This window comes from Patagioenas fasciata, chromosome 2, assembly GCF_037038585.1.
Source record: "Patagioenas fasciata isolate bPatFas1 chromosome 2, bPatFas1.hap1, whole genome shotgun sequence".
In the NCBI taxonomy this organism is placed as follows: Eukaryota; Metazoa; Chordata; class Aves; order Columbiformes; family Columbidae; genus Patagioenas; species Patagioenas fasciata.
In genome coordinates this window covers 41,528,780-41,600,868 of record NC_092521.1, presented here as the reverse complement: position 1 = coordinate 41,600,868, position 72,089 = coordinate 41,528,780, and the positions used below count along the sequence as shown (strand labels likewise).

General features: G+C 40.7%; 3 protein-coding genes across 11 annotated transcripts; 1 reads left to right on the top strand and 2 right to left on the bottom strand.

The window, feature by feature from the left end:
* Positions 1-5,362: 5,362 nt before the first annotated feature.
* On the bottom strand, positions 5,363-6,558 carry MOS (MOS proto-oncogene, serine/threonine kinase). The gene has a single exon (XM_065833059.2). It carries the CDS (start codon positions 6,556-6,558, stop codon positions 5,515-5,517), a length of 1,044 nt encoding a protein of 347 aa, XP_065689131.1. The 3' UTR covers positions 5,363-5,514.
* Positions 6,559-14,767: 8,209 nt separating this feature from the next.
* Positions 14,768-65,615, bottom strand: PLAG1 (PLAG1 zinc finger). Of its 9 annotated transcripts, XM_071804092.1 has the most exons (8): positions 65,394-65,615; positions 38,391-38,980; positions 36,804-36,883; positions 35,987-36,214; positions 34,887-35,613; positions 25,741-25,840; positions 21,627-21,985; positions 14,768-21,023 (listed from the first exon to the last, which is right to left on the bottom strand). In XM_071804092.1, exons 7-8 carry the CDS (start codon positions 21,866-21,868, stop codon positions 19,760-19,762), a joined length of 1,506 nt encoding a protein of 501 aa, XP_071660193.1. In that variant the 5' UTR covers positions 21,869-21,985; positions 25,741-25,840; positions 34,887-35,613; positions 35,987-36,214; positions 36,804-36,883; positions 38,391-38,980; positions 65,394-65,615; the 3' UTR covers positions 14,768-19,759. The 9 variants fall into 9 exon arrangements, with proteins under 9 accessions (XP_071660193.1, XP_071660192.1, XP_071660194.1 ...); XM_071804091.1 differs by lacking the exon at positions 34,887-35,613; XM_071804093.1 differs by lacking the exon at positions 34,887-35,613 and having other exon boundaries at positions 38,391-38,814.
* A 171-nt stretch (positions 65,616-65,786) lies between these two features.
* CHCHD7 (coiled-coil-helix-coiled-coil-helix domain containing 7) lies at positions 65,787-70,591 on the top strand. Its single transcript, XM_065831303.2, has 4 exons — positions 65,787-65,942; positions 68,814-68,891; positions 69,473-69,571; positions 70,363-70,591. Exons 2-4 carry the CDS (start codon positions 68,838-68,840, stop codon positions 70,462-70,464), a joined length of 255 nt encoding a protein of 84 aa, XP_065687375.1. The 5' UTR covers positions 65,787-65,942; positions 68,814-68,837; the 3' UTR covers positions 70,465-70,591.
* The last annotated feature ends 1,498 nt before the right edge of the window (positions 70,592-72,089 follow it).

Sequence of the window (72,089 nt, the reverse complement as noted above, 5' to 3'; positions counted from 1 at the left end):
TAATTGTCTGCAACTGCTCTGTTACCATCATGTGCGTTCTGCTAATATTTTATATGAAGGTATGCAAGTGTGACAGTTAAAGAGCAATGTGCAGCTACACTCATTAGCTTTTATGCCAACTTGAGAAGCAAGAAGGCATCTTTTAAAAACCTGAAGCCGTGTCCCAATGAAGAAAATGGAAAGGATAAAACTCCGGTGGATTAAATACAAAAGCAGATGGGAAAAAAACAACCAACCAACCAAAACAACAACAAAACAACTTCAAGGAACTAACATAAACTTCATAATTTATTATTTTCAGGATATAAAGAACAAGAATTCTGTCAAGCATCACTGGTAGATCTACTGATGACAGGTTTTTAAGAGAAAAACAAAACAAAACAAAACAGCCCTAATCATTGAAACCTGATTCCCCCAAGGCAACAAAGCCATTGCATGGGATCAAAGTGTGTTCCTTGCATATGTGCTGTCCCTGAAGGAAACACAAAACAGGCTCATGCTAGAAACATTTTTGTAGGAGAACTCAGGAGCTGCCTGAAATTCAAGCATCTATAAATGTTATCATAGTTGCAGAACTTCTGTGGTTGGAAAGGACCTCTGGAGATTGTCCAGTCCAACCCCCTGCTCAGAGCAGGGTTAACTAGAGCAGGTTGCTCAGTACCATGTCCAGCTGGGTTCTGAATATCTTCAAGGATGAAGACTCCACAATCTGTCTAGGGAACTTGTTCCAGTGTTTGACTATCCGCACAATAAGAAATGTTTTATCTTGCATTACATCTTGTCCTGTCACTGGGCACCACTGAGAAGAGACTGGCTCCATCTTTATTGCCTCCCATCAGTATTTATACACACTGGTAAGAGCCCCTGGAATTTTTTCTTTCCAAGCTGAACAGTCCTCTCTCTCAGGCTCTCCTCATACGAAGAGGTTCCAGTTCCCTCATCAGCTTAATGGCCCATCGCTGTGCTCCTGGTCTGGTATATACCTTCCTTGTTCCGGCAGAGTTCAAGCTGGCCCCGGAGCTCCAGATGTGTCTCACTGGGCTGAGTGAGCAGAGGCGACTCATCTCTTCTGGCAAGGATCTGGAAGAGCATACCACCCTTTGCCATGCCCCCCCGGATGCTGTTGGCCTTTTTTGCCACAAGGGTGCATTGCTGGCTCATGTTCAACTCGGGTCTACCAGGATCTCCATGTCCTTTCCAGCCCATCGGCCCCCAGCCTGTACTGGTGAGTGGGTTATCCTCCACCAGGAGATGAACTTTGTAGTTCCCTGCGTTGACTCCCATCAGCAGATTTTTCCAGCTTGTTGAGGTCCCTACCAGCACAACCATCTGAGGTCCTGATCCCTCCATACAATTCCGTATCATCTGCAAACTTGCTGAGGGTGCACTCTGTCCCATCATCCAGACCATTAATTAAGATGTTAACCTGTATTGGGCCCAGTTTCAGACTCTGGGGTACATCACTAGTGACTGGTCTTCCATTGGACTTCATGCCACTGATCACAAACCTTTGAGCCCAGCAGCTAAGCTAGTTTCTGTTTTCCACTATCTAGCTTGTGTTTCCTTTGTTTCTCTCTGAGGATGTAATGGGAAACAGAGCCAAATCCTTAGTAAGGTCAAGATAAGTAACAGCCACTGCTGTTCCCTCATCCAGCAGCCAGTCATTTCATTGCAGAAGGCTACCAGGTCAGTCAAGTATGATTTCCTCTTCATAAATCCATGCTGACTACTCCTAATCACCTAATTGTCTTTCCTATGTTTAACAATGATTTCCAGAGTTATTTGTCTAACTGGCTTGTAGTTTTCCAGATCTTCTTTTTGGCCATCTTGCAGATAGGAGTTAGATTTGCTCTGCTCCAGTCCTCAGGAATCTTTCCTGACCACTGTGACCTTCCAAAGATAATCAAGAGTGACCTCACAATGACATCAGCAAGCTCCATCAGCATCTGTGAGTGCATCCCATCAGGATCCATGAACTTGCATGTGTCCTGTTTGTTTGAATGTTCCCTAACCTGATTAGAGGCTTGGAGCATCTTTCTTATAAGAGACTGAGATAGCCGGGTCTGTTCAGCCTGGAGAAGAGAAGTCTGAGAGGGGATCTTATCAGTTTTTATAAATATCGCAAGGGTAGGTGTCAAGATGATGAGACTAGACTCTTTTCAGTGGTGCCCAACAATAGGATGAGGGGCAACAGGCACAGACAAGCATGGGAGGTTCCATCTGAATATGAGGAGAAACTTCTTTACCTTGAGGGTACCAGAGTGCTGGAACAGGCTGCCCAGAAAGGTTGTGAAGTCTCCTTCTCTGGAGACATTTAAAACCCTCCTGGACACATTCCTGTGCGACCTGCTCTGGTGAACCTGCTTTAGCAGCTGGGGTGAACGAGATGATCTCCAGAAGTCACTTCCAAAGCCAACCATTCTGTAATCCTTCTCTTCCAACAGCAAGTCTTCCTTGCTCCAGAATTCCCCTTGGTATCTCTTGGAAGTTTATTTTTTAGAGTTTCGTCAGGAGCTGTTTGTCCTTGGAGGCATCCTGCCACCTTTGCTCAATTTCCTACTCATTGAGATGGACCAACCTTAAGTTTGAAAAAGGCAATCCTTGAAAAGCAACCAGATGTCCTGGGCCTCTTTTCTGTAGAGGACCATATTTCATGGAAGTCTTTAAGAAATAACTTCATGATATGATTTTTGGCTGTACAAGATACATTAGCAAATACTATATTAAAGGAATTAACAAACACAGAGATATATAATTTCTTTAGAAGGAGCAAATATTGCTTTGGCTGGAAGGAGTTGTACTTCACAATTGTGTTGCATTGTATTGGAATTCATTAGGAGCACCAACAGCATGTGGATAAGGAGCTGGTTGATATGTTTCCCTTGGGTTTCCAAAGGCATCTGAAAAATCCTTCATTGTGAACTTTTAAAAGGTACTAAGCAGCCATGTTTAAGAGAGAAAAATCCTGGGCTGGGTAAGTCAAGAGGTAGGAACAGCAGATAAATGCAAAGTGTCAGTTCTCTCAACTAGAGGAAGCACCCAACGATGTTTCCCTGGGTTCTGTGCTGCTCAGCACATTCATAAGCAACGTGCAAGAGGCTGAGCCACAAAATAAACAACATTGCTGCTGGTGGAGTTATTTAGGACAGTGAGTGCAAGGGCCAGTTACAAACTAGCAGAATGAAATTCAAGGTAAATTGATGTAAAGTTGAAGGAAACAGGCAAAATAATCCTTATATTGTAAAAGGATGGATTCTGAGCTATCAGGCCTGATATGCTTCTTGATTAGTATTAACTCAATGCTCGTTAACAATCAAAAAGCAGCAAAGCAAATCTTAGAAGTTACATAAAAACAGAGAACATCCTTGTGACAGCTGACTATGATGTGCCTATATCTTGAGTCCTGTGCAGAGTTCTCATTCTCATCCAGCAAAATTGACAGAGACATCTGCAGAGCTGATTACGCCTCAAGAGGTGTTGGCCATGCAGTATTCTTCTGTCAAGTATAACAGAGAATTTGAAGGGTGCTTGATTTTTCACAAAGACTTAAGTAGCACTTGTTGATGCTAAAGTATCATTAAGCACAAAATATCAACTTTCTAGAAGCTTAAGCAACAGCTACCTAGATTGGCAAAATAATTACAACACAGAAACATCTACAAACTACTAACAAACTTTAATTCAATTTTTTATTATATTCTTTTCAAGACTAGAGAAACAGTTTTATGTAAGGCTTGATGTTAAGGTAAGGCATGCTAATGGCTTTAATCCAACATTTTATCTTGCATGTCTTCAGATAATTATTGTAAAAGGTAATGACTTATAACTTTCATAAGTTATTTCTTGTTTATTAAAAGAAGTTATGCAACATGAAAAATGGAAGCTCTGATCCTATAACATAATTATTTTAACAGAGGAAACTATTTCAGTATTTACCTTAGGTTTTTTGATTCCAGACAGCATTTCTTAGTTCCACTCAAGAGGGACAGAAGAGCAAAAAATAGTTAAGCTTAGATATGCTTTATAAACCATTAATTTCAATGTCCAACACAAATACCATAAAGACCTACAGAATCATCTCAAATTCACATAGTTGCTCATTTCCAGGATTTCATAGAGCTACAAACAGATATGGGCCAGAAATCAGGTAATTGGCTCAATTCCTTTGGGATTTTTTTTTTTTTTTTCCCCAGAATGGAAACAAGAGGGAGGAAGAGGAAAGAAGAAAAACAACTTAACTGGAACATCACTCTTTCTCCCATCTTAAAAAGAAGCAGGGTCTTTGAGCAGAATGACAATATCAGCTACAGCAGTCAGATCTTCAGAGATCCAGATAAGGGTTGAGTTCGACAGATCTATAATTATCAGTTTTGATAAACCAGGGACCAGTGCTCTTTATCTTCAGTATTGTCTACAGCAGTTGCTCACCCAGACATCTTACAGCCCAATTAGGAAATACAGTAGATAAGATGAAGCAGCACAGAGGATAGTTCAACAGTGTATGCTTTGAGCACCTGCAGAGTATCATTATTATTGCTTCAAGCAATCTTCCTCTTCAGTACTTCCAGTATCTTGTCTAATATTGACCCATGCATTACAAAGGGCAAATAATCCCCCCCTTACTCTGATTTATGAGATGTTTGTATCTATACATCCTCTCTCCATGGTTTACCTTTTTTTTTTTTTAAAAAAAAAAAAAAAGCTCTGGTACCTCAAAAACCTGGGTACTTGTCATTCCACACAAGATATGCTTATAACACTTCAGATACTAAAGTTTACAATATACTAACTAGCAAGTTGCAACACACCTAGCAGCATGGAAGTCGAACAAAAGCACAAGTTGTTAACATATCTTCCTACTCTTAGTAGCCTTAGACTGACAAAAAGACTCCTCCTTTCCATCGAGATTGGGCAGTTGACATTTTCCATTTCAGAAACACCATACTCACTGAAATTAAGTACATCTATGAACAAGAAAAAACCCTACTGACACACTGTATTTATTTTTCTGCATTCATTGATTTGTGATGCATGCTCATTCCTTGGTAAATGAAGAGGAAAAGCTCAAAATCCCAAACCTAGCTAGTGTAAAGAACTACTCATATATGAACATTTTAGAAATACCAAAAGTTATTATGTACAAAGAACCTTCCAAAAGCCACCCTTTTTGTACTTATTTTGAAACAAGTATTTTTATCCACATCACATTCCCTGTTTCTCTCTGAGCAAAGCAGTACACAACAGCTAAACCAGAAAAAGTCCTATTTGCCAACATCTTGATTCTTGCCTCTATGGCCCCCACCCCCCCACAGTAAAACCCCACACTTTAGTTAAGCCTCTTTCTTTATTTATAACCTTCTTATAACAAAGCAGTTTCCTTTTTTTAAAATTATGGGGAAAAAAAGAGCAACAAAGCCTTTTGGTTACATAAGCGGTAGATTAGTTATGTTTGGATGAAAAATGGAGGGAAAGAAAAGTCAACAATAGAAGAAGGGGTAAGAGTCCCAAGTGTTCCTAGGGGCTGCCCCGGAGGGCTCTGAGGCCAGGGAGCAGCTGGGCTGCACCAGGGCGCTCCTCTGCATTTGCTTTCCAGCAGCAGCTGATGATGCTCTGGAGTCTCTGGCCCACTGGTGACTCGTGGAAAACAGCAGCAGCTAGCGAAGGGCGTAAGTTATAGGCAACCACAGCATAGAGTACATACTGCCGCTCACCCAGGTAGGGCTGCTCTTGCATGACCATTTGCCAAAGGGTGATAGCAAAGGAGTAGATGTCGGCTTTGGCAGTGACCCCTTCTCCCTTGAGGAGCTCAGGGGCACGGTGTGTGTATGTGCCCCCTTGCTGGCAAACATGGGGACTCTGGGACAAGCCCTCCTCGAGTTTCTGGGAGCACCCGAAGTCCCCGATCTTGCACACTCCCTGCTCAGTGATGAAGATGTTTGCAGGCTTCAGGTCCAAATGCACAATGCCCTGTGAGTGAAGAAAGGCTAAGCCAGTCATAACATCACAAGAATAACACACAGCCTCTCGCATGCTCAGGGCCTTCCTTCCACGTCCTCCTTCATCGTCCTGCTTCCACGCATCACCAGTGCCATAAATCACATGGTGCAGAGTGATGTTGCCCACGTACTCCATGATGATAGTGCCCAGGCTGTTCTGGCTGGCCGGGGCACAGGTGCTGGCAGCCACCACACGTACCACATTCTCGTGTTGTAGCCAAGCGACATTCAGCTCAGCCCAAAAGCTCTGTCGTGATGCCAGCCGGTTTTTGCTGCTCTTCTTTACCTGCTTCACCGCCACAGTTACACCGTGGTAGGTGGCTTTGTAGACAGAACCGAAGCCCCCAGAGCCCAGCGGCTGCAGGAGACAGACCTGGTCCCAGTCAATGGAGCACCAGGCCAGGCGTGGAGGCAAGCGGCGGGTCCTGGCTGAAAGAGTTTCCCCCAAGAAATGTTTGCTGTCTTTGCCAGGGATAACTAAGGGGCTACTGCAGGGTCGCAAATCTGCGGATGGGGAAAACTCAAAAGGAAGAAAACAATTCAGAGGAAGAGGTGATGGCATAATAAGGTGGAAAAAAAAATATGAAAGGCAGCCACTAAGACAGAAGACTGGAAAGTTTCCCTGACAGAAAGGATGCCATAGTGGCTTCCAAAGCCTTTTATCCTTTCTTCACCATTCTCCCTCCCACACCCAAATGAACTGCATCTGTCACAACTAGCTGAATCCAATCAGGCTCACCTGGAAACATTCTTCTCCAGCCCTGAAGTTAATCTCTAGAAAGTCAAGGCAAACAGATTTAAAGCTAAAAAAAAAAAAAAATTCATATGTATTTCACATAATTTCTCATCCTAAGATAAAAGAAAGATGTTCTGTTCATTGATTGCCTCTAGCAAAATGCCCCAGGAGTAAATAAAGCAGTGATTGGCAAATGCATTTCACCATGGCTCCAGGCAGGAATGATCATCATCAGATTCATTCAACAGCTCAAAGCCATTGTCAGAGAAAGCAGCTGAAGAGGTGAGTGCTAGCATTTGATGAGCCCATGGCAGGCATAACTAAATATAAAAGTGTGTTTGTAGGGACCTGCCACTTAAACATGACTGGCACAAGGGGACTGGTTTGGTTGTTCATTTCTGCCTATGCAGGACAGCAAGCTTAATAGCAGTATAAAGACAAATGATTGCTCTGTATCATCCTTTGGATGTAACAACTGGAATTATAAAGATTTCATCATCTTCCCATCATACCCCATGCAGTTACTACAGGTTTGTTTCTGGATTCTCTTTTGTAGGCTTATTACAAAATTTATGGAGCTGTTCTGGCAGAAATTAACATAATTTCGCCTTGGTGGTCCTTGTGTTTTTTCAGTGAGGCTTTTGCTCTTTTGACCTTACTTTTACATACTCACAGTGCCCATGCTAACTGCATCGGTGTTGGGTCCCTGCTGTGCTGACCATGCATGAGAGCACCCTTAAGGGACCTATGTCATTAAGTGCTTTTGAATATTCCACTAAGGACCTTTCTGTACATGTAGACAAATATCTTAGAAAGCTTGGTCCCCATTTTCCACCTCCTCACCATTCAGAATCTTCCTCTGGATGTCAGCTTTGCCAACACAGATCCTGCCACAGGACTTCAGAGACTGGCAGTGCCTGTTTCTTCAGAGCTTACCTCTGGGCAGCACTGGCTCCACAGGCAGTTCCTGCAGAGTTTTCCTGGTGTTCCCTTTGTTTTGCTGCTCTGGATGAGTAAGATGCAGTGCAGACTTGCTGAGGGAGGTTTCAAGGGTACTTAGAACACGTGCAAGCAGAACTGGAGTGGTCTCCACCTTGACAAGGGTTTGATTGTTCACCTGAACAGACAACCCAAATGTCCCAAAGGCATCTTCTGACCCTACTTGAACCCTAGATCAGCTCAGTCAGAGGGTTTCAGGCAGCACTCTGTAGCAAATCAGCAACGGGGATCTTCCAAGGCACTGAGGCTTAGGATGATCAGAAGAAATTTGCCATTGCAATTCACAGGGAAGCAAACTTGGACCAGAGATGAATGAGAACGGGGAATTAGGGTTATCGCCTCTCAGCGTGAAACAGATAGGCTGGGGAAGAACTGAGTAAATAGGTGCTAATATGCATTGTAGGAGCTGTTAACAAGTGAGAGTGTGAAGAGTCAGGGATGCCACAGGGCCTCTCAGTGGCCCTGCGTGGGACAGGCCCCGCAGATGCCTGGCAACACAGGCTCTTCTTTCCTCCCCCCTCCCAGAAGGGACTCTAAGAGTACAAGAGGCCCTTGGACTCCTCTGGTGCCATTGCAGAAGCGGGGCAGGTAGTACCCAGCTGCCATCCCCTCCCGTGGACCAGCTGCCTGGCCTGGGCGCTGCTGCCACATCACGCTCCAAAGCGATGCTTTGGGGGTGGCGGGAGGACCAAAGGAGCTCTAGTGTTGTTTTAAATATGCAGTGAAGTAAACCATGGAGGTAACAGGTATTTTACACTCTTTTTGTGAGCAGCAGTGTGATTTTTGTGCTTCTATGAAAAAGGCTTTGCTTCTGATCTTTGCAGGGAATGTCTCCTGGGCAGGCAAGGTGTGATGGAAATGAAAAGCTGTGGTAAGCAGATGAATCTATACGGGAGAGAGAAGTAATTTTTTATTACTATTTTCTGAGTGCTGCTAGGGCTCTACTTCTTGCAAGAACTTCTGTGCCATATAGTATACAAAAGCAGCAGAGAGACATCCCTGCTATGAATTCTCCAAGAACTTTGGCCTTTTCAGGGGAGAAGCATACTTGTTACAACCCTTTTTCAGCAGGTTAAGGTGGCAGAGAAGGTTCAAAGAGAAAGCCGGTTGTGGGAGAGGAGCAGGTAGAGGGATGCATGGATGAAGGGGCTGAGGGTGGACCTGTTAAGCTCATGACAGGAGCGTATCTGGAGACTGTGAATGCTACAGAACATAGCAGTAAAATCTATGTTCATAAAACAGGGGGTTAGGATTAGGGCCATTCCCAAATTTCTTTGGTTGAAGTCTCATTTGGAAGGATAGAGCAGACCTTTCATATTACTTTTATCAAAATCCCTGTTGTCTCCACTCCTTCCAGCTGTCCCTTTTCTGGCAATTTTTTCTGTTAGAAACCTTTCTGGTTTGCCCCTGTCATGGCAGGCAGGTTGTGTGGTTCTTCGGGAATATACTCAATTTTTGAACAGGAAGAAGGGTGTATTTAGGGATCTAAACAGCCTTCATGTAACTTACTGTCCTGTCTCAAGCTGACTGCTGAGGACTGGATCAGGGGGACATCCAGTGTCTTTCAGTGTGAACGCAAGCAAAGCAGATTTCAAAGCAAGCAGGCTTTTATTTTTAATGCATGTTATTTTCCCGTAACCCATTGATGACTTGACCCAGTGACTTCCCATGAGGTACAACCACTGTAGAACACCCTTGCCACACTTCACAGCCCTGCTCAGCTCCAGCACTGCCACGGGCTGGAGGAGGGGGTCACAGCGTGGTCTGGGGAACCCATTTTTGGAGGGGGGCAGGGGTGCTGGGGATGAGCTGCCTCTTCCCTCCCAGCCACCCTTCCTCAGGGGAATGAACCCACAGCAGCCTCCAAGTGCACTGTTCCGTTTCACTGTTATTTCCACCAGGAAAAAGGAAGCCGTATGAAGCAGAAGTCACCAGCAGGGAATGCAACAGGAACTTACAAAAGGGAAACACACAGTCTGTGTCCCAAGGGCTGCAATATGTCATAGCTACGCAACAGGTCACAGCTATCATAACCTGCAGCAGTGATGGTTTTGTTCCAGGCTTGTGTGTCATATTTCTGCAAGTAAAACATGCCTCTGCAGCCGATGCTGCAACAGCTGCCTGACCTAATCTGTGCTTCCAGCTGAGAAGGAATACAGAATCAGTCTTGCTTGGTTCACCCGTTTATATTTCACTTGTACATGCGGAATACAGGAACTCTTTGTTTGCCACTACTGGTAGTTACTACTGGTGTTCGTGGAGTTGCTGGACAGAAGTCAGCCCCCATACCAAGGGCCTTAAAGGACTGATACAGATGTAACTCACCACAACAGAGCACACATACAAACACCGGAGTTTCACTGTCATCAAGGTGCATCCCTGTTGTTTTGTCTAAAACAGGTGAATAACAGAACTGGGGATTCAAACCAATTTCAGAGAGTTTAAGAGTGTATAGTTGTATTCTTCTCCACAATCATTACTTTATTCCTTTGTACATTTGGTTGGTGTACTATGTAACGAACCCTTGAAGGCTTGGCTGTCCAGTGGCTTCTAAGAACTGCTTTACAATATAGAGGTAGCACTGTGTTTCTACTACTTTATAACCTTGCTAAAGGAGTCAAATTTATCTCGAGTACTTAAATTACAGTCCTACTCTCAAAACAACAGAGTTCCTTAGCCTGTGCCTCAGTGATTTCTCAGAGGTTTTCTCCCCAGTTTCAAATGAAAGTTTTCTTTTTTCTCCATTTACTGTCAGTCCCTGCGATCTCAGTTTAGGATTTGATGATGAACCTACATTCTTCCTTATGCATATTGTGTTTCACGGTCCAAATGTTGCTTCCAGTCACACCTCAGAGACCTCCAATGATAACGAGAGTTGCCTGAAAGCAGTTCTGATATGATCAATCACACCAGTGTAAGCGATACTATTATCTGAAGCCAGTCCACACACAGGCTTGCTCTGAAGACAGGCCACTGATCAACCTTTTTCAGAAAAGAATCCAGTTCATGTTTCAGATTTTGGTTGTTTTGGTGAGACAAATGACACCTTGGAATAGCAAATACAAGGAAGTTTTTGTTAGACCAGTTGGAGGTAAACCCAAACGCAAAGAATGAATACATCTGCAAGAATTGTGATACTATTTTACTGCTGACATAACAATAATAAACATTTTAAAAGGTTAAACCCTAGTTTATAAACAATAAGACCAAGTTTCAAACACACGTTGCCAAACAGCTGCTTGATGCTTTTTTCCTTCCCAGTGAGGTTACTCTGTGTGTTCAAGAGCCCTAACGAGAGGCTCTCCTTACCTGAACACACTGAGGTTTTAACTGGAGGCACTGGGAATGCAGCTGAGGTTTCACAGCTGATTTACTGGGACCTCAGTGACCACCACTGACCAGGATGGACCAGGGATAACAATCTGGGACCTGCTGCTGTAGATTAATTTTGCAATTGCAAAACAGCACCTTGAGACAAGCCAAGAGAATCTAAACTATAGGGATAAAGATGATAAAATGTGAAATGCAGACTCTAACGCATAGTGATACTTTCTGGCCATGCAAGGACGGGTACCTATCCTGGCAGTTTTGCCACTTTCAGCAAAATTGTCCAAGATTGGTTCTGCAGTCTTGCCCCTGGAGCAAAGTTCACTTTGCTGGGTCACAGGGAGATGACAAAAAGTAATGGTAGAATTTGAGACTTGTGGCTTGAGGACTAGAAAACAGCCTCAGTGCTTAACAAGAATAATGAATCACCTACAGCAAAGGGCCAGAGGGTAACGCTGGTGTTGTAGCATCTGGAGGTGGCTGCTCTCCCAGGGGCACAGCTGGAGTGCTGACGCCTGGGCTGCAGTGTGACAGGGTCAGTCTCTCCCAGCAGCTCACTCGATCCCATTAACAGAGATCACACCCAGCTCTGTCACTCCATGCATACACGTGGTGGCTCCCTGCAAACGCCACATCTTCAGATAGCTGCAGAAGGGAAGGAGCAAGAGGATCCACTGAATTTGGTGGCTCCAAAATGATGGCCTGGGCACTCTGGTGGGCCATAGCAACTTACCAGAGGTTTCCCTAAGTTACAGGGTTTTAAACCTGCCTGATTAAACGGGTTGTACAGTTCAAGGACATTGTTACAACGTTTCCATCAGTGAATAAGCAAAAGCTTCTTGTAGAAACACTGCTGAAGAAAAATATGCCTAAAATGAACAGAGCACATGAACTATGGGGCAATCCTGTAATACTTCATTGGCGTAAGGAGCCAGATGGTAACAAAATAAGAGGAGATAATTCTTAGGTGAGGACAGACTTCACTGAGGTTGGGAGTTAAGTCTGTGTTTATTTGTCATTAATGTTTGATATGTGATGTTCCTATTTTACAGCTCAGATGTTGTTCATTTATGGCATGCCCCTTAACCATACAGAGCCCGTATTTTGTTTTCATTTTCACTGTGAATACTTGTGAGGGAACTTTAGGATTTACCCGTGGCCCTGTGTGTAACAATTCAACACAAAAGCAGTAAGCCAGGGTTGAACTTAATTTCACAGGCACAGCCTACAGAACTTTTCTGCTGAAGTTGTATCTCATGCTACACAAGGATGGCTGACAAACACCTTCCTGGCAGGAGTCTGTGCACCCCTCAGATAAATTGCTGTCTCTCACAGATTAATCAAGTATTTGGAAGAAACTCGTCCAACTTGCCTGGGAAACCACACGCTGTGTTAACTAGGAGATACCTTTACAAACTGCATGATTCACTTTGGACTTGTAAAACACAAACACTTTTCAACTTTTTTGAAGTAAACCAAAACAAAACTGGTGTCTCAATTTTTCCCGGTTTGATTGCTATCATCCCATGCATACACATATGTACACATAATTATCTACATATACACACATACATATATATACACAAACATATACAAAAGCTTAAGCCATGTACTGATTCTCACAAACTGTGATTATTCAGGTTCTCTGCACTATTTTGCACACAAGCAGAGATCTGACAGATTTACATGAAAATGATACTGAACCGTTCTTCTTTGTACCTGGCAGTTCAGTGCAACAGTGAAAATCCGCACCAAGGGGAAACGATCGAGGATCACTTCACCTGTCAGCCCCACCACAGTGTGCGTTACTGGTCCTGTCTGTAGAGTGCTCAGCTGAGAGCTGATGGTTCTTCAGTCCCCTCTGAAGCAAACCAGCTGGTGGTTTTATGGCACGAATGTCCCCGAAGGAGACAAGGTTGTGTGTATGACAATGACACGGAAGAACACAACTACTGATTATATTTAAAAAATATTTTTTAAATAGGTATTTGTCTATTTACCTGAAAATATTCATTTCTTGAGGACACACAGACCATTACAACAAATAAATGTAATTAAATACGGGGTAAGATGTTACACCTTTATTAGGAGCAGAGAAAGTTTATACCAAATTACCTGGGATATAGCAGGTGAGCAGGAACTTGAAACTTCACGCTACTGCTAGGGTCTGTCATTTCCACCACCACTATCTCCACCGTTGTTCAAGACACAGAAATACAGTGTTGCTGTCTATTCACTAAAGGCCCCAGCTCATAATGATAAGCAGCAGTTAATCCTCTAGTACACTTCTCAAACTTCTAAGCACAGACTAAATTTTGTAATAGAGCTTATCTTGCTGTCCTACTCGCTGCCTGGTTGTGATCACCGACCCCTGCTGTGCCAACTATGGCAATTGCCACCTGGAAACTTAATTTCTATCCGATTTAATACAATGTTTTGATTTGCAAAGCGGGGAAGCCAACAGCAGGTAGTTGCTCTGCTCTTCCTAGTTCAGCAGCAGCTCTGCATCAGAGTTCTGGATTTCTGTGTCAAAAAAAATAATATTTATCCTAGGGCATGCTTATATGTGGGAAGGAAAAGGACAGTGAAGGCGAACCCGGAAGACAGCAAGACCAGGTATAGAGGGTTACAGCAGAGACAGAAGGGAAGAGATGCCTGTGGCTCTGAATTTAAAAAGGAAAGCTCTTGAGCAACTGCACCAAGAGGCCTCTGGATATAACATAGACAGCATCCATGTGATCGCATTTCACTTATTACAGAGGCCAACCGAGTTTCCAGAGGGTGTCGGTTTGGAAGGACATGTTAATTCAGTAACGGTGGGCGAGACCAGCTATGACAGTGAGACAAATGGGTGGTCTTCTCCTGGGGGTTGTGGGGGAATAAATGGTTTTGCAGAGTATTTCAAATTGTAGAGAATCTGAAGAGCTTTTGACTTTCAATATAACATGGCCAACCCTCTCCAGCAAGTTAGAAGCCTGTGACACAGAGGTGATAAGTCATCTCAGAGGAAAGGGGTAGGGATCACAAGAAAGAAAAATGCCTGCGTACTGAGAAGGCGAAAGCCAATGACTCTCTGTAACAATCATTTCTCTCAAACTGGGTTACAGCAAGAAATCTAAGAAGTCAAGACTTGGAAAAGAGAGGGACCCAAAAGCAGGAACACACAGATAACACTGAAGATATTAACAAAATATATTCTGAAAAGGAACAAAGCCACACAGCTTTTCCTGGAAGTATTTCAGAGAGACCAACCCACATGCCACACACCCCCTTATAGTTTATCCTGCAAACTACAACAGTCGATGTCAATGACTTGTATCAATCTGAAACGGTGGAGAATCACACGCCCACACCTCCCACACAAGCCGTCCCACTTCAGGAACCCCAAACTCACCTTCCAGCGTCTCACAGTGTTTCAAAGCGCAATTTGATGGCAAACTCAATTGCTTCCTTCAGTTCAGATCTGTCTTGTCACAGACACAGTAGCATCATCCGATTTGTTCCTTGGTGAAATCATGAAACATGGATACTTATGCTTTAAGATTTTCTGAAAAACTGACATTTTACCAGTCATAAATTAGAAAGACAGTTATACCTTTGCAACTCAAAATAACTACACTCAGCAAAATCGGACGTATTCTGTAATTACTTATTGCAATCCCGCACACGCAGATCAAGATTTATCTATTGAAATGCCAGGCATAAGTGATTCATTAACTAAAACCATTCTGTAATTTTATTGATATATTTTGTGGAGTTCACATATTTTTGTACAGCAAACATAACACTGTAGGCCACAAGAAGCTGCAGCACTATTGTTTAATAGCAGCAAGGTATATTTTTTAATCAGGGTATGTGGACAATAAATAGTCTGTTTCTTTGGATGTGAATGTTTAAAATGAAGTTCTGCTGCAGCTTCATAATGTGATTGCTATTTTACAGAGCTTATACACAAAAATATATATGCAATCTTTTTGTCTATATTTTATACAAATACAACAGTAGTTTGTGAATACATTTTAAAGTACATATACATGATAAGCAACTCAATTTCCCATATCACAGGATAGCAAATTTTAAATGCAAGAAACATATACAAATTCAGTCTGGAATGCAGGGTTTTCTGTGTTCTTTTTTTTTTCTTTTTTCTCTATTTTTGACTCAAAACTCTTATCATTAAAACATTTTAGCATACAAGTCCAAACAATTTTTCCACTAGCTAAAAATATAATTTCAGCAATCCAAGTCAGGTTTGGGTGTGTCATAATTCCCCAATATACTTTTCCCAGGTTTTGTTTAAATTCAAAGGCTTTTAGTAATACACAGTATGTCCTTCACACCATATAAAAAGCCCACATAAAATTTTAACTAGCAGTCATCTATTTTTGTGAACAAGAGATGGGCTTGTCAGCGTTTAAATGCGTATGTCCAAAATTTTACTTTTGCAAGTGCATATGAATACATTGTGGTGTTGCACAAAGTTCATTAATGACAAATTAAGTCACAGTATAAAAATATATCATACAACTATAGGTCTAGTATAGTCCTTTTTTCTATGGGTAAAAATACATCTGAATGAGACAGGGAGGTTTGTAGCACCATGAGAGGAGTTGTATCCCAAGTTACATTAGCAGCATGATCCAATATAACAATATTGCAGGAGTGTTTCTGAGGAGATAAACATTCACTCTGGTTCAACTGTACCACTGAAGCTTATACTGAAAAGTGTTTACATATGATTAGCAATAGTTCTGTGTCACTTCCAGGGCTAGATAACTGTTATCAAAAGACACTGCCTTCCAACAAAAGTAAGACACCCTTATTGCATAAAAGCTTTGGGACTATCCAAACACATTTTGAACTACTGGGGCGTTACTCGTACGTTGAGCACGATGCTAAGTAGCCTGTGGTTTTAACTGTACACTGGGAGGATGCAGGACGGGCAGCTACGCCTGTACGGTTTACTACCTACCAGATAAGTACATTTATTTCAGAGGCTTATCTATAGACTGAGAAGAATACAGGATGAGCTGCTAAACCAGTGTATGAGACAGACATAACGAAGGATGCAATCCTGCTCCCCTCCACCTTTATGGGCGCAGGATCAGGCCCTAAGTTAACTTCAGACAGCAGCATAGCGATGATAGGATACGATAAAAAAAATCTGTATCAAATACTGCACGTTAAACAATTTTGTCATAGTTTACCATCCAGAACTCCAGAGGACACAGTTTGCAATAGGTGAGGACAAACTCCTAATTTTTTTTGACTGGTATTCAAAATGGCAGTAGAAGACAGTGTAGTTTGAAACATGTAAACCTAGTAAAAACCATTGTAAAACCCTTAAGAAAGACACACTGGTTCTGTGCAATATAGCAAATTGATAAGAAAACACTGTAAAAATGTACCTGTTTAAAATTACAATGTCTACCATTTTGTACACAAAGCATTATACCAAAGGCCTACATATATGTAATCTAATGGCACTTGAAACAAATTATAATAAAAGGTTTTATAATAAAAAGCATAACCTGTAAGAAATTTTCTTAAAAGGTTTAGGTTTTTCTTTTTGAAAGTGCTATATCTTGTAATATGTGTAACATAGAGGTTGACCAAGCTTTATTTTTAAAAATATTGGCCTATAATACAAGTTTAGCTCACTAGGCAAATGATCCTGAAAATATGTACTCTTAACATTCATTATTAGCTTAATAAAGCAATCAGCTCTGGCTCATGTTTCAGTCAGTATATGGTTTTTAAAAACCGCTACTGCCAAATTAACAATAAATCACTCTATTCCACAATTTACTACTAAATAAAGCACAAGCAACAAGTACACAAAAATATATATATTAAAAAAAAAAAAAACAAAAAACAACCAAAAACCAAAACAAAACCAAACAAAAAACCAAAAAACAAATCCAAACCCCAACCTTAGTAGAAGTTTAGAAGTTGCACAAAGAGTGGTGCAGGATCAGCCAGCCCTCCCCCCTCCCACTGAGAACCCATCTGAAATGGAGAAAACAGGTTTTAAAAACTTGACGGTTTAGTAGTGGCCAATATTGACTCTGCCTAAGTGATATTCCAAAGCACTGCGGTGCGGGCAGTATTGCTGACAGTGCCAGTCTGCTTCCACGTTACCGTACATCCTCGTCCAGTGGCAAACACGCTTGGTGCAGCCCCCCACTGAAGCCCTGACTGAATGAGGTTCAATATCTTGTCTGAGGTCCCTATTTCTCAAGTGAAATGTAGGTCTAACTCCGAAGTGAAACATCAATCCCTTTTCAGGAAGCTAAGGCACAAACACAGTAGTAAGGATTCTGGCTACGTGCTAAGAAACTGGTGTTGGCAAAGTGTCTGTTAGGTTTTAGTTGTTACTTTGTTTTGTTTTGTTTGTTTAGTGAAGTGTAACTGGTAACTGAGACTGATAAGCAGCCGCTATGGATTGGAAATTCGCGTGCCAGGTGCAGGATGCCAAGCACTCGCAACTTGCCTCTGCTGCAGTGGAAGTTGCAAATGCTCAGCTCCACGCGGGACACAACCCACTGGAGAAATTAAGTTCATCTTCATCTCAGATTGATTTGAAGGATTGAGAATAAACCCAAGTTATTCCTAGATGTGTTATGGTTGCTGATTTACATTCGGTTGCATTCATTTTGTGCTCTGTTCATCTGTGTTTTTTTTTTTCCCTTTAGAAAGGTGAAGAGAAAAAAAAGCAATATTGAACAAATCATTCAGCTAAAGATGTAAGTAAGCGAGCAATCTGTTTCACAGAAACCAGAAGAAGCCGTCATGAAGCAGAGCTAAAAGCCCACTTTACGATACGCTCCTAAACCCAAAATCTAGGAGTAGTTTGCAGAATTTCAAAGGTTTTTCCTTATTAATACATCCTTATTTTAATGCCTTTGGAACACTCATTTATAAAAATGTTTTTTTTCAGTAATAAAATTTAAATACACATATGTATAAAATAGTAAAACTACACCTGTATATTGCTCCTAGAATTAAAAAAAAAAAGCAGGAGCTACTGATAAAACATCCGGAGCATGAGCTCCTTAAATGGGAGCAACTTTTGTTTCTGTGAAGTATATTTAGTTTAACCACTTAAAACCTTGTATGAATCCTCATTGTCGTTTGAGAGATATTAATGCACTTGATTTCTATTTTTTAATTCCTTGTACAAAAATGACAAGGAAAAGAAGGTTACTGTTGAATTACAGCAAATCTAGTTTGCTTGCATGTATCACAGGGTTATTTTTTTTTTCCTCTTTTGGTTATTAAGGGTTGGGGAATAGAATATATTGCATTAGGTAAAAGTGGTGTAAGCAATATGCTTTTACTTCACTCCTAAGAGTCCTGTCTTTAAATCTTGGCAACGGGCAAAAAGTCCCTAACCAAGTACCCAGGTGTAGAAAGTGTGATTAACATCTAACTTGTTGCTTAGGAGGACATAACACACCATGTAACACAACTGAAAAGATCATTCCAATAAAAAAAAAAAAAAACAAAACCAAAAACAAAACAAAAAAACCCGGTATTTGCAAATTTACATTCACTCTCTGACTGCACACTAGTTCTGAACTGAAAACAGATAAACACTTTCTGGCTGGACTTGATCCACCCTTTGGCGGTGGCAGCTGGGAGAAGACTGATGCCTACAAATGCGAACATACTATCGGAAGATTCCTATGCAGTACTCCCTCTATGCTACTAAAGAGAAAAAACAGCGAGCTAAGAATAAAAACAAAAACTGTGACAAAATATTCTGCATTACTACATTACAACACTTTTATATTTCAAGATCAGCCATTAATTTTGCCTGTTTCCCTCTACCAGAGTCAAGAAAGCACAATAACACAGTTCCAAATTCAACTTGAAACATGTCATTTACACAAGCAGAGATTCTCTGTTGAAATTCTGTTCAGCCATGATTTTAGAGAATTAAACTAATTTTTTCTTCTGTTAACCATAACAGGCCACAAAAATTTAAGCCAGAAAATGGCAAAATTCTTAACATCTTTTATAATGACTTTAATACAAGTCAAAATGCTATATATATGTACATGTGTATATATGGACTTCTATATATACACACACAAGTTTTCAGAAAAATCTGAATTCTATATTTGTCATTATTCTAGGTTTGTCATTATAGAACAGATCAGATGTGTCACTATTCGGGAAGAGGATTTGTTTGGAAACGGACTGCAGAATTTTTTCCCCAAATCTTCAGGCATCTTTATGATACATATTTTAACTAGATTCTTTGCAAATAGTAAAATATATTAAAAGGCAGAAGTGGTAGTTCTACCACAGACCTCAACAAAATGGAATAGCTGGTATGGTTGAAAAAGTTTTAAAAAAGGGATGAGTGTTGAGAGTTTGCTTGGGGTGACTCTGTACTGAACATTTTGAACATGTCAGTTGGCAGTGAAAATGAAAACAATACAATGAGACTCTTTTTAAAAATAAAAGAAAGAAAAAAACCAAAACAAAAGAACAAAAAACAAAGTAAACACAGCCGAGAATAAACACTTTCAAAACATTTTTTAAAAAGTTAATTTAAATTTCTTACTGGCTTCATGAGATTGGTACTGTAAAAAAGCAGAGAATTTATAATGTCTTATAGTAGGCACTAAGTTAAAAATGGTCACCTAAGGCATTTCTACAAATAGACAGCAACAAGCCAGCTTTGTACATCCTATTGGAAAGCTTGATGAAATCGCGGTAGGGTGGTGGTTGTGCTTAGACTGCTTGTGAAAGCTGCTGACAACGAGTGCAGAGACCCAAGACCTATACTATTGCTAGGATCTTGTGGATCCTGGGTTTGTGGTGGAAGTTGAGTCATAGAAGAATGTGCCTCCTCTTGCGTATAACTCATTCCGAGGTTTCCCACCGAAACAGAAGGATTATAGGGAGGGCCGTTTACAGGTATGAAGTTGAACAGCTGAGAAAAGTCCAATGATGGGGTGTTTAGAGGTTCGCTAATAGGAACGGAGCCCTTGGAAAGGGAAACCTCCCCAGACCCATCATCTAGTGGCCCTACTTGTGGATCCAGCCCTAGTTTTGACGAAGATGCTTGAGAATCCTGGGATGAAGAAGGCATACCACTTTGCAACTCCATTAAGTAACTTTCGATTTCCCCTTTCAATGGCTGTTCTTTTTCAGGCATAGAAATTGCGTATGAGGTAGTACCGAGCGGATATTTCAACGATAGCTGGTGAGAAGGATGGACAGACTCCATATCTATTGGACAAGGCATTCCCAATGGTAACGATGTGGCAACCATTTGGTGTGCAGATGCAGAACTCTGCATGGACTGAATCTGAGTGTTGTAGAGATTTAATTGCAAAGTGTTTGTAAATGGCTTTGATGTCAGTTCACTGGAAGGTAAAGACATCACTGGAAGCAGCTCATCCTTAATAGGCACAGAAACATTGCAGGTAAAGGGATCTAGAAGGTCCATTGGCTCTGTTTTGACCTTCAAAAGTTCTTGGTTGTGACTTTTCTTCATGTGGCGCGTGAGGTGATCCTTCCGCCCAAATCTCTGTGCACAGTACTGACAGAGGAAGTCCTTTCTTCCAGTGTGCACTACCATGTGTCTACGGACATCCTTTCGGGTGTAGAACCGACGATCACAGTGTTCACACTGGTGTTTTTTCTCCTTCACTCCACCCGATGACTTGCCTGCGTGAGTTTTGAGGTGCTCCAGCAGCACTCCTGTGCTTTCAAAAGTCTGCAAACATACCTTACAGGTGAGGTCACCGCTTGTTGCAGCGTGCAAAGCCAGGTGACGTTTGAACCCAAGCTTGGTATTGTAGTTCTTTCCACATTCTTCACACTTAAAGGCCTCTTTGTTGGGATTGTGTGTATGTAGGTGATTCTTTAGGTGATCTTTTCGGTGAAACATTTTCTCACAATAATTACACTTGTGGGTTTTCTCAGGAGAATGAGTAGCCATATGCCTTTAAACACAGATATATTCTGTAAGTAATTATTTTGATCAAAAAACACACGTGCTCATTTTTTAATGGCAGCTAAATACTATGCTAAGGGCTGCTTTGTAACAGAACCTTTTAACTGAAAGCATGACACTACAAAGACAGTTCGACAAATTTAAATATAGCGAAATGCGAGCCATTTCTCTTAAATTGACACTTTAGTTTTGGTGGGTTTTAGCTAATGTAACAGGGGTATATGGGCAAGTATGAAAGTACTCATGTAAAAGTCCAAAGCCAAAAAAATTTCAGTCCATACTCTTTTTTCTCATGACAATTCCTTATACAAATGAAAATTCTATGCTCATTAAAAACAAAACAAACAAACAAACAAAAAACAACAAACAAACAGAAAACAAAAGCAGAAAACAAATTAAGAAACAAAATCAAAGACATTAGCTTGCAAACTTAGGTAATTTAGAATTCTAGAAACAATCCAATGGCTACTTTAATTTAACACATCCTCTCTGCAATCAGCTGAAGGTGTACACAAATATATACTTTTACACGGCTTAACACGGCCAACATAAAATAGATAATATAATCTGAAAGATAAATAGAGTTTAATACCTTAGTAATTTGTACTTAGAAACAAAGGCCTTGGTGCAGTCTTGTTGTGTGCACTTGTAGGGCCTCTCTCCTGTGTGAGAGTATGAGTGAACCTTTAATTTCTCAACACTGTTAAAGGCCTTGTCACACAGTTGGCAAGGAAAGTTTTTTCTTGGTTTGGTTTCACCACGCTTACGTTTCCCTGAAGGGACTTTCTGGGTATCTCTTACTTCTGACAAATCACCAGGAATGACAGTGGCCATCGCAGCCTAAACCAGGCCTTCTTGTTGGACACTTGGGAATTGCCCAACTCCACTAAATGATTTAGCTTTAGATGGCTTCTCAAGTTTCATGTGGTCGTAAAAGAAAGCAAAAGGGGACTGGAAAAAAAAAATAAGAAACAACTAGTTTGTAACTAAACTTAGATTTTGAAGTTTACTTGCTATGTGATGCTTCTGAATAAAACTTAAAAATAAAACTAGGTTCAGCTGGTCTAATGTAATACCTGTAGGTTTCTTTACACTATTTGCTGCAACTCTTAAAATGCATTGCTCAGGATGAACAGATCCACATTTGCCCTGAAATCACATCTCACAACCTTCCCCTCAAGCACTGATGGAGAACAGCAAAGGTTCTGTCAGATTAGGGGAGGCATCAGGCAAAGAGCCTACCTACCCAAATGGCTTTTGGCAGCTTTGGATTTCCAAGGAATTAAAGCCATGCCTGTGGTGTTTGCACAGGCATACACACACACGCACACATGCACACAGAGTGATCAAAGTGAAAATCTGTAAGCCTCAAAATATTTGAAAACCTGTGCAAAAAGCAGTAGTACCCATGCTGACAGTCTGGGGGGGTCAAAGCTCACGTTCTCACACGTACCTCTTCCTTGTGACTACTGCACACCTACTCTAGTAAAATGTATGTTTTGCCAATGATTGCTAATGCCAGGTGAAACTCTGCTAACAGACACTTGACATATTAATAACAGAAATCCCACAGATTAGGGATAGATTACACAGATTAGGGTTTTATCAGCCCAGCACTGGAGACCCCCCCCTCCTCATGCTACTCTGCAAGGTGTGAGCACTGTAAGCACTGAGGTTTAGCCTAGCTCTTAGGCTCCTAGCTCAGAGGCTCTTAGCTGGTTCTTCTGGGGCATTGCAAACTGTGAACTAAACCAGAGGCTTTCAGCTAAAGAGGGTGCACGATGCTTGAGTGTGACTTCCTGGCAAACAGCTTTAAATTCATCATCTGGTAACGTGTAGTAGCAACTGGGCGGCTGCCATTACAGGGCACTCAACAGCCCTCCTTTGTCAGGGGTAGCTGACAGCCTTTTCTCATCATTTGAGCACAGTTGCTACTTTAGATACCAAATGCAGTGCTACCTGTTGTGGGAAAGGCCAAGTGTGAGCTCTGTGGCAGCGGGGGTAAGGAGGAAGATGGCAGGAGGGCAGCACTCAATGCAAGCCACAGGCAAGACAGGAAAGCCCTAAAATTTGGCCTTTTTCCCTCAAAAGCAGCACTCCCCCTGCCTCGGTGTCGTGGCTCACAGCTGCTGTCTTCTCTGGCTGCTGCTGGGGCAGCTGCACAAGAGGCTGCTTGGCTGGGCGGCATTGAGGCCGGGGGCAGCGGCCGGGCTGAGGGTGTGGTGGCCGGCCGCCCCCATGGGCCCTGGCAGCGGGGCCGGGGAAGGCAGCAGCTGCTGGGACAGGTGGAACCAGGCAGCCAGGTGCTGGGCAGAGAGCACCAGGCTGCAGCTGCTTCAGCCTAATGTCTCCTCCCTGATACACCGACTGGAGTCTTCCCCATCAGCAGTGAGGGGAGGCTGGACAGCTTCAAGGCTGCCCACTTTCAGCTGTCCTCTCTCCCCTGCTGAGACTCAGCAGAAGTGGAGGGAGCCAACTGCTCCAGAGAGGGAGCAGAGAGCAGCACCCAACTAAACTGTCCTTGAAAGAGCCCTCGTGTGGCCCTGGAAGAAAGTGGGGAGAAAGGAGGGGCTGTTCTCTACACATGGCAGGACAGGAGGGCTGGGGAGCAGGGATGGAGAGAAGAGGATGCACCTCTTTAATGTCTGCATTTTATGAAAGCTTCAGACTGAGATTTCCATTTGAAATGTGTACACAGAGTATGTGTTTGTCTATGGCTCTTCCTCCCTCCTCCCCCAAATTTTTCCCTTGTCTTTATAAGAGGAGAGAAACACTGGCACACCAAGATGGAAATCTGCTGCCTTTCAACCCCATAGTCCTTGAATGGAGGTTAAACTATGTTACCTTCTATAAGCAAGAAGCTTTTTAAGACCACCTTTATTCTCCCAATTTTTTATGGACCCACTAACCTCTTTAAAGATACCCAGTGACAAGAAAGGTGTTTTTTTAAGGACTCTTATAATTTCAGATTTGTCTCCGACTCATTCCCACTCATGAGATGAAGCCTGAAGACATCAATTTCGTGAGTGGGAACAAGCACAGGTCTTCAAAGGATCAGCTTAATTTTGTTTTCAGTCTTACAAGCAGCTTTCTAGCTCATAAGTGAAAAAAACAGAACAGTTGTTTGGAGACTAGAGACCAAAGTGTTTCTGCAATAAAAGTAAATGAAGACCAGTTCCAAAGACTTCAATGGAGTCACCAATATAAACAAAAGGAGAGTCTGATTCACAGTGAACTTGTGATAAATTCGTAGATTGAGAGATTTTCACTATATGCTTTAATTAGAATCAGATAATAAAATTGTGTTTCCCTGTAAATGAACGCACTGGTCTTCTACACATATTGACCTGAATATAAAATGAAATCTCGTTTTAGCCTAATCTCTCCTCACAAATAAAGTTCTGAGGGAGAAAAAAAATCCAACCCACTATGCTTACATAGGGTGTATCTATACCGCATGGGCACCTATAGGAGACCTGCTGCACGGAGCCGACAGCGCAGAAGCTGTGGCCCTCACTGCGTGCCTGGGGCACCTATGGCCTCACAGGGTAAGAAAGGGCTATGGACCCTTTCGCCTCCCTGCCAAATCCACATCTAGCCCGAGGGGGACAGGCAGCATTGGCGGCAACGGGCAAGGGAGCTGTCTCCACAGTCTGCTGCTGGGGAATGCAGTGAAGTTGACCATGCTGGGTCCATAGCTCAATAGCAAGTGGCCTCCATGCTAAGGGAAGCAGGCATGGCTATAAGGATATGTGTTGGAAGGATGAACTGCCATGAGGAGGCACAAGGAACAAAACTAGGATGTGGGGGCAGGGAGGTGCAGGGAGCACTGCATGGGAGCTGGGAACATCTAAGGGCACAAGTATGGGGGCAGGTGGGGAGGGACTGCATGTGCATTAGGCTGGGGAGATGCAGGATATTCGGCCATGCAGAAGGGTGATATGCAGGGTCTGGTGTGAGGCCAAAAGTAGTCTTTGTTGTGGAACAGCATATGAGGCTTAATTAACAACTCTGACAACTTCTCACTCCTTTTCTCATTGCAAGGATCACACCTCGGACTGGAGGCCATCCTATATTCAGGCCAATATAACATGACTGTTACCTTCTCCAAAACACGAGGTAAGCTAGCTGCTGTACCAGATGGAACTCAGAACATTGACACAGATGAAGAATTCAGGTTTTGTTGCTCCATAATCAAAACTAATTAAGCTGACTTTGAACTGCTTAAGTGTCCTTAAAAACACATCATTAGAACAAATATAGTGTGGATCCAATCTTTGACAATGACAGTGTTTTATTAAAAAAAAATGTACGCACTATTATCTCAGTACCATTTCTCAACAGATAAGGCAATTAAGAACTTCAGTATTGATCTCTTAATAGCAAATAACCACTTTTTTTTTTTTTTCTTGTGGATATATAGACTGAGCAATGGAGATAAAACTTAAAGAAAACCACTGATCCTCAAATATTACACTTTCCAAAGACCAGCTGAAAGAATTTTATGAATAATATTGCCCATTTGTGTCTCAACATATTATCACTTAAAATCCTCATTCTTATTGGTGCTTTCACAACTGCAAGATGAACGATTATATGCAGTATTAAATATAACAAACACATTACAAAAAAGCTCATATATAATACTATTTTTAAAGAAGCATATACTTAAAGCAGGATTAAAGCAGCCTCTGTTCAATGCACACCTGATGTTTGCCCACTAAAGTCCTCAGATTTTGGTCTTAACCAGTTCCGCTGACTCTTCTTGGAGGAAACCAGAATCCAGTACTTCCCATTTTTACTGGTCTGAAAAACAAAAGGAAGAACGGACTAGACTCCAGCGAAAACAGTATATTCAGAAAGGCTGGGATGCGGCAAGGCAGGGGGTTGGAAAGAATCAGAAAGGAAAAGTTAAAAGGGATAGATCCAACCCATGCACAGAACATTATGTACTGTTAATTGTAAACTGTAGGAATCAATCATTCTTGCATTATCAGTAGTAATTATACACTTCAATTCACAGTATACTTACATCATTTCAACTAATGCTATGCGGGACAGTAACACATAAAGAGATAAAATTAGACAAAAGCAAAGGAGTTTTCAATAAAGATAAAACCAAAACAAACAAAAAAATCACAGACCACAAATAATTTAGAAATTACAGTGAAACATGTTAAATGCTGGGGCCAGACTTGAGTTTCTTACTCAGAAAGGTCTGAATAAGAGAAGATTTCTGGATTAGGCCCAACTTTACTAGAACCTAATGCCTTCATTCTGCTTAATTATACAGGAAATAGCAGCTTAAAACGTGACCTGCAAAGGAAAATAAAATTAATTTAAAAAAAAATAATAAAGCCTCTTGATGTACATGCTACAGGTAAATCGCAATACAGGGCAAGTCTAGGTGTGCCTGAGCAAATCCAGAGGGCCTTTCTGGAATTTCCCTTACATCTCCCATTTCCCTGCCACCATCCTCTTGTAAATTTGCAGCATGTCTTCCTTTTCTTGCTGAAAGGCCTCCTGGATGACACAGGTATACGCGGAAAACATGTTCAATGCCTCATTATACAGGGGAGGTTTTATCCCCTCCAACTCTTCCAGATATGTAAAGGCAAAGCCCTATACAGCGCACACACCCCACGTGGCATACCAGGCTGAAGGTATTTGGCAGGAACCCCAGAGTAATGTAATATTTCCCCCCGGACAAACCATTTTCCCTTCTCCCTTTCCATTCACTCCAGTAAAGGATTCTTGCTTTTGGTTCTGTGTTCAATTTCACACAGCCTCAGCCTCCTCTGCTGGTAAGCATGAACGCGAGCAAAGCCGCGTCCTTCAACACCTCTCGAAGGCAAAAGCGCTATCACGGCAACCAACTGAAGCTCTGACAGCTGAGGAGCATTTATTTGAGTCTTTGTACATACAGGCAGGAGGCTGAAACAGCTCCAGTACCCAAAGAAAAAGTGAAAAAACTGTTTTCAACTAATGAGCAAGAGAGGGGGAACAACCCTCACCTCCTCTTTCGGAGGTCCCCAAATCACCTTGTTTCATGAAGAAAATGCTGATGACTTCTCACTTCCTCTCCCAGCAAGTCCTTTATAAATCATTTACCCTGTGACGCCTATCTCAACATCTTCCACTATTGCAGCAGAAAGGAAGAACTTCACTATCCAGATATTTTTACTAATGTAGCTCACAATAAGTAGATTATATTTAAGACAGCCACATAAATGTAATGAACTAAGTCCTTGTGGACTTAGTTCCTCCACTCTTGGTATTTACAGACTATTTCCTCTTCAGGAAAAAAAAAAAAAAAAAGATCTGTCTAAAATATTATAATGCCCTCTCAACAGTATTCAATATTTTCTCTTAAATGCTTATGGTGCTCAATTCTCACCACACATCTGAAGTCACTCTAGCAGAAAGCAGATGCCCTCAGAGATGGGCCATCAGAGGCATGGAAAGACCTTGTCAGGGGCAACTGAAGCACCTGGAACAAGTAAATAAGCAAGGTAAATGCCAGGGGGATTTAAAATGCTGAAGAGAATAAAGGAGGAGAGTCAGTTACTCTTATTATCTTATGAATACAGCAAAATCACAAAGCAGTGGATCCAGATGAGGGCAATGCTATACCTACAATTAGCCAGCATATTGACTTCTACAAGACCATTATTAAGCAAAGAGCTTAGCAACATACACACAAAAGGGGAAAAGTTTGTATGAATAACGAAAACATCTGCTACATTTGACAGAATTAAGTGAAAGCAGAAAATTTCAGAAAATCCCTATGCTTTGTGGCAATACATCAGCTATTGCGGCAATAAATCAGACTTCTTGTCATGCACAGAATACAAAAGTTGCCCATGATAATCCTGATTTTTAGAGCACCTTTCTCAGAAGCCTTTTAGTGCTAGATAATCTCTGCGGCAGAACACTGGACAAAGACGTACCATTCTTCTCCTAACTGCTTATAGCTATAGCATTATTAAGTTTTCTTCTGAATTACATAAGTTAGGAAAAATGTTAACAGAATAACAAAGCTCAAATTATCCTCCACATCACACTGCAAAAAGCAGTGTCACATGTACATGCCCAAAACCCACTTGGGAACTAGTAATAAAATATGACTTCTATAATTTGCCAGATTATAATTCTTAGAATTTATCAGACCTTCCAGTATCCATGAGGCACTAATTTTGCTAACTCTCCAAACACTCAGATAACTCCAGGTTAGACTTTGTAGAAAAATGCTAGACTTTTAGCAACAGAAGACTCATCTCAAAGTAGCTGCAGATAGCAAAAGCTGCCAACCCGGCACTTCCAGAGGTCTCTCTTATAGAGAGGTAACTTTCAGTAAGAGAAGATCTCAGCTGGAGAAGGTGATCCCAGCAATGGAAACAGTCAAGCAGGTAAGAAAAATCCATGCTTAATTGGCAAAGGTGCTGAAGTACTGAAGACGACTTCAGGGGTGCTTTTCTCCTTCTTGAATTAAAGTCAGTCTTCTGACTGATGCAGCGGTCTATATCAAGAACTGTTTGATCTTGGCAGACCATCTGATCTGCATTTATTTGAACACTCTTTAAAGGAGACAGCCAGTGAAACCTGTTCACCTTTGATGCCCATGTTCAGAAGGAGAATCATGTCTTTGGTAGAAAGATGCTGATTCTCCATTTGTTCTTGGATGGATGTGGCCAGAGGTAGAAGCGGGCAACAAAGGGAGGTGTCAGTGGCCCGAGTTCTGCTACATCTGGAAGTTCAAACTGAGGCTTTGATGCTGTAGGACAAAGCAGGAGGAAGAATGGGCATTGCTAGGATGAGACTGTTAATCAAAAGGTGGGTTTGACAAGTGAGCCTCCCTAGGCCAGGAGCAGCTCGTGCCTGCACTTTCACAGAGTAATAATTCATTTAATTTTCTGCCTGTTTCATTGTGTAATCTGAAAGATATGAACAGCAAGCAACACGTACGGACACGTTTCTCCCCTAAACAAAGAAGACACCTGGCACGACTGTCTCTAAACACGGCACTGCCAAATGGCTGGAGGGACAGACCTCAAGCCCCAGAGCCCTGCCTCCAGCCACTGCGGCCTTTCCTATGGCGGGCAGCAAGAGCGAGAGAGCCAACAGGTACAGAATCTGACAGCAGCCAGGAACCGGACGGGGTTTACAGCTCCTGTTCTCTCACAGGCTGACAAAGAGATGTCAAAAGACAAAAGGGTCTATGCTGAGGTCCCAGGGGCATGAGATGGCACTGAGAGGTGGGTGAATCCACTTGGCCTTTTGCATTTTTGGACAGTAGTTATTGTAAATAACCATTCAAAGATGTAGGCACTGGCCCTACTGTACAGCAGTGTTTCATGTAAGGGGAGCACACACACATATGCAAACTAACCACAAAAGAACAGAGTTTGGTGTTTGTTTTTTTAAATATATACAAGTGTGTATTTATCTTATTGTGAACTTCAGGACTTCTTATAGCAAGACAGCTGAGTTCAGAGAAATCCTTCTCCATGGATCCAACTCCTAGCCTACAGTATAAAGAGGTGGCCAAGAGAGCATGGTAGGACAGCAGCAAGAGCACGCACAGACTGCAGGGGGACACAACCAAACCCAAGCACGCAGCAGAACCACCCATGAAAGCTGCTGCAGGGAAATTGCATGATATGGGCAAAACAGTGAAAATATCTATCCAACAGTCTTAGGTATAAACATAAGAATGAGTTAGAGATAATAACACATAAGACTTTCCCCCTTGGGGAAACAGCCTAACATCTAGAACACAATGAATTAACATAAGCACTGAAACTAAAACCAGGCAGCTATTGTAGTCTACTGTTAGGGGCAGCACATTACTAATATTTACTGTGTGCAGAACAATGATTATGCTGCAAAGAGTATTATCTAGAAGGTAGAAAAATACAACTACTAAGATATTTCATCGATGGGAAATTTTAAAAAAGTCTTTGTGTTTTGTTTGTTTGTTGCTTTTTGTTTGTTTGTTTTAAACATCCACAAAACAGAGAAACTTACTGAAACTGCATAAAGTTGAGCAGGAAAAAACCCTGATCCTTTCAAACTACTGTGAAATACGGGTAGCAAGGGAAACAAAGACACTAAAATTATTAAATCTATTTTTTTTTTTCCCGGGCAGTAAATACACAGGAAACTTCTGTTAATTATACATACCTTTTATTAATTAATAAAGTAAGCATTTGGAGGGAAAAACCACTAGGTTGCTGCAGAACAGTAGCCATAATATGAAAATAGCTACTGATATAGATTTGACTATTAAATACAAGATTTTTTTTTTTTTCATGAGCATAAGACTACTTGCAGTTCTTGAAAGCTGTACTACAGTAATGAAATTTGGACAAGCAGCTTTTTGATTTTAGAAAATAACTCATTTTTATAATATGCTACACTAGAAAGAATATTACATAACCTTTTTCAGAATATAGAAGAAATATTCTATCATGCCTGTCTTGTTTTTTTCAAGTTTCTGGAAAAGTAGAACATGAACTTACCAACATTTATTTTATCATGACCTAATAGTCTATAATTTAAAGGAAAACAAAAATCACAATATTACTCAGCATCTCTTTGTGAGCTTTCCATGCTTCAAATTACTTTGGTCCACTTTAAGTCTTGAGTGCTCAGTTTTGCTTACTGAATGTTCCAAAGGATTCCTGATTATATACTAAATTGAAGGAAATAAGAGCTGCCTAGAGTTAACTGATCTGATGATTATGGTTTTATGAGCTTTTTAAGAACCTCTATGGCACTCCATAGATGTTTTTCTAAAAACTTTGGAGAGGCTGTGGTACAAATAACATTGATACTGCAATTACTGTTAGAATGTTTAAAACCTGTGAAAGTGCTTTAATGTATTTTGGAATCATACCACAACCCTCTTTCTGAAGTCAAACATGAGGAAGAAGTTTCTTTACAATGAAGGTGGTGAAACACTGGTGTAGGTTGCCCATAGAGGTGGCAGATGCCCCATCCCTGGAGATATTCAAAGCCAGGCTGGACAGGGCTCTGAGCAACCTGATCTAGTTGAAGACGTCACTGCTCGTTGCAGGGGGGTTGGACTAGATGACCTCTGAAAGTCCCTTCCAATCCTAACTATTTGGTGATTCCATGAATAATTTGCATCCATTTTTAAAGTGATGATTCTTCTTCGAAAACAAACTTTGGTTACCATTTAATCTCCATACAGGACCATGTCATTTTTATAACAAAATCAAAACCAAATCCTGTACAAGTAAAACCAAACACACATACTGAAGGTGTCTATGAGATTATACAATAATATGATCAGGAATTCATGTTTTTAAGGAACATGATTTTCCTTTGTCTGAAGACATCTTAAAATGTCTTAAAATGAGATAAGGTGTGCAGGCTAGATTAATGGTACAACTAGACCAGTATCCTGCCTCCAGTAATAGCCAAAAGTACAGAACCAGTCACGAATGTGTGGTTTTTCTCACCAATAGTCTTCTGACCTCCAGCTACTTTGATATCAGGGACTTCCTGAACAATATGTGGTTTCTGTTACTTAACTTTCAGCACATCACCCTTCCAAGCAATAATCTACGCTCCCCCTGGAAACAGTATCAGTTTCTAGTATCTACAGCATACTTTTGAGAAGTCGTCCCAAAAATCCACTACGATTTTATGGAGAACCTTTTCCTTTTGAAGGCTCTCAATCTGCCTTCCCTCCTAACTGTGTATGTACCTGTTTTGAAATGCAGTAGTTAGCCTGCCTCTTCCTTCCTCTGCAGATCTCCATGACATTGTCCTCAATTCATTCCTTTCCCAGACCAAAGTCCCAGTTTATAGAAGTGTTTTTCATATGGAAGCCACCCCATGCAGGTCATCATCCTTACTGACTTTCTCTAAGTCTCCTCTAGTTCTAATAAATCTCTTCTGAGATCAGGGCTCTAGAAGTTCACACAGCACTCAGTACACAGCTGGACCACACACTCTCGTACTGACATTCTCAATTTTGTTTTCTATTTATTTCCTTTAACACTTGGGTTGTGTTGTGGTGACCAATGAGCTCACCATCTCACAGCATCATGAATCACAATCCCCAAATCTTATGTCTCAATGGTAATAATGAGCTGAAACTCAATCTTATACACAATTTGGATTGTTATGGCCAATGCTCCTCAGTTTTCGCCATTTATCTACACTGAATTTCATCACACATTTTGTTGCACAGTCTTCAGCACTTTAACATCCTCTCACTGTTCTCAACAGCTGGCTCAGTTCTTCACGGCAAACTTGCTCACTCAATTGCTCATCTCCATACTGACAGATACCATTTACAACTGAGTGGAACCTAACTGGGACCCTCCTTTAATCGAGAATTGACATTCTACTCCTGCCTTTTGACCCTACCTTTTAATCCATCGTTTACTTATGCAAAGACCTTCCCTCTCACATTATGGCTCCTTAGTTTTCTTAAAAAGCCTTACTGATAAAGTTCACTTTGATTTTTGAATGACAGCATCTTTAATTCTTGCTGATACTTCAAAGAACTCCAACTCCTTAAGACAGGAGTCTCTTAAAATGCTGTTTTGACTCTTACCAAATAATCATACCTACTCAAGTGGCCACCAATTATATGTTTTATCATAGTGTCTACCAAAATTGCCTGGGTACAGATTTCAGTGCAGGCCTGCCTGGCCCAGATCACCTCTAAAACTGTGATTTTACATACTTAAATTTCAGAAGATTTCTCTAAACCTGAATACTTTCAGATGTACCATTTAAACAACATAATTAGGTTGCAGAACACAACTAGATAGGGTAGGAAGTTACAAGTTTTGCTTTTTGAGGCAGAGTCATCTAACATGAATCATAACACAAGATGTTTTTAACAGTTTCAGTAATCAGTCAAGTATAATACAAGGGTTTTTGGTGCTCCAGTCTGCTAGGTGGAAATTGCAATGACATCACTGAACACAAGATAAACTCCACTCACGTGTATCACCACACAGCACAATCCTGTGCAGCTTAGTGATCTCTGCTTGGTCAGAGAGAGATGGTCTGAACGGGAACAGTACAGAAAAAGGCAGCCACCTGTCACTCCACTCTGTGCTGTGCTCCTCACTGAAGCTGAGAAAGTAAAACTTACCAACGAGCTCAGTCATTTCACTTGAAGGTATGCTAGGCAGACAGCACAAAGGAACTGGCTGTGCTGGAGAAATTAACAGGGTGCCAGAAGGCAAGGACAGGTTTTAAATAGCAAAGTCTGTCAAATAACGATGGACTAGAAGCCAGAAAAGATGGGACTTCAATAATCCAACCAGTGATTCATCACTTGGGTATGGAGAAATCCTCTACGCTACCTCAATTTTTGTCTGATGTCTAAAGAAAACAAAAAACAAAAAACCAAACAAAACAAAACGACAAAAAAGAAAAAAAAAGAAAAAAAGGGTAGTACTTATTTTTCTAGCTAACAAGCTCAAATAATAGTTAATATGCTCAAATAAAAGGGGCAAGGTGATATTTGAAAAAAATTGCAATACCACATAGAAGCTGCAAGGACTGTACTAGTGCAAGACCATTCACGAGAGTTAGAATTCCCTCATGACGTTAAGTTAGATGGTTGGGAAGCTCACATCTGGGACCAAAAGACAACACGTGAAGGGCAGAAATAAAGTGACAAAGAAAGGGCAGTCTCCCCAGCACATACGCTGCATCCCAGGTGTAGGTGGTAACTGTGCAGTAGTCCAAAGAACATACTAGAAGTCCAGTCCTGCCCTGAATCAGGATGCCTGAACAACACTGACTGGGGGCAAAAACTGTGACAGGATTTACACACAGAATCACAGAATTTAGCACTGCTTTTTTCATAACCTTGGACTTTTGTATGATTTATTGGAGCCATTCCAATTAAAATGCTGATCCTGGTTATTTTCTCTCCTCTGCCTTTTATCCCAGTCCCCCCAAAAAGATAAGTAAGCAAGAGTGCCCAATTTCCGAGCAGCTGCTAATCTTCCCATAAACCCTACAGTCGAGGAACAGCTGTTATCTGAGAAGAAAATACTTCATAGATTATTGTAACCTTTTGTTAAGTAAAAAGCGTCACATTCAGTCACAATGGCCTTTGCTACTACTGCTGCAGCTGTGATGCTGGTGCATCAATGACTTTATGAGCTAAAACCCAAAAGGCTCAGGAAAAGATAATCAAAGATGCAGAATACTTAGAGTAATGCCAAAGCAAATCCCTCTTCAAAGCTGTCATCAGCGAGTCTTTCAGAACCTGCACAGTGCAGACACTGAATCCGTTACTGACTCTGTTCGTACATACCAACTTTGTCTACGCAAAGATGTCAGCATACACCTGATCAGCTTACTCTGATCACAGTGACTTCACAGAGTGTTTACGTGCCATTTGGCTATGAGAAGAGCCTTGCTAATGAGGTAAGTACATAGCTCTGCATTTGCTTCCATCTCCCATTCGACACATTGCGTGGCTCATTTACAGTGCTCCGCTCCAGTTTGTCCTGCAATGCATTTTGGCATGCACATCTTAATCACATTTTGAGATTTGATGCCAGATTAATGAACAATTAAAAACAGTCATGTATCATTTAGAGCTGCACGATTGAACACGGCAGAGGGCGATGAAGCCAGGCAGTTAGTATCCAGAACAGTCACCTGGAATACAATTTTTGGATGCATGTAACTGGCAGCAACTACTGGTTTCAGGCAGCAAAAGCAGAACCTGCCTGAAGTAAACACAGATTCTGCCCTGGAGCTGCATCAACAGAATACCAATCTGGGAGGTCCTGTCATCCTGATGAAACATCGTAATGACGTAGTCACCAAACAACTTTACCATTAAATCGCAAGGTAATCAGCTTGTTACTGGCAGGGCAACGAAGTCAGGAAGGCTGACAGCAGCATGAGCGGGTTTCTCCACATCTGTCAATGCACAAGAGGTCAGGGATAGATTTGAAGGGATAGGGTTCCCTGTCGGCACAGCCACCGGTGGTGAGACGCACACCTGTTGTCCTACTCTACTCCAGCTCCACCTCTCAAGCACACAGGCTTAAGATTTTACCAATACGATGGCATATTCCTTCACAGTCCTGCTGGACACAGTTTATCACAGTAAATGTTCACCAATATTAACAATGCGTGTTCTACGATGAAACACCTGTGTCCTGCAAGGTAACTTTTGTTCTCCACAGTCCAAGACACCAGGGTATTTAAGAGTTCTCCATTCTTTCAAAGCATCTTAGTGGACTTGACTTCTCTGATTTTCAAGCCTACATTAAGTGATGGGAGAAAAACACACGGAAGACTTTGCCTTGAACAGCTACAGAGTGCCAATGGGGCAGGCTTCCAGAAAGGTGGAAGGAAGATGGTGACAAAAAAGACGGAATAAAGATAGTCTTATGACTGTATGGTATGCATCAATGTTTCATGCACGTTATGGGAAAAAATCCTGGAGGGCAGATGGAAACTTGAAATGGAGATGCTTTTCTGAGTCCCAGAAAATGTATTCCTCTAAGTGCTTTCCTATAGGACGCTTGAGCTCCTTTCACATTGTGGGAAAGTAGCTGCAGGCAAACAAAAATTTGCAATCAAAAGATATGTTTTAGTTTAACTTTATTTTTAAAAAGCTTTAAAGAGATGAGTTTTACAACAGTTGTGTGTTCAATTATTTTTCAGACAGGTGTTTAGAAAATTGATTTATTTACTGATTTAGCTGATCGTGCTTTTTCAAATCAAAAATAATGACCTTAAAAACAAAGTAGGTTGTGCAAGAAATGCTCCTCTAGATGCTATACACAAGATCCTGAATACTGTCAGGCAACATTTCTAATCAGCTAAACTGACATAGTAGTCTCAATATGGAACATCTATGTTTTTTAAGGTACTGGAAGTAAAGTACTTGACCAGGGTTTTGGTACAACTGTTTATGTTTAGCACCTTTGCATTGCCTGTTTCTTGTCCCCTTCCAGAATCGCATAATCCATTTCAATCTTCTGGGAGGTCTCCAGGAAGCCCTCCTTTCACCGCTCTGCCTTTGCAACCTCCTGCTGAGCTGAGCTGACAATTTCAAGGTTCAGATCCACCTTTCGTTTATCTTCTGAAATCTGATGGCTATCTTTTAGCTAATAATTCCCCTCTTCATATGGGCTGCAGCTTTTTTATGTGCTAAGAGAGATCAAAAAAAAAAAAAATGTTACTAGTCACCCCACTCATTACAAACTGTTCTAATACTGCTAACTAGTTTCTTCCCTCATGACCACATTTAGATTCTTTTCCCCCAACTCCTCTTTTCACTGTGTTCCCTCCAAAACTGCAAGATGCCTTCCAAGTTACTTCCACAGACTACACATGCTGTCGGAGGTTTTTCTGGGACATACGTAATGGGGTAAGTCGGTTGCTATTGTTTCAAAACTTGAAATGGTCAGATACTGTTGGATAGGCATTTGAGTATAAAAAGGGTTCTGCCTTTGTCATTGCCTTTTTTTTTTTTTAAAGAAAAAAACAGTAGGCATTACATTTGTAACTGCACACATGTGCAGTTAGATGTCCTTATGCTGAAGGATATTACTCCCTGGCAAATTCCTGTGAGAATGATGGGCCTCATTTATAAAGACAACAGGCAAACTGCGATAATACGCTGCAAAGCTACCTAACAACAAGCTTCATCCAGGAGTTCTAGAGGAGTCTTTCCTTAAAGAAAACAAAACAAAACAAAAAACAAAAAAAAAGGAAAAGAACCCAACACTTCCTTTACCTGCAATGTTTGTGTCAAACCTCCCTCCCACACACTCCTTTCACATTTCTTATAGCTCCTCTGAATTACTGTAAAATACACTGCAAAAAAAAAATCAAGAAAATTCTGTAGCAGTAGTTACACATCCACAGGGTCACTCTGCTAAATAAAAGTTTTAGAACAGCACATCAGTTCCAAATTCCTTGTGCACTTCACCCTTAGCAAAGACTGATCACACTACTGGAACTCAATGACAGCACAGCTTTGTATTTGAGACTGCATTAAGATTTATAAACACTCTGAGCATGACTAAGGTCTGGAGCAGGGGGGCAGCATAACCAAAGCTGGGGAAGGCTGTGATTAACAACGAAGAAAGAAGGGGAGATCAAATCAGCTGGGAAAAAGAGACAGAAAAGTGCAACTCATATTTGGGACTTGGCACAGCAAAGAAATACACCATTAAAGCTTTAAAACGAGACTCATTGAGAGGATGCCATTTCAGGGAGGGGAGCAAGAGTTAAAAAAAAAAAAAAGTAACATGAAAAAAGCAAAAGCATCAGAAAGTGCGATCAACAGGTCTTGTATTTGTGGAGTAAGGTATGGGAGAATCTACAAAGCCCTGAGCCAGTAGCACAGATGCAACGGATAACACTGACTGACAGGAAGGCAAAACATCATGTGCTAAACTGAAGGGACATCTCGCGTGGGCAGGGGAGCAGGCAGCAGCAACAGCAAACAGCGTCCCTTGTAACCCTGTCCATCCTCTATGTCTGTGCATCACCCTGAACACACGGTTCCCTCTTGCTTCCAAACTCTCCCCGCTTCAACCCATGTGAGGAGCTGAGCTCTGGGGAGCGTTTGGGTGAGCTGTGCTGCGGCTCCAGCTCAGCTTGGACAGGATCGCTCCTTGCTGTGTCCAGCTGGGCTGGGCTGGGCTGCTTCATGCCTTCTCTGCAGCCCGAGGGCTCCCCAGGGCAGGCAGGGAGCGGGCAGTGCATTCTGTGGTGACATGGGCACCAAAAGCAGGGTCACTTCTCTCCTTCTAGAGATCTCCAGGTTTCCCAAGTAGGAAAAGGCAGCTATGGGACCAGAGTTGCAAAGACTGAGCAAAGACAACTTGATGCCACTCCTCATGGGATGGATCTTTACACAGAGGGTAGAGAGCACAGAGAAAGACGCAAAGAAAGATATGGAGGTACAAGGGAGCTGACACAGTAAAATTTCTGAGAAGTCCTTCTGTACAGCAAGACTGATAACTAGGCAAGGGCAGCTGAAAGAACACTGAACAAAATTTGCTTGATTTGACATGCAAAAATTTGGGGTTGGGAATACCAACAGTAAAGGTTATACTATTCTGGGTGAGATGGCAAGAGAAACGATGTAGAGACAGTCACTCAAGTGCACAGTTTGGAGATGGCCAGTGAGAGTGCATCTGTGTGGATGTGGAGCCCACAAATAAATACAACAAGCGTCAGATCTAAGTGTGAGAACAGCTAAGTTAAATGGCAAGGAGAAGGCTGCTACCTGAGCCAGAGAGAGCTCTGCTCCAGAAAAAATAGTTTAAACCCTCCTGTGAAGTTATTGTGCAATTGGGCATGCAATACTTACTGGATTGGTTTCCTCCTCCAGCCTCTGCAGGATCCCGTAGCCGTTTCTTGGGTATTGTTCACGTCTGATGAGTCACGGTGCTTGCAGCAGGCCCAGCTCGGCTGGCCACTGTGGCATAGGTGAGGCTACTGACCTTTATCTGCTGGGTTTTTACCCGGTTACCTCAGGCCTGTGGCACTGTGCACCGTTCAGGGGAAAAACAGTAAATCACTCCGGGGTTCGGTGGTAATGTCATTTGCAAAACCACAATTCAGAGAATGTATGAGGGCACCAATCAAGCATCCTGTTGTGTTTCCTTGTCTTCTGCTACATCCTCTATGGTCCTTTGTGTTGATTCATCCCCGAGGCCAGGTCCAGGTGTGCTCTTTCGCTTTCGTTTATGTGGGCAGTGACCTGTACCTGTCCATTCCGTAACGATTTGTATCTGCGTAGGGTCAGACATACATGAACTGGAGGCCACAGGAGTCTTGGCAGACTCTTCAAAACTAATCAGTTGTTACAACCAACTTGCTTACAGCCCACACCACAAAGATCAGCACTCTTGGCTACCTGCCAACACATAGGAGCATTTACCTCCAGTCAAGATGATCCTGGAGTAAAGAAGGACATGGGTAGTGAGCCAGGTGGGAAGAAATACAAAGTCCAGCACATTATAAGCAATTAATCCAAAAAAGCCTTACAGTAGAAGCTAACTCACCACAAGCATTTACTGCACTTACTACAGTAAATAGTCCTTTTTGATATAGCTTTCAGACTTAAGTTCAGAACGGACATAAGATGCTCTAAGATGAACTGAAGTGTGTTCACAGTAACATCCTACTGTGGATTTAACCATAGTAAATTGTTTTTGTTAATTATTTCCCAGTGATCAACAGCCTAGACATTCTTTCTCACTACCTTCATTTTAAGGTTTGCGAAGGGATGACTCTGCCTGTTATCTGCTTGAGTAAATCCTATGTTTCCATACTTGGAAATAGAATTAAAAAAAAGAAAATGCAGTAAATTTTGCATGCATTTTCTGTTTGTTGGGGCATTTTTTTTTCCAACATACAAGAAGAATATAATGCAGAAGGTAAAAAAATTCCAAGAGATTCCTCATCCTCTGCCTTTAAGAGACTAGTCTAATAGATAACACAAATGGGTTTGAGCAACCGTAGTAACGGGTTTTAAGCATATCTTCTCTAAGACACTGAGATGCCGAAAGAACAGGTCAGGTAAACATTCATTTCAGATCTGCTAAGTCCTGAACCCATCTCTCTTACATACCTCTCTGCAATTTTTGAGCAAAAGCAGCTCAGATCAGCTAGTGCATTTTTTATCAACCCCCAATCCTTGCTTAAACAAAGAAACAAAACCACTTAACTAAATCCAGCCTACCCCTCCGTCAAGCACACCCTTGTCTTTCAACCTGACCTGACCACCTCTAGTTTCTAATGCACAGCCCAACCACTCTTACGGATCCTCCACCATCCATCGGCAACCAGAGCACCACACTCCTCCTTCAAAGCTTTCACTGCTCTAACAGCAAAACCTGGGGAATCACCTCAGCTCCTCACTGCAAAAGCCCATGGGTCACTGTGCACTGTGAATCAAGTGTTTGAGCTTGCTATTAGATACAGAGGCTGTTCTTTATTTGCCAAGGTCTGGATGTTAATAAGACGCTACAAACAGGAGGAGTATTTATTTACAGATATCATTAGCAATTTACAAGAATATGTAATAAATAGGTCACGTATGAACAGCTTGAATGCCTAACTGGATATTTCAGCTATCTTAATTAACTTCAGTATTGCATCAAATGCTCTAAGAGAACGACGGATCACTAATGCCAAGTTAGTCATTTTCAGTAACAGTTCTCATGGAATTTTTTCCTTCTAAATAATCAAAACAATTGGTCATTGGACCTTATAAGGAAAAGTGCCATACCAAACAGAATTTCATAATACAGCTGTTTTAACTTCACAGTTCCCTCCAGCATATCTGCAGCACCTGAATTTGAGGCCTGCATTTTAACATTTTTTTTAAACAGGATGACAAGAAACAACTATTAAAATAATTAGCAGTGAAGTAACTTGCTCAGATGGTTTCAACTGTTCTTATGACAGCTAGAGACATTCAATAAAACCACAGCATAGCAAAGTTTAAACTAATAAACACCAAAACTTTATTTTTTAACAGCAAAGAATTAGCCTGTGAGATTTACTGCCAGAAGGTAGCATACAGTTAGACATGACAAGACTTACATAGATAACTGGATCATCCAGAATTACAATACAATTTCAAGAGGGCTTCAGGAAAAATAATACCAACCCTCTTTTTTCAGGACAAAATCCAAACCAGCAGAGAGTTAAGTAAGAGAGGATCTCCTCCTCTATCTTACGGTTATACCACCCCTTGAAGCATCTGATAGCAGCTAATATCAAGAACAAAATATAGGACTAGACAGAACAGTAGTCAGAATTCCCATGTCTTATCAGATCTAGAGAGGATAACACTTTTGTGAACTCCAAGCAGCAGCCTCCCATCTCTCCAGAGCATCTTTTGAAACAAGCAGTTGAGCTTGCCTCCAGTATAGCAAAGTACACGTTTTAAGACCTCGGGCACTGGGATAACTGCCAAGTCACAACAAATATGTATACATAATCTAATCTACTTAAATTTTGAGTGGAAACTCTGTGCCCTTAAGCTATATCCCTCAAGGCTACAAATAGCATACTTGTTGGACAGGATGAAGTTTCCCTCTGTAAGTAATAACTGAGCTCTTCTGGCATCTAACCACACCTCCTCGCTTCTTCCCAAGCCAAACAAAGATCGGGGAGAGAGGAGTGATGGGGATGAAGGTGAGGAGGTTCGGAGATAGGGACAAATGGAGATTAAGGAAGAGGCAACAAACTCCAGGTGGATTAGCAACAGCAAGGCTCTCTCAACAAAACCCTTATAAGAAAGCAGCCTCTTCCCTCCACCTCCACTTTATCTGGCAGGTGACAAATGTGGTAAAACAATCCCCAAATGGAGAATCCCAGGAGGAGGAGAAGGGGACCTAAAAAGTGAAGCGAAGCAAAGCAGAGGCAAAGCAGCACTGTTAAACTGCAAAAAAACACTCACTGTCCAACAGATTTGAATACAGAGAGGACTATTCACAGTCTTGGTATGGTCACCTTTTCTTAGGAAAAAGTGGTTAGAAAGAAAGTGAAAGCCTTGGGAGCTTGTACAGGCTTCTATAATCAAAAATAAAATTAAAAAAATCAAAACAGTTTAGAGTACATATGAATGCAAACAGGCATATTTTGACAGCACAAAGCAGTAGTCAAATAACTGTGTTGCCTTCTAAAACGAAGGAATATTACTATTTTTCTTCGAAAGCAGGCGATAACTGTGTTTGAAATTTCATACTACACTTGTTTCTATGACCTATGAACCTTCTGCTAAGAAAAGCTAAACAACTGGATAAATTTTAATAAGAGATCTTTACATTTGGACTCTTGAAGCTAAAATCCACTGTCAGTCTGACTCCTTACCACTAACGAATCTCTTAAAATCTAATATCTACTAATCCTTTAAAACACTTGGTCTAATTGCACACAATAATGGACAGACTTATCTGAAGCAGATCTAATGTGGTCTACATTACTTGTTTCAGTGGATTTCTTTTTCCTTTTTCTTCTAATAGATAATGTTACAACCACAAATTTCAAACTGCAACTGCCCTGCTTACCCAAATCTGAGTACCAGAGGGTAGGCAAGGGAGATGTGGAGACTCATGCCATCAGTGTCTGTAACTGCATAAACGAGCAATCTTTAAGAAAAAACAAATATTGTGAACACGAAGTGGGGATTCATGACCAGCTAAAGCTGAGTAGTATGATCTGACAACACGGCACCCACCCAAACTTTCCATCATTAAGAATACATGAGAAAGTAACACAGAAACTTGGCTGTAGAAATCACATTTCTTTCCTGCTTCCTCTCCTATCGCAGCAATCTGCTGGCATAAAGAAAACCATGCATCCCCTTCTCCTGCAGAGAGAGCTAGAAGCTCATCTTACTAAACGGCACTTGTTACGTATTATCGACCACACACAATAAATACACTTATTTCTGACCTGTAGAGATTATGATCTTCCACCCCTCTCCCCAAACACACTGCTCCCTCCCAGCCCCACCAGACAGCACAAGCTACAACCACAACTAACATTGTGGGGGAGAACATGTTCCTTTCTGAAATAATTTTTGTTTCCTTACCAAAGCGGGGAGGTACTTTCAGAGGAGCCTGTATCCCAAATGGCAACATGAGAACATGTCAGGCATCTGTGTTTCAGTCTCATTGTTACCACAGTTGTCACCAAAACTTTACAGTTTGTACCCAAAGGGCTGTCCTTGCAAAGATGAGGGTTGATACTTCCCTTGAATTACAGGGCCACAGAAACCAGCAGTTGTGAGACATAACCTTTTTTTTTTTTAAACAAACAAACAAATGAACAAAACAAAACAACACAACAAACCACACCACAAAACACTGAAGAATCACTCAGCACAGCTATAGTTATGGTACAGATAATTGCTGCCAGTTAACCTCAGGGCCTGATCCCTCATCAGATTTGATAGCTGCCTTGGCAAGTAGCTTTAGCAGTTATGTTCTCATCTCTGGACCCAATCCCAAAAGCAAAGCAGCTATCTCCAGAATTAGCACCTTGTTTACTGGTTCAACCATAGGCAGAGGCATCTGTACCCAGCCAGCACCTGAAGGTGCCCAGACACGAGGCATCTCCTTGCTGGAGACTGGGCTGTGGAGTGACAGCCAGGCTCAGGCGTCCATGAGCAGCTGGGAGGCAGAGGGGCACCAGGTCTGGCACAGCAACTCAGCCAGCGCTTTGGGATTGGAGACTGACACATCTGTCCAGCTGTCATGTGGAAGAGAGCACAGGACAGCACTCTGTCAGCCTGTCACTCTGTCAGCTTGGTTATTTTGAGGGTGCCTCCACACTGAAACAAATCAAGGTATGGTGCTTCCTCCCTTTCGTTCTTGCACTGGTGCTTGTCTGGCCACACAGCGCACCACGTCAGAGAGCTAAAGCAGTCAAATTAACCCTACAGAAAAAGTGCCAACCGTTTCTGTGCAGTCTGTTGTTGGAGCGGCTCAGTGCCAGCACAACAGGAGGCAGGAAGGACCATCTCAGGTACAGGGATGACCGGGCTGGGATTCTCATAGCTCTAGGAAGAATCTCACCCACAGATTTCCCATGGTCTCTTGGTACTAATCAGGCTGACCAGCAGTCCTGAGTCAGAAGCAGCAGGAATTTCAGCACCAAGCTACATCAGGGATTTAGCACCACCTCTGTCTCACAGACCCAGCATTCAACAGGGTGGCAAAGGGAACCAACCTGGCAGGACAGACTGAGCACAAAGCACTAATGAATTATCATGGCACTGTGAGATGCTCTCACCTTAGCAGGGGTGATGAGAGGTGCGAAATGACTAAGTTCGTATTAATAGTGGTGCATATGTTTCCTCGAATAAACGCAGTCAGAACTAAACCCACCAAACATCTACAGTCACAAGAGAGAAGCACAGGGCGGCTGTTTCAACTCAGTATTTCCACTACAGTGAAAATAAGGCAGAAGTTTACAGTCCTCTACCAGAGATGGCTCCCAACCAGAGACATACACAGGGGCTTCTGAGAGGTGAATTAAAAGAGGTATCCACTGTACTTAGATAACCTTACCTTTCATATTGAACTACTATCTTCTAACAGGAAGTAATACTGCCATGTGAGGAGATGGAAGAGTCTCAGAAAGCATCAAAGCCAAATAAACACTTTTTGCCTCATTACAATATTGAGAAAAGGTGGAGAAAAGTTACCTGGACATACAATTATGATGATAGCATGGCCTCTTGCTTGGAGCATGTATTCAAAGAAAGAATGAAAACATGAATGTAAAGAGAAAAATTAAGTAAAACATAACACAATTTTTAGAAGCAGAAGCATGTAAAACATCCATCTTCCCTTCGACATGACAAAATAGTCTTTATACAAAGGAAGAACAACAGTTCTAGTCTCACTGAGTAAGAAATCTGACATGCTACCATCTGAGCCTGGTTGAGCTGAGAGGGGTTAGTTCAAGAATAGCATGGCAGGAAAAGTAGCAGATCAAGGGGAGATGACAACAGATTTCTTACTAAAAGGTGGAAGGATGCTACTTATGGACTTCTGCCAAAGCTGGTCTTCAGTCTTTTTTGATTCAACATTTTCATTTAGAATTTGTTCTTATGCCTTTAAGTGAGCACTACCAAAATGTGTAGAAAATATGAAACTAGGATGTACCAGAAGTACAGTGCAGAGTAAAATAACACACGAGAAAAACTACAAAAAAAATCTTAAGGACAGGTGCAACAGAAATGGGATGAAAAGTAACAACAAAGAACAGAGCATCGCACTGCGAGACTAGCGGTTTCTGATGAAAAGTCACGAATCATTAGGTAGAAGTACCAAAGAAGGAAGAAGTTTGTGTATAATCGTCCTATAAGCAGCTAGCAGAAGTCACTAAAGAGAGCTGGTTCAGAAGGAAAAAAAAAGACAATGGTTCAAAAAAGCAGCTGCAGTTCCAGTGTAGAAAAGGACATATGGATGCCACTATAGTGAACTACTGAGAACTTGCTGGGAATATCATCATGTATAAATCCGGTATTACATATTCACAAAAAAAATTATTTGGGATAGCACAACAAAACATCTGACAAAACAAAAGCAAAACAAAAAACAACAACAAGCCCAAAACAAACAAACAAACAAACCCCAAACAAAAACAGAAACAAAACCCTAAAGGTCTTAATAAGTACACTAATTAAACAATCAGCAGGGCTGGCATAAAGAACAAGTGTAAACTTATCAAAAGTAAGTTTAGGCTGGAAACAAAGAAGACTCCTAGACAACAAACCACTGGCTTTAAGTTTACATGTCAAAAGATAGGGATTTCAATAGAGGAAAAAAATGTAACTGGTTTGCAAATGGATCTATACAGGTTCACAGAGACAGACATAGTTTCTGTGACAGGAAGGCATTTGGCTCAGCCAGGGTGATTTGCTCCAGTTCCAAGTCCCTGAATACTCACTGGAATACAATGATGGCCCCCGTGGGTCACAGCAGAAGCCCATCCAGCCTGGCATCCTTGCTCCAGTAACAGCCAACAGCAGATCCCAAGGAAGGCCAGCATGTAGTGTTTTGTGATGTTGGGACTTCCTGAGCTGGACAGATTTAATAGCCCTCTTTTCCACTAATTTGGCAGCCCCCTCTTGTGCCCATGTAAGCTTTTTTACTCACAACATCCCATGGCAAAGACTTCCATAGCTTAATTTCACATTTTATTAACAAGTGTTTTCTTTTAGCTTGCTCTGAACCCTTCTCCCACTATTTCTCTTTCCTCCTAGTTAATGATTTTGCTCCTCCTTCATCCCACCTATCCCACTTCTGACTCCTTTATGATCCCCTGTCTGTGTTATGAAATCTCTACCGTATTCTGCCTTTTGTAGTCTCTTGCCAGGCTGAAAAACCAAAGCCTACTTAGGCCTTCCTTGCACAAAAGCTGTTTCACTACTACCTTCATATTCATCACCTTGTCCTGTATTTTCACCATTCTACATATATCTTTTGTACTACATCCAGGAGACAGACACACCACAGACTGCTGCCTGTTTTATTTCTTTCCTAACAATTAACAATGTTCACTGAAGTACTACAGTAAGTTTGACATCTACATCAGGCAAGTCAGTATAAACTTAAATAACAACCAGGGGGTATGGGGAAATGGTAGGAGGACACAGGAACAAATGCAACATATTGGTGAAGAGGCAACTGAACTTTTAGAAAAGGAAATCAAGCTCCACAAAGCAAGTGGAGTTCTCTGAAGGAATCAATAAACACATAGATAAGGGAGATGCAACTGAGTGGCACGCAGGTTTACTTGCACTGAAGGGGCTGGAGACTGCTCGACAAAGCTGAACAGACCGGTAGTTACTGCCTCTTCCAATAAAAGAGCTGGAGATGTGAAGTGAAATGAGAACACAGGCTCAAGAAGGAAATGTACCTGTTCTTCATGCATTTCTGCTGTGGAAATCCTTATAATAGAATGTTGAGAGACTTAAAAATACTCAAGAGGTCACAGCAAAAAGTTCATGGAAAAAGTCCAGCAAAGGTTAGTAAATACACATCCACCACATCTGGCTGAGGAAGACTTTGACAAGTGAACCACTGAAGACCAGGAGAATACTCTTGGAAAGCCATCTCTACATGCTTGCCCTGCTCCTGTGTCTTTCACCACACCTTTCATTTTGTCACTGTCAGAACACTGGGCTTTAATATGCACACAAATGTAATTATTATTACTAAATAAAATGCAAACACAGAATTTGATCAGCATTTATCAGGTTAATTAAAAGTAGTTTTGGTCATCTCAGGCCTTGACTGGGCTGGTAAGACCTGTGGTAACAGTTCTCTAACAACACTTGGTCTGACAACAGGACAATTCCTCTGTTAATTTACACAAAAACCAACACTGCTGTCAGTAGGTACAAATGCTAACTGAAATCCAGCATATTTTACTATTGGCACAATGAGTAGGATTACATTTCACCACGCTACCAAACACTTGCCTTCATAAGACAAACTTCTCTACATACGACAACTTACGACTTTACCAAACTGCTATTTTTTGGGCTAAAATTTTACAAGTTAGTGTCTCCTTCAGTGTTTTGCTTCTCCACTTTTTATTCATTCAACACAGTACAGCCCTTTCAAAAAATTCAAGGTTTATGCAAAAAATAAAAAAGTTTTGCCTGTAAAGATTCCGTCAGACTTTTCCTTCTCCTAGAGCTGTGAGCCCCTGTCCTTTGGGATGGAGATTTGAAATTAGACAGGGATAGTTGTAGCACCGTAATTCTCGTGAACCCTAACCAAATTTGTCCAATTTCCTGATTACTTATTCCACGAGCCCTTTAGTCATTCAGGAACCAATCTTTTGAGTCAGATAATTGAATGCTGTCCTAGAGAACTCAGATTCTAATAGGGATCGCTATCATTTAAACTGAACGTTACAGAAGAGGTCATTAATTTTCCAGGTCCTTGGCACAGGTCTATACGGAGTGATTTGCAGAAATACTTAGTGCCTGCAGCTGCAGTAGAAGGCAGTAAAAGCTGTGTTCTAAACAGATTATGAAGACAATGGTTTTGAAAAGCTCAGCCTAGTAATCTCAAAACAGGTTCTCCCGAAAAATGCCACAGAAACTTGATTCTTAAAAAAAAGAACCCTCAGGGGAAAAAAAAAAAAAAAAAAAGTAGGAGCCGTTTACTTTATTCTCACTTTGCATTTTATCCTGTGCATGCATCGCAGGCTCTCCTGCTTTGGCATCAAGGTGTCTGAAGTATGAGTCTCATGATGCAGGTTGGGCAAGTAGTGTCTCTCCATCACAACGGTCAGAACAATGTCCAAGTAGTGAGGTATTCCACGAGGGTATGAACTGTGGCTGTAGGGCTGGGTTTCTCAAAGTATCCAGAGCCTGAGGCAAAACATCGAATGTGCTAGAGAGCATACCAGAACTCTGTATAAATATGTTCCATTGTCAAGATCCATGTATAAGTTTCCAGCCAGCAAACTGGCTTGTGAACTCCCATCTGCAGGATACATACAGCTCTGAACTAGCATCCCACTGGGTATTTGCCTTCAGTGATCCAGGGCTTGAAAAGCACGATAGCAGAGGAGTGCCCACAGCAATGACTGACAGGAACACAATTTGGCTTTGTGTAAATGAGGGACAACTGAATTTACTATTTTATTTAAAACCAGTAGTGTCAGCCACTGTTGTTAAATTAACACACAAAATTAAACAGGGTGCAACTGCAAGTACTTCAGCTGCTTTTCCCCCTTTCCTTTCCATGTCTCAGTTCTCCTCCTTCGAGTAACACTGTAAGCTTGTCATGGGAAGGACCGACCCGACACCTGCTGTGTTTTCTTTTTCAGCCTCTAATACACTGAATCCTAAAAATGGATGCTACTTTTTTTTTTTTTTTTTTTTTTAAGACATGGACAAAGCAATACAACTCCGAAACCCTCCCTTAGTTCTATTTATTCTTACCCAGTCATCAGTGCTTAGAAACAAACATTCTTCCTGTCACTGCTCTCCTGTGAAAGACCACAGTATCTATAGTTACTGGAGAAGAGTGCTTCAGTTATCTAGGCTCCAATCATTCCCATGCTTTACTTTTCAGCTTGCCCCACAAGGCTTGCTTTCTCAGATACCAGAATGAAGATTTCTCTCTTCCCAAAGGCAACTACTGAAATTCCCTCTCATCACTGGGAAGCTTGTCACTCCACTATCACATCTGAAAGTGAAGAGCTAAAGAGTCACTTCTGATGGACTTGCAGGCCTCATCTGATGCAAGTTAAGCGGTGAGACTACAACTCTAGCCCTAAGAAATGCTGTCAGAGAACACAGGCTACCAACTTCCCCTAAACCTTTTTTCTTCTTAGTCGTAGGTGTTCCCAGCAAAGGAAAGCATATTGGGCAGGTGGCACACACCATCACAATAACACTGTGAAATTCTTGACAGAAAAAAAAATAGCATCAGAAGTAGCACCTCAACTTCATTCAAAATATCCACAATTTTCTGACACCTCCAAGAAGCAAACACCATGATAATTTCCCATCCTAAGAACAGAACGGCATGAGGGAGCAGGGGAAAAAGGACTATATCGATCAAGAATCTTACCTACTCCTTTCTTAAACCATGCCTGCCTACAAGAGGCAATCTCACAAAAATACAAGGTATTTTTGGTTTATCTTGCTGGGCTGTTTCTCCTTGGCCATTTGGAAACCAAATTTATTAAAGAAAATATTGTAATTTTGTCTAGAGGTAGCTTAAGAGCTTGCTTTCTTCCTTAGAATCCATAAGAAGATACTTCCCACGGAGCAGCACGAATTTGTGGCTAAGAAATTTTGGGCGTAATTCTGAAAGGAACAAACAAATAAGCCAAAGTCCAAGTTCATGCAAATATCCTCTCAGGACAGCTGTTTATTTTATATAATTCTTCCAGCTGTGCAAAAGGTGCTCTAAACAAACAGAGCACATTGCAGAAGGAATGGAAGCAGTTCAACACAACCTGCACTATGGCAGAGAGCTTCCCGAGGGGAAGGCCAGAAGTCTGAGCCCAAGAAGCTGCTGTAGCACAAAACAGGGCAGCAAGACATAAGACCTGAAACTCTGTTGGCAGATGGACATTTCGGATGGTTCACCTCAAGGAATGCGTTAAGAACAGCACACAAGAATCCCCTGAAGCACTCAAGTAGTCAGAGGATCAACATATTTTTCAGGTATATTCTTGGCCACAATCTGCTAGCACATTATCTACAAACTGCTTACCAATACATAAGTATCCCTCTCTGTTTCCCAGTGCTCTGATGTCATAGAGCATCATCAGACTAACCAATGTAGAAATAAAACCACAAACTTGTTTTTTTTGCAACTGATGAGTAATATGTGACTGAAAAATGAGTAGAAAAGCAATCTGGTACAGGAAAATGGTACATTAAAAAAAGTACTAGAGAAACATTCAGAAGAGGATGTATCAAAATAAAACACAAACTGAACATTTCCTAGAAATTAAAGATTTCAAAATACTAAACAATAAGGGACTTGATTATGAAGAAATCTAAACACATGCAAAAATAAAAGGGTTGTATCAAGAAGGTGTTTTGAAGTATTGTTAAAATGATGGACCACCTTGAGAAAGCAGCTTTCAAATGCACTGATAATTCTGGACAACCTTATTTATACTCCCTATTTTTTCTTAGAGAAATAAATGAAAACCGTTGTTGAGGAAAGCTGCACAAATTTGGTATAAACTTGAAACAGTAACAAAATGGGAAACAAGTCATTACTAGACTGGAAAATAGAGAAAGCAGAAATCCAGGAACCCTGAAGCATGAATAACAGAGAGTTTAATCTTTCGAGGGCAGTGGGATGCAGTGATGACGGCTCCGAACACACATTCTTTTGGTCCTCTGTTACTATAGGGAATTTATCATGGGCTTGACTTGGCTTTGTCTTAGCTTTTTAAATATAAAAGCTTCTCTTCAGTAAATACATTACATCCTCAAAACATAATTATGGTCCAAAAGTTAACACTAAAAATAGCACTAAGGAGCTTCATATTCCTGTCTTCTTGATTTCTGTATCAATTTACTTGATTGCAACAGTCAGGCGTCTGGTCCTTGAGACTAAAAGGAGTTCTTGTGAGAGCTAGTCCTAAGGAGATGTTTGAGAGGGTGACACTTCTGAGTTTAAATCCACAAATAATAATTGAAATATCAATGTGTAACTGTAAATAAATAAAGGACAAAACTTCCACACATGTTTAGCAACTTCCTTAAGAAAAGCAAGTATGTGAGTAAAAAAAAAAAAAAAAAAAAAAATTAGGCACATGTTAAAAAAAAAAAAAGATAAGGAAAGAAAAAAATAAAATAATAAAAGAATACATATTCCACTAATCCATCCTGGCATGCCAAGAAAACTTAAAGACAATTTGGAACGAACTTCACAAATTCTTACAATTAGGAAATACATGAGGAATAACATCATGAATAAGTCTTCAAATTAGCAAGTGACCAAGAAGTACACGCTTTGCCAATTTCAGTTCAAATCAAAATACTTCATGATACAAGCATATTTTTAGTACTTTTACAAATAAATGAGTTCTTTGGAATAAGATTCTTCACTCACTAACATTTTCATTTTTTTTTTCTTGCTATGTAAGAAACAGCTATTTCAAGATGACTTTTGCAAATCTGCAAATTGAAAGGGACAATTAACAGGTAATCTCATATCAAGTCTTTGAAAAAAAGAGCAAAAATCTTCTAAATATGAATCTTAGAAAAGTTTGGGTTTTTTTCCCCTGTCACTTTGATGACTGACTGAAATAACTACTGCACTAACCTGACGACACACTTATTTACTTTATTTTCTTGTGCCTGTTATTCAGTTGTTGTCTGTAGTACAATTTCATTTAGCAATACCCTGGACCTCTCAGTAAGGGAATGTGTCCATAGTAGCTCTCTAATCTTGCTGCCCAGCTGCTAAGACAGTCACATGAGTCACTTGCTGCCTTTAGAGCAACACACACCACTTGCTGAATTTAGAGACTGTGTTTCTGGACTGGCTGCACATATCAATTGAGTAATACCCTATCCTAATCACACATAAAACTCTCCAGGTTGTTTGTTGTGTTTTGGTTTTTTTTTTAATTTAAACTGCTGAGTCAAAGAACATATTTTTTACTAATGCAGTTAACAACCCAGCTCCATAAAGTGATTTATGTACTGTTTTTCAGCATTATCATTTTCAGTCCAGTCAGGCTAACTTCAGGAACCAGTTCAAATGTAGGTAACTTCATCAAATTGCTCAGTGAAAATCCAGCCCTGGAAGAATGACAAACTCTATCTGCCAAGACGATCCACTGTACAGCTTCCGAACAAAACACTTTACAACAATTCCTTCCTTATCAGGATTTTAAACTGTGACTGTTTGGAACACCACCTTTTTCAACGGTCTATTTAAAAACAATTTACATAAGACTGGCATAGTTACTTCCATGCATCACTTAGGTCTACTGACACATGAAACTCCTTGTTGAAAATACTTTATTTATTAACATAATCTAAGGCACTACGTAGGAAGTATTATCACATACAAACAGTACACAGCCTGACAGTAAAACACTGTGAGGATAATCTTATTTGGAACTGTCACCACATCCTCAGTGTAGGCCCTATGATGCTTCATTTTATTCCTTATCACACACTGTCTTCTTTCCCATATTCTCCCAGTGTCTCATTAATGGTGCTGTTCTTTGCAGATGGTTGTACATGGAATCGATCAACAACACAATGTATTATGCTCCGGTCATACGTGTTCATAGACTACCAGCCTAACAAAAACCCCACAGAATCATACTTCAAGGTATAAGGCTGATGTCACCAAAACCAAGGAGTCTGAGATTATATGAAATACTTCTCTAGTTCAAAAATACATTGGCCCAAACTGAGGAAGGTGTTTTAGTGCACCTAAAGGAGAAAAACACTGTGTCAAACCTCACCTACTAGTTTCAAGTATGGTCAAGCTTGCCTTAAAATGGTCTTTACAGACTTCTTGCCAGTAGCAAATCACAGTAGGCAATGTCCCAGCTCGCCAGTTGAGCAGCAGTACATTTTCAAGTTAAATATTCTAATCTGTCAGATAACATTAAATAGAGCTCCACAACTAGCCAGAATAGAGTAACAAGTAGTAACAACTAACTAAACTTTTAATTTATGTTGTACCATTCTGAATTAGCATTTGTAAAGACAAATGAAAATGGTTATTGCTAAGCTGTTTCAGCAAACTTTGCACTCTAATTCAGATAAGTACAAGCAAACTCCTTATAGTGATATTTAATATCTAAAAGATTCCAGTCACTGATGTACACAGTGGCAGTCAACCTACAGTCAAATTTCAGACTAACACACAAATATTTACTGTTCTTATGAGTAACATCTAAGATTTCTCAAGTCAAAAGATAAGGCAGGACTATATTTTTCTGTTGTATTTTTCGCACTATACAGAAATTTCTGCCAAGTCAGAATTGCTGTTTCCCACGTTTGTGTGACTCTTCACACAGTGACAGTATACAGTTACAAAAATTGAATGAGGAAAATACAACTTCAGAAAACAAAGTGATAGAGGAACATGGGGCAAGATTAGCAACTGAAACTACTAATCTAGATTAATCTCAAAGTCTCCAGCTGGCATAAATTCTTACCCTCTGTTACATTATCTTTCCCATAATCAGTATAGCATTCCATTCAGGTATTTGGCTATCACGACATCAAAATTAGGAATTGCTACTCCACACATACTGATAAAAGGGCTTTGCATATGCCATTTTAAATAAACAATTTGTCTTGAATAACCAGAATGCCTTAAAGCAGGCCAAACCACGCTGACATATAAAACAATTCTTGGAAAAAAGGCTACAACTTGATAATGATGTATTATGCACTCTATTAAAGAAGCCTCTCTTCTTAAGTATTCAAGTTTATGGGTATATTTCTGTGATAGCCTGAAACCTTTCAGATAGACTTTAGTAAGAGCTAGCTACCTGGAAGAAAAACATTGCTTAGAGAATGATGTATGATGGTTTAGTGGATTAACATGGTAAAAGCATAATCTCTTTTGACACAGCTATTTGAAGTGGTCTGAAAAAAAGTATAAAATGTTAATTCTGTTTTCCAATAAACATAACTTTTGATCTGCTGAGTCAGAGATGTCATGCATAATGACCACAGCAGGAGGACAATGTTGTTTGTATTTGTTTGGAGGAAGAAGCAATTCCATACAAATAACAAGAAACAAAAAAAATGACAGATCAGAATTTAATTAAAGGCAAATACATCATAGGGAAACGGTAATTCTGACAAAACAAAACACTTGTTTTCCTAGGGACAACCCACGTTACTACAAAGTCAACTCCAAAGCTATGTAACATTTACATTCAAGTTTTTCAATACACACTTTCAACACAACACTGAACTAAAATACTGTGTGTTACTAAGTCAGTTCCGTATCACCTTTCTACGTATCACTTTTAATTCTGAATTCAAACCCACAAAACCAACAAACTCACTAACCTTAGAAAGCACTTTATCATGCACTATCTGAACATAGTAGAAGAACTCTGTGTTTGTACAGGTCCCAGAAATAATCATGGCAGGGCTCTGAATACCTATGCATGTCTAGGTACCTGAGCTTCTTACTTAGTTATGGATGCACGCAGACACAACTTTTTTTTTTTTTTTTGCTTTGCTCAAGTACTGATGGTTTTATTACTGAAAGCTACATTGTTCTAAATGTACATGTATTATTTTCAGAAATATATTACTATAACACACATTCCCTTACTGACAGATCCAAGCTATTGCTAAATGAATCTCCCATAACATCTAAATATTATTTACTTGGTTGAAAAATATCATCAGGTTAGTAAATATTTTTCTTTGCTTTCAAGACAGTTAAATATTTTTCCAAGGTCTTTGCTAAAAGGATTTTTGTCCTTTTCAAACACTCTAACTTCTTATGTGGTTACATTAATTGCCCTTCGAAGTTGACAGACTTGTAAAAATCATCCTGAAGTGTACATTTCTGATGTTGCAGGAAAAAATGAAAATGTCAGTGAGTGATAATAATTAATTTATTTCTAAAAGCCAGAGTTCCATGTTCACATGGTAGAAAGAGACCAATCCTGCACTGCAGGTCTGCTCCTTCCACATTCAGGACATTGCAGTTCCATCATTAAGCAGCTTCCCCTGCTGAGAAACACATGACTCTACTGTTCCCTAATGACCACCAATTTCTGAATGATGCTAAACCAAAAAATACTGGGTTTAACCTATAAAAAAAAACCCTCAACAGCTTGATTCTTGACAACCTGAAAGATCACCCCTTTTCATGAGTGTCACCTGAAACAATCTTGAATGTTACAACAACAAAACAGATGGGGAAATACCACTTGCTTTCTCAGAAGCATTTCAGTTTTAACGTCGATCTCTCATTCTGAAACAGGCTTAAAATGTTCTTATTACACACTACACAGTTAGTACTGTACATTTACTAATGACCTGTCTAGAATTTGATTGATGGAAATTATGATATTTGGAAAACATGAAGTAATCAGTATCTTGAAGGTCACAGTGAAAAGAATTGTCAGCATCCAACTGGATTTCAATAAGCTTTACCAGAGGAACCTGGGACATGCATTTTTATTGACTGTTTGTTCAATTTAATTTGTTTTGATTTATAGTAAAGTACTATTGAAGAGGTCAAGGAAACTTTCAAATAATCTGGTAGAGATCAGACAGGAAAAAAGTCTCCGTCTTCCATCTACAAATTCTGTAGTTCAGGTAATTTAATAACTTTGCCAGCCACTGCAATATATTCAAAAAGTACCAAGGAACAGACTTCCTAAACACCTGATGAATGCAACAAAGGGGGAGGGGGAAGAATAGATTTTTATCTCCACATAAGCAGTCTAAAAATATCCAATGCAAGAAGCTAGAATACTTGTTCTTCAGGCCTGAGCTCTGCCATGCATGGGGGGGGGGGGGCGGGGAGGGGAGGCGTACGTTTTTTTGACTACATATTCTCTCAGATGTACCCCCCAAACACAAGATCACATCATGAATTTACCAAGTTGCTAAGTAACAGTTCATTCATAAGAGGGATACAAATACATTATGATCTCCATCAACTAGACCTCCTAACCTTCCTACAAAGGCCTAAACTACAAAAAGCTGGGAGAGGCAGAGATTATATATATATATATATATATATCTCTATATGGATGGATAATCTTCAGAGCACTGTCAGCAGCAAAAGTGGTGGCAATTTTTTACGTATATTTGGGAAGGAAGAATTAACAAATCAGTTAAGCTCTGTCTTCTTCAAACTATGAGTCTTAATATCTTAGTGATACAAATGTGACCTAAGTACTACTTCACGTAACAGTTACAGAGCACTTGCAACCTGACAGCAAATTTCTGCCTGACTTCAAGCATTTTGTTAAGCTACCTACCTAAAACCTTTATGCTATAACTACCACCAAATATCAAACTACCTCCTTTATGATAAAAGTCAGATGCTTAGCAGAAAGGATTATCTGACCTCCAACCACAGTTTAACAACTAGACCTGTGACAGGAATAGGGGAGGTCTAGGGCATTTGTGGAGTCTTTGAGGGTTTGCTCAGGGTTGAGAGACTTTCTGTGGCTTGATTCCTGACAAAAACTGCAACAAACAGCACAGTACTCAAACACTTATTCAGACAAAAAATTAAATTTGTCTAATGAAGAATTGTGGAGTTCATTTCAAGATAACTGAATATGTGATCAGTTTTGAGGTACATCACTGTGTGACTGAAATCACAAATTCATAGGTTTCAAATATTTTGAGAGACTGAGGGGGCAGTGATTTAAGTCATCAGAGCCCCTTCCTGACCACACCTCCCTTTTTACTCACGGTTTGAAGAAAGATCTAGTCTCCTTTTATGTTCATTAATTTTATTAGGCAAACTACAGAAAAATAGAAAAAAATAATGCATATTCGACCTCCCCAAACTAAAGCATCTTCCTACTCCAATCAAATGAATGAGTAATCAATGCAGTTAGAAACTGCTTAAATGTACTTTCCTTTCAGTACAAATACTTAACTATAATGAAGAGTAAGAAGTTTGTTTTACATGATGCATAGATAAAAACTGTACTAGAAACCGAAATGTATTACTCAAGATGATCTTAACTTACTTGTTCTCAAATATTTTGAAGTGTTCAAGTTTTCAAAGGTAAAATAATATTATATTACAGGACAGACCTCTAAAACCATTTTTTCCCCAAGCAACTTTTTCATAGTTTGTAATTTCTGAAAGTGTAACCTAAATTTCTGTTTGCCTTCTACAGCAATTGATGCTATGAGTGCATTTGAGTATTTCTTATGAGAAAAAGTAATACCACACATTTGATTAATGCTACAAGGCATTTGATTAAGGCTACAAGACCTGACTTCTTTTCCTCACAGGCTTGTTTTAACATTCATCCAGTTTCAGACTATTCCCGTCACCCCCATACACTATGATTAAGTTTCCTGTGTTACTCCAGACCCATTTTTTCTACACTTGTAGCATCATCATCAGAAGTTAATTCCACAGTGCTCCTCAGCACAATTATTGTAGCACAAAAATGATCAATATCAATACCTAATGGGACACTAATTCATTCTCAGAGAACAAAAGAGTTTTAAATAAGTAAAAGAACTGCTGGTTTGAGAGAAGAGCATGTCCAAAAGAAAAGGGTACATTCGTGCAGTTAAGACAAAAAACCTCTAAAATTACAAGTGGGAGAACATTTTACAAGTAATGAGAAAGTAAACGAGTTTGATATAAATATTTCATATATACTTTTAAAAGCAATTTCAACACATATTAAAAGCAGTCTGAATAATTAGGCTAATTAACATATTATGCTTCTTGGTGACTTTTTAAGTAACAAATAATGTAACTTTGTTGTTTAGAAAAGGAGCTGATTTCATTGTACTGGTATGCTTATAACTGTACTTAAACACCATTTAAAATACCATGTAGCAACACCAACCTTTGAGAGATGCAATAATATTTTTACTACTTTTTCTGAAACTGATTAAAATATAGCCATAAGCTATATGTTTATGCTGGGGCATAATTAGAAGTGATTTAGTCTAAACACTATCCCAGTATTTGAAAGAATTAAAGAAAACTGTCAAGTCACAGAGGAAAAAAAAATCTACAGATTGAAATTAACTGGCATTTATTGTGATCATCTATGTTTAAACCCTTCTCTAAACTACGTGGTTCACCATTTCCCAGTGTTGTAGATTAAACAAATTATGACTGTATTGGCCACAATAACTTCCAGTGAACAAAATAAGCCTGAACGATATCTATGTTTAGCTTTTAAACAGAGCACAAAACTCTGACAGGATTTTACACTTGTTTTATTCCAGCTTAATACTCACTCTTTGTAACGTGATTGTGAGGGTAAAAGCACCAGTAACTGATAACAGGTAGCTAGCACCATAAATTTACACCTTTGTGGTGTATCATTTATGAAAACATAAGAACAGCTGTAGGCAATTTTTACTTTTACATATTCATACTGTACCTATAGTTCCGTGTGATAAATACAATATTATTATTAAGCCTTGCATGTAGGCAGCTGTAGTAAATGCACAATTAGTATAAATGAAAATTCCACACGTGACAGTGAGAGTTTGAAGAAACTTAACATTCACAAACTTGTAAATGTTTTATTACTAACTATATAGGCTTGATTGAAATTTAATAGTAAGCTGCCAGAATCTTTCTGCCTTTTCTTCAAAAAGGTCTCTTTAAAATGAAGTTCCTATATCACAACTGATTCAGAAGACATGACATTCTCCCTAAACAGCCAGATGTTTCCTTAAAATGCATGTGCGTATCTACATTACATATAAATGTAGGATTCACGATAAATACGTATACTACACAATAAACAGTTTTATTAGAAGTGACAAGCACTTGGGACAGTAAAATCTGATTTGCATGCACAGGGTCTTTCTGCTGTTCAAACATTTAGTGTAATAAGATCTCATTAATTCAGAATCAGATTCTGAGGGCTTTTTAGAGAACTCATGCACCAGTAAATGATACCCTGTAATATACAAATACATACTCAATAAATGAAGAGGGAAGATAAATTTTCTGACATTCTCCTTGCTTTTTGGTTACTTGGCAATTCACAGCAAATGTGCATAAGACAAAATCAAACATTACATATTATTTCACGAGAAATGCTTCAGATTTGGCAGTCTCCAAAGTGTAATGTGACCCACAACAAGAAAGAAAAGCTCTTAGGGTAAAAGTCAGTGATACACAGTGTCAGGCTATCAGGTGAATTACCTGTACAATATGTAAGTCTATATGCAATCTGCATGGTTATATGATAACAAATAAAGTATCTTCTACAGCAGTGTGGAAGAGATTATTATTATTATAACTTCAGTTAAAAAAAAAAAAAACAACAAAACTTTGACAAATAATTCCCTTTAAACACTTTATAATCTGATTTCTAGGGATATTCTCCTTTGAGAGAGGAATTTAGCACATTAAGTGCAAAAGAAGATTATAGCAGTTCAGTTTACTGTAACAGTCACTTTTTGCATTTTTCCAAGTTCCTTTACATAGTTATTTCTTAATTACATCTGATGGCAATTCTAGGTTTTACTTTCCTGATTCCCACTTGACTTCTCAAAGCTGATTGGAGCTATTTTACTTCAGAGTTTTGAGTTACTGTTCTGTGTATTATAGCCACACTTGTCTACATTCATTTGTTTTGTCTGTCTCACTTTCTGGTTTTATACTAGTTCAGCTCTGGGTTTTTTTTGTCTCTTCCACTTCCTTTAAACAAATAAAATAAAATTATGCACACTGGGCCACATTCTGCTCTCTTTGTGCCCACTTGTAAGTCTATCAAAACCACCAGGGTTGGGCATGCGTAAAATAGCCCATCACTCTGGCCACATATTTTAATGTATTTGACAAAGTATCTCTATGCTCTGGACATACAGCGAATTAGGAAAGGGACAGAAGTTATTACAAAGAAAGCTATAACAGAAACTGATTTATTTCTTCAACATGAGAATAACTATATAAGCTTTCCCACTCTCCACTGTCAAGTACGTACTTACACAGTCACCTCAAAACCCTGCTATGTACAGTGACTAATTTTAAAAACATGATCTTATAGTAACTGTTCACAAGGCATGCAGGGTCCATTTAAATGTTAACAATTTTAATATACCCTATGAGAAGGCCCCATCCTTTTTCATTGTTATCACATAACTATTTTTAAAAGCATAGCTTCTCAAAAATTTAAAAAAAACTCCTTGTAATTCTATTCATTTTTGCTAATTGATCCTTTTAAGATGAGACAATAACAGGTGAACACTGATAATGAAATAGACAAAAAATACTTTAACAAGCCAAACTGAACAAAAGTAAAACTGAACTTGGAGTAATGGTGACCAGTTCTGCTCAACAATAGGTTTTCATAACTTGCATACAATTAGAATTTTTTGCATTTGATGTTTGGTGGACAACTGTTCATTTGAAATGCATTAATAACTGTAATCCATTCAGTTTCAGATAAAGGATCACTATATTCCTTGAAAAAATAAAAACAAAATACAGGCAGCAGTATAAGTGATTACACTGTGAGTTAATCGATGTTTTACATTCAAGTTACAAGTTTGCACAGTTTAAAAATCAATATAAATTTAATTAAATTCTAGATGTGATTTTTTGATTAGCAGGAAACATACACAAAACTCCATTATCAAAATGCACAGATAAATGCAAAAAAAATCCCTTACACTTCAGAAATTTCAACATTTTATATTTGATCAATACAAAATGTTACTTTGTTCTAATACATGAATTATTTAAAAATAGTTTTTGAATGCTACCTGAACATTTGATAATTGGTTAAAGATGCTTAACAGTTCAGTGGATAGATGCTGCACATTTCTTTCAAAAGCAAGGCAAGCTAAATCCTCACTACTAGCAGATATTTGGAGAACATCTCCCTGAAAGCAAGTGTTCTGTCACTTTGGTGGTGGTGGCTGCTGGTTTCTTTTAACTCTACACTGATTCAAGAACGGTCTAATTGCTTTAACATATTTCACGTTTTTGAGAGTATCTCCCCTTGGTAAACAGATAAACTCGTTCAAGAACCCTCCCAAAAGGTATTTGCTGACAAAATCTGGTTTTAAAGATGTAAGAGGTTATAGATACAAAATTTTAAAAACTTATGGTTTACACTCTGAAATAAACCATCTCTTTTTAACAAAATAACCTTGAACAGTTACAAACAGTGGTTTATTTAGAACCTGAGCAGTGCCCTCTTTAACCCACTAATTTTAAAACACATGCGCTACCCTGAAAGGAGGAGGCTTAAGGGCACCATTTTGACTGAGTAGCTGCAGAGGTGGCCGACCATTACAGGTGGCTGCATTTTGTATGCAGTGCTTTCTGGAGTTACACAAACTTTAAAAAAGTTTCTTAATTTAAATCTCAAAGTTCTACATAGGGAAACTAATTTTTCAGGACAATTACTAAATGAAAAGTACACATAAAGAGACGCTTTTGAACCAAGCATTCAAGAAAAGCTGAATGCATGTCAATTCAGATTCCTGTATTTGCTGTACTGTTGTAGAATACTGTAGTTATTAACTTTTAAATATTATTGAATAGGATTGATCAGTTTCTAAGAAGGATTTTAATACATTTACAGATCTACAGTTTGCCTACAAAAAATAGGGTAACTTTACCAACAGCAGCCTATAGTATTTGTTTCCTCAGATATTTTAACTTTAGAAAAATTTGAAAAAATCATACTGAATCATGTATAGAACCAGAGCAACATATAATAGAGAAGACTATCTTAGCTCTTAGAAGGAAGCTTTGAAAGTTCTATTTTAGTTAAACACCACATCATCCCCACAAGAAGAATTCAGTTTTCTACAAAAAAGATAATAAGTTTGTAAAAAACAATCCTAAACAACATTTATCTCCTGCTATTATTATCACCATCTGGATTATACCTTAAAATTAAACCCAGTTGAGAGGAGTATCAAATTCTGAGAGAACACCCTTTCCTTTACCTCCTCCCTATGTCCTGAATTTTGTACTATGGTTGGATACACTGAATTTACTTTTTAATACATAACTGTAAGTCAAGAAAGATACTCCACAACATGTGTTTCTTTCATATTGTTCTTATAAGTGCCTATACCTATTTTCAGCATTACAGGATTAATGACTTAGAAGCTCTCAACTCGGTAAAAATGCAATAACACATTAAACACTTCATACTCATGGTCACAGACACAGTATTCGAAGAGTTCTTAAATACTGTTCTCAGTACCATTAACTAGTTTATTGAAGTGAGTTCTGTACATCTACTACTATCTATCATGGTACATTAAAAACACCAACACACAGTGTACTGCTATTAATTTTTCCAATTTCTATGCATTTCAAGATAATGTTACTTCAGTCAATAAAAAGAAGAGATGGGTGTAAGAAATATTTGGAAAGGAACTTTAAAGTATGAATTCCTGCTAACTATAAAAGAGATCTCTAAACTCTAAAAGACAGTTCTGGAAAAATGTTCAATTTGATTCCTTTATACAAACTGATTAATCTTTCTTCCTTAATGAGCCTTTTTTTAGACTAAGAGTACTTAATGTGATTTAATTTTCACAACTGTGAGTCACTGGAAAACTTTGAGATTTCTTCCAAAATCTCTAACCACAAGACTATCCTAGTCAACAACTACTGTACAACAGCTTCTTTTGTCACACTTGCAGAAAAGGTACAGATCATTTGCGAACACATGCTATTCAACACAGAGGGCTATCATAACTGATACTCAACTTCCACAAGTTCAAAGGAAACATTTGCTGAAACAGCCTCCCTACAAGTTCAGTACTCCACCTTCTCTCTCTTGAACCACATACCTGTACTCAATTTTTAATGTAGAGTTAAATACAAAGACTACAAAAACAACCCACATGTAAAGGAAACATCATAATTCCTCATAAAGACATCAAATTGCCATATTAAGATGCGACATTATTTTTTTAAATAAGATATTTCACTGAATATTAAATTACATAGGATATAATAGGGAAAACCAGAGCGTTTCTCATCATTAGAATTAAACATTTACAAGTTAAAAATTGAGCAAAAACCAGCCAGAACCCATGCTAAAAGCTTGTACACACACACATGCACACATATACACAAAAACAGACTACAGTTCAGATGATCTTTCTTTTTTTTTTAAACAAAGCCAGAGGCAAATCTTCCAAGTGATGTTATAATTACACAGCTAAGGTGTACTTGTAAAAAGCCCCTAGTTTGGCCAATTAAAATCTACGGTTATTTTCACTGTTTTCAAAACCTTTTGGGACTTTTCAGAAGATTTAAGTATAGAACAAGCTCCACAATACTTTTCAACAAACTCAGGTGTCGCCAACAAAACTGCATTTATTCAAAGTCAAAATAACACACTTCACAACTTTTACAAAGTGTCTGTGAAACTGCCCTATGCACATGGGTCTCCTCCCAGGGAATTCATAGCTAGCAGAACAGCACCACGTTTTAATATTAAACAACCTGAATTTATTTCATTTCTGCAACATCCATTCCAAAAAAGCGCTCTCCAAAACACAGCACTTTAATTAACACACCAAGAAAACTCTACTGAAGACCTGCCACACACAGAAGAATTGCTTTGATCCAAACGAATCTGCACGTTTTCCCCTACTATCCTGCCTTAATTTATCAGACCAGGGCCGATTTGATACCTTCCCATGAAAAAAAAACAACAACGAACCATCCCTCTGCTAGAGGCAGAGGTGCTGCAGAGGTGATGATAACTCTAGGAAAAGAGAAGCTGTCTCTTTAAAATGCCCTGCTATGTCCCTGATCCCACGTGGAACCAACATCAGCAGCACTTTCGCATTAACTTCAATATGAGGCGAGATGAGGCATCATTATTTTACATAAATAAAACGAGGAGAGTGCAGAACGCATTCTTTGTAGGAGACAAACAGGTGAACTGAACGTGCCAGGGAAATCAGCAACCACCCGCAGACGAGGTGCCCTGCCCCTGAGCCCTCCCTGCTTTCCCTATGGAGTATTACCTCAACCCCACACTACTCCGAAGAATCCGGTTTAAATAGAGGAGGGAGCCACCAGGAAAACTTGAAATTCAAAGGCAACGAAAACGCACTTTATAAACCGGAAAGGTTTACTCTTTGCCTCACACATCCTAATTAGATCAGGAAAGTGACACTACAAAGGCATTAGATTCCGGTCCGGAAAAAAAAAAAAAAAAAAAAAAAAAGAGAGACAGAGGGAAAAAATAAGAGCCCCCGTCTCCCAAACCCCCCCAAACATACAAAAAAGCATTTAAAAAGGAAGTTATAAAGCAGCACATACAGCATTTATCTTATCTAGGATCACTCCACATTACCCCCAAGTTATGCACTTTCTGCACTATCATCTCCCCCTACCTCTCTCTCCTGAAAGGGATTTTCACGTTTTCTCATTGTCGGTGGCGAGTTATAAGAGGCTTTTGCCTTTCCAAAGAATTCATCAACAAAAAAAAAATAATAAATATTAACTCCTTGCTCCCTGAAACCTTAAAACGGTCTCGGGAAGACACGGGTTTTATTCTGTTACCTTGAGGAAGAAAAGGGGGAGCAGCCCCGATTTTTAGGTATTTTTTGGCATTTTTTTCTGATTTTTATTTTGTTATATGCCTCAGTTCTCCCTCCATTTTGGTTGTTTATGATACTGACAACAAGCTGTCCCTGCTCTCTCTCTCTCTCTCTCCGGATCTCTCCTGCTTTCAGTTAGCAAACCCCCCTCCCCAATGCAACACGACTCAGCACTTACTTGGGTTCACACTTTTCTCTAAACACACACCGATGGGGAAGGGAAAAGCTCCTGGGCCACTCGGAGGGGGAGAGCAGGCAAATTCGTTTCTTTATTACGAAAAAAAAAAACTTTTGTCCAAAAAACGACGGGAAAGGGGGGTCGAGTGCCCCAAAGTCCCTCCGGATCCCCCCAAAGACGCGGCCGCCAGGTCCGGGGGACACCCCACCGGTAGCTGGGTCCACGGGGGAAATTTCTGTGCGAAATTCGGCCGGTTTGAGGCGGGGGGTGAATTTATATTAATTTTTTCCCTCATTTTTCGGCACCGCGGTCTCTAATGTCTTCCGCTCCCTCTCGCCGCTCTCGCCGCTGTCACTGCATTCACAGCACAGGCTCCGGAGAGGCGAAGAGGGGAGGGGGCGGCCGCGCAGCTCCCGCTCCTGCCCCGCGCCGCCGCCACGGCCCCGGCCCGCCAAGGGGGTCTGCGGCGGGCACCCCGCGCCCTCCTGCCGTCCCCCGGGCAGCCCGCTCGCCTCGCCCGCTCGCTCGCGAACCAACATAGCGCCGCGGGGAGGGAGGGGAGGAGTGGAGGAAACTCCTGAGAGAGGTTTTTTTTCTGAAAATCATCTCTTTTTCTCCCTCCGAAGGAAGAGAAGGGGGGGCACCGCTCGCCTCGGCTCCCCTCCCCTGCTTTTCCCCTCCCGGGGGGGGTCCGACGCGGGGTGGTGGGGGGCTGCGGGAGACGGGGGAGAGGGATGGAAGGGAGGGATGGTTAACACAAACTTTTCCTCACTGCTCGCTGCTCCTCTCTCCTCTTCCCCCTCCTTCTCCTCCTCCCCCTTCATAATTTAAATAACCCTGATATTTCCCTGCTAAACCCCGGCGCCTGCCCCCCAAACCCGCAGCAGACTCACCGCGGGAGCCTCAGCATCCCCTCTGCGCCCCGTTTCCACCCTTTACAGTGTTCTCCGATTTTTCTGTAATTTTTTCCCCATATTTCGGGCTGGACGCGGCGGGCCTGGAAATTGTTTGCTTTCCCGTCTTTCCAGCAGCCATTGTAGTGTATGCGCTGCGGTGCAGCCCAGCCTGCCGCACACGCCGCGCCCACACCGCCCGCCGCCCACACGCACCGCGGGTTGGACGCCTCCCCCCGTCAGTCAGGGCCGCGGCCGCGCCCCGCCGCCGGCGCCTGCGGCCCGCGCTGCCCGCCCCGTTGGTGGAAGGAGGCGCCGCTCAAGGCCGGGGCGGGCCCGATGCTGTCGCCATTGGCGGGCCGGCCTTGCCACTCAGCGCCGCCGGGGCGTGGGCGGCGGCGGTGCTGGGCTGGGGGGAGCCGCGAGGCCGGGAGCGGGGTAGGCTGCGCCCGTACTTAAGCGGGCTGCCCGAGCCGCTGACGTCTTTCGAATTGGAGACGGGCAGCCCCCTTCCGCCCCGGGCTCCCGCGGACACGGCCGGGGACGGAGGTGAGTGCCGCCGCCGGCGACCCGCGCTGCACGTCCGCCTACCGTGCCTGGGGCCGGGCGCTGCTCCACGGTTTGCCGCTGGGGAAAGGAAGGTTCGCTCCCTCTTTACCGCCCGCGGGCTGGGGGAGCCCTGCCTGGCTGGGAGACGGCGCGGGGGGCCCGGCAGCGGGCTGCGGAGCGGCAGGGCCCGGGCATGGCTCTCTGGCGACAGGTGGTGCTGAGGGAAGGCTCCGCGCGCGCCGGCCGTTGCGCAGTGGCGGGCGTTGGGGCCATGGCCGTTACCTGCATGAGGCGGCGAGCGGGGCCGGCGGCGGCGGGTCTGGACGCTCAGCATCGCGGCGCTCCTCCGGGCCCCCCGCCGCAGCTGAGGGAAGGCAGCGGCTGCGTGGTGGGCGCCGGCGTCGTCCCGTCTTCTCTGTACTTACCTTGCCCCCACCCCTACCCCCCCCCTAGCCCTCTTCGGAAGGCTGAGGTGGGCGAGACAGCTCCGCGGTGCCGAGCGTCCAGACTCGCCGACTGCCCCCTCCCGCCCCCCGCCCGCACCACTGTAATAGCGATAAAAATGATTGGGTTTTTATACGGCCTTCATTCCAGGGTTTAAGGTTTAATAAGCTGGGCTGTGTTGTGGCATAATTAGCAATGTTGTATGTATACATGCATTTAAAATACCCAAACACTTTTCAATGAGAGGGTGCCTATAGAAAAATATCCTGATGGTTTATGAACTGAAGAAGCTCGAGGCTTAAAGAGTGCTAGCAGCAAACGTATTTCTCAGTCGTACAGTTTACAACTGTTAATGTGTTAAAGCATAATTAAGAGCTGTGGAGTAGACAAGCCTTTGGTTATGATTGGGCTCAGACCTGTCATGTGAAAGCAGGAAGAGAAGCCTGTGCATGTGCAAGAGCTGGGGGAAAGGTTCGTTTCCTGCCCAACTGCTCATTCAGTCATACAGCAACATTTTGGTGTGACCTGCCTGCCCTTCTAGCTGATAATAGTTCAGATCCTGAAGTAGTACTTCAGGGGGGGGGAGAGAGAAACACTCGCAGGAGCTATCAGACCTTTTTGGTGGTACGTTTAAGCATTTGCCTACTCTGAACTAAGCAGCTTCGTGAGAACCTGAACTCACTGTTCACTAAGTAGGTATTTAATGTATGTATTATGTACATTGTTCCTTAAACTGGGCATGGTTGCAGACTGTAATATAGTCAAATAATCAAACTTAAAATGCTAATTGCAGTTTGTATGATGAACGCTGATGACACATCCTACAACTTGTGAATATTCTTTCAGAGAGTAAGGCTGAAGTCAGTCGAATACCTTACACCTTGAGGCATGTCTGCTCAAGTGGTACTTACACCTCTGATGTCAATGAAACAGTTATAATACAGATACAAACCTATAAAATGTTGTCTGTGGTACTGGCTTAGATGAGGCATTGTGATATGCTGCTCTTGTTTTCTTCTACTTCTTTTCTTCTCTCTCCTTTAAGATGATACTATTGTTCTACATGGTTCTTTCCATTTGAGTTGGAAATGCCTGATCGAAAACTCTCTTGCACCCACAAAAAAGCAAACGTTTGCCTAGTTTGTAAAATTAATTTAAACACTGGATAGTTCTCAGGGAAAAGGGGAAGTGTTTCCTGATGTTGTTCTATAAAAGGGCCATTTGCAGAAAACGATCATGTGGAATGCCAAAAAAAAAAAAAATTCCAAGCACCAGGGGAGTGCACAGGATATAAAACCTACAGCTTTTTCACCTGGAATAGCTTGCTCTTACCCAAAGAAGAACCTTCGTCTAAAACATTGTTTTGTCTGTGAGTTATAAGAGCAGTGTTTGATTTTTTTTTTTTGTTTGCTGATGTTAAGCAAAACTGACTTTTTATTGCATAGTTGCAGTTATCAATCTGTAACATGAACAGTTCAAGTTTAGAAATAGAAACAATGTCTTTAGGAAAAAAAAAGCACCAAACAAGATCAAGCAAGGATGTTCTTTCATAGTCATATTCATCAGCTGTACTTCAGTTTGCTACAATGAGCTCTCCCTCAGTTCTGTTTCTGCTTGCATTGGCTCAGTTGTCTGGTAAACATTTTTTTTGTTAGATTTAGTGTTTGTTTGGAACAAATACCTGCATGGCCGTATGTGTGACAGAGGCAATGTAAGGGAAGTAGTAAAGGGAATGAGGGTCTACTGTTTGTCTTGATCTCATGTTGTGTCAGTTTAGGTTCTTGGCACTGAACTCTTTCAAGCTTAGAGTTCCTAGAGTTAGTGTCAAACTACTAAGCTGGCAAAAAATGTGATTTGAGCTTTTATGCACAGTGTAAGTGGTTCTGGTCCCTTCTTGGAGTGAAACTGATTTTCTGTGAAATATCTGATACAACAACACAGGAGATGGTTGGGCCCTTGTTATACCTGAGAAAGCTCAGTGAAGAGACAGATATGATCCAGCTAAGGAGTAGGCACAAATCGGGGGAACCTTACTTGTATATTGCTCCCCTGCACTATTAAGTGAAGCGTCTGCAGTGTGTTGGCTGTGAACAGCTTCTCTGGAGCTGTTTCTCCTGGGCATAGTCACTTCCTCAAGGATATGACTGATTGGTATGAGAGTCATCGCAGTGGCTCCATTCTCTGCGGGAATTTATCAGGGAGTGAACAGTCTTGGTGACAGGCTAAACTTGCATAAGTTGACTTGCTGTTAGTGCTTTTGAGCTAACATTTTGCAGAAGTTTTGTGGTGGTGTGGTGTTTTGAGGATTTTTTTTTTAAGACATCAGACCATATGTGTTATTGGAAGTCCATTATTGCATGGTGAAGTTCAGACTTAATCCTGAGTTACTATTAAAAGTAGATGCTTAACTTGTTTTTTTGTTTCTAGCCAAGGTACGAGTGTCTGTCTAGAATGTCCAGGCATGCACAACAGCTTAGAGACCATGATATAAATCCATGTGTAGAGGTAAGCTGATCAAATTGGGATTTCTGATTGTATGTTTGTGTTAAATAATGCAATTTTTAGATTTTTTTTAATGGATAGCATTCTCGCATTGGCATTTTGCATAAAGTTTTGTAAAGAGTCTAAAGATGGGAAAAGCTGAAAATTGTCCATTATTGTAAGTATGAAATAACCACCAGTAATTCCTCATAAATATGAGTAATAAAAGTGATAGCGATCTCTTAAATTTTCTGCCTGTAAAACCAGAGACTGAAATCCTGGTTAGACAAGCTTGATTGATTTTTTTTTTTTATTTTTTTTTTTAAGTCCCTTGTGTGTTATACCAAGTATCTTTGTAAACAACTATTCTGTGGTCTCAATCCTTACTGTTTAAAGAGTACTAATGTCTGTTATCTCTAAATGAAGTAATTGCTTGGAATTACTGATTATCCCTTGTGATAGATGTTCTTCTGCTCTCTTTGATAGTATTCTTTCATCTGAGAAGCTGCCTCCTATCTTCGTAGATATTCTGGTGCTTGTTAGAATTTTTAGACACCAAGTACAGTACCTTCCCTCAGCTCTGAAGTATCTTTTCCCTATTAAAGGAAACGGATGCCTCTAGAAAATGTATGGATGACAACAACTATAAGAAGGATATGTGTACTGCTTATTTTTTGAAGTACAAAAACTGCAGAAAATTCTGGGTAAGCACAGTAGATTTTTTTCTAAATTTTAGTCCATGCTTTGCTTTCAGTACATTACTTCTGACACACTGCTTTCTGAACTCTTCAGACTTAGCTAGTGCTGACTGCTTCTGTTTCTACAGCGACTTACAGGCCAAGGTAGTTTCAATATGCATTGCTGGAAGACTTAAGCAGAGGCACATAGGAGAACTAAGTGAAGTATTTTTAAGATTACCCTTTTAGACTGTAAGTGTTCTTGCAGTACCTGGTATGTTTCCCCTGGAATCTGCGTCAGATATTTCTAGTAATAAGTTCATAAGTTCTGTTTTGAATGGATATCTTGGAAGAAATTCTGAGGTAAGATATGAGTTAATTTGTTTTCGGTCATGTTTACTTAAAGCTTAGGAAAAGTTCATTCTTATTTGGTGATATCCTTATTTCCTCTCTTTGGTTGAAAAGTATCATAAGGAACTATGTGCAGTTCTCTGCTATTTTCTTTCCTTATGCTATAGTAGTAAAGAGTCTTTTAGCTTAGCTTTTAAATAATTGCAGAAACTACCAAACTATTTACAGACAACTGCAAATTAGTATAATGGGACTATTGTAATTTCACTGTCTTCTGAAGTAGTAAGGTAAACTATGAGATAGATGATAATTAAATATATTAGAATTTAATTGAAGATAATGAGACTTAGTATCTGGCTCTTGATATATAAAGAGTACTTCTGTTAAAGAGTCTTATTCATTTGGAGCTCAGAGGCGGAGACTTCTGAGAGATGTGTGTTCTCATGGTCATTTTCTTCCATTTACAGCATGACATCATGATGCAAAGGAAAAGGAATGGTGTGAAGCCAGAGATGCCCTCAGCAGAAGAGAGAAGGAAAATTTTGGAATCAATGGGGAAGCCCTACTGACTAGAACTTGCATTGATTGACTGTTTTCACTATGCAGATGAAGACTTAGCAGGAGCAAGTTGCCCTTTTATGAACTGGACTTTACAGTTGCCATATCTTGGATTAAAATAAGCTCTTAAATTTTGAAGTGTGTGACCTTTTTCAGAGAGAACCTCTTGGGTTTATTCACACTCCCTGTCATGGGAACATGGCCTTTCACTGGAAGACATGGGTATCAACACAACTTATGTCTAGACACTTTGGAAGTAGAATCTAACTTGCTGTGTAATGCTAGATATAAAACTAATGGGACTCAAAGTTTGTGTGAAAGGAGGGAGCTGGTGAGTGTTGCAGTGTAGTTCTAAGGATGGAGCAGGTCAAGAGGCTGGTATGTGCAACATGATTCTTGTATCCTGCTATTCTGCCTAATATTATGAATTGATCATGTGTGAACTTATCACTATTTTCACATGAGTTGTATTCTGTGTCCCCGGTTTAAATAAGACTGTTCATGCACTAAAGTTCCAATAGCAACGAGCTTGTCATTAGGCTTGCAACTGCACTCATCAGTGACAGCAGAAGTGTGCAATAAATCAGATCTGCAAGCTTTGCTTGTTACAAGGTTAGAGAGGTTGATGAAGATAGAACTGAACTCCTTGGATCTGAACTGAGTAGTACCTTCTGTTGATAGTAAATGGATACTTTGCTGGCAGGGATGGCGTGTAGACATGTAAACATATACTCTGAGTGACATGGCAGGTTTAGTACATCTATCTAAGACTCTCTGAACAGCTGAAGCCCTGGGTTTGGAAATGCTTACTCACTCAAGACTACAAAGCTCAGTTTGAACACATACTCTAATCGTAAGATTGATTCCTTGGTATACTGGAGTACTAGTAAGTGTAAATGGGTTGCAGTCTATTGGAAACACTTTTTTTTTACCTTTTCTTTATTACCTTCTGGTGACCTGGCTTAAAATATTGCACTCTGTGGAAAAAACATGAAAAAAAAACACTGTCATGAGCTCAAGTTCCATGTGAAATCCTTCAGGGATCTACTGTGATCAAGTTGGCAGAACTCTGGCTGACCTCATGGAGGATGGTGTAAAAGTGTTGCTTCTCAATTTAGACTGTTTTGGAAAGACTTCAGGGCTTCCTGTTTCTCCTTCTCTCTGGCTTGTCTTGTTTCTTTCCAAGGGAAGCCTATTTCTATGCCTAGTGGGATTCTTATGCTGTTCCACTGTCCCCCTTGTTATTTGACCTGACTAGTAACTAATGGAGATCTGCTTTTCCTCTTTGTTCTCCTTATACATCTGAGTTTTGAAATTGTTTGATTGTACCTGTTCTGTTATTGAAATGAGTGTGTAGCTCTATGCCTTTTGAGTATGCAGTTCTCTGAGCATTACTGTGCAGCCTCCAAGCAATGTCACAAATTCTGTAGGTCAGTTCCTGGCAAGGGAAATGGACTTTCTTCAATCAAGATCATCAGATTCATTATTTTACATTACTTTCTCTGTACCTTGAATTAAAACTTTGACTTTTTTTTTTTTTTTGTGGGAAAGGGAATAAACACTCAGATTTAAAGGCTCTTTTTTGCCCACCGCCTCCTTGCCACCTTCTTCCGATACCCGCCTATGTACATTTGGC

Bases quoted from the DNA above. Each gene is read 5' to 3' on its own strand.
- PLAG1 (XM_071804092.1), bottom strand. From the start codon at position 21,868: ATGGCCACTGTCATTCCTGGTGATTTGTCAGAAGTAAGAGATACCCAG. The intron at 21,024-21,626 runs GTATTAAACTCT...CTGTGTTTAAAG, and splicing joins TCTAAGTACAAATTACTAAG to GCATATGGCTACTCATTCTC.
- MOS (XM_065833059.2), bottom strand. From the start codon at position 6,558: ATGCCATCACCTCTTCCTCTGAATTGTTTTCTTCCTTTTGAGTTTTCC.
- CHCHD7 (XM_065831303.2), top strand. From the start codon at position 68,838: ATGTCCAGGCATGCACAACAGCTTAGAGACCATGATATAAATCCATGT. The intron at 68,892-69,472 runs GTAAGCTGATCA...TCCCTATTAAAG, and splicing joins ATATAAATCCATGTGTAGAG to GAAACGGATGCCTCTAGAAA. The intron at 69,572-70,362 runs GTAAGCACAGTA...TTCCATTTACAG, and splicing joins AAAACTGCAGAAAATTCTGG to CATGACATCATGATGCAAAG.